General features: G+C 35.5%; 1 protein-coding gene across 2 annotated transcripts; it reads right to left on the minus strand.

The window, feature by feature from the left end:
• Window positions 1-285: 285 nt before the first annotated feature.
• Window positions 286-10,649, minus strand: LOC140171342 (uncharacterized). 2 transcript variants are annotated; one of them, XM_072194580.1, is made up of 3 exons: window positions 10,523-10,638; window positions 6,858-7,004; window positions 286-2,172 (listed from the first exon to the last, which is right to left on the minus strand). In XM_072194580.1, the coding sequence occupies exon 3, from the start codon at window positions 1,998-2,000 to the stop codon at window positions 501-503; it is 1,500 nt and encodes a 499-aa protein (XP_072050681.1). In that variant the 5' UTR covers window positions 2,001-2,172; window positions 6,858-7,004; window positions 10,523-10,638; the 3' UTR covers window positions 286-500. The 2 variants fall into 2 exon arrangements, with proteins under 2 accessions (XP_072050681.1, XP_072050682.1); XM_072194581.1 differs by lacking the exon at window positions 6,858-7,004 and having other exon boundaries at window positions 10,523-10,649.
• Between the last annotated feature and the right edge of the window lie 61,440 nt (window positions 10,650-72,089).

Here is a 72,089-nt window from a genome sequence, read left to right on the forward strand (position 1 = left end):
AAATGTGTATATCACCATGCAGTGGTGTGAATTATGTGCCTATCTATATCACCAGTCAGTGGTGTGAATTATAATGTGTCTATCCATATCGCCATTCAGTGGTGTGAATTATAATGTCTATCCATATCACCATTCAGTGGTGTGAACTATAATGTGTCTATCTATAGCACCATTAAGTGGTGTGAATTATGTCTATATATATCACCAAAGTTGTGAATTATAATGTGTCTATCCATATCACCATTCAGTGTGCAAAATATTGCTGACAACTCACACTGATGAGATCACTATTCACTGCAAATCATTTCTTACATTATTCCTTGATAAGGTTACTCTTTGGTGTGAGTTATGATATGTCGTTTAAGTTCACTATTCCGTGCAAAACATTTCTGACAATGTTCACATTCATAAGGTTTCTCTTTGGTATGAGCTATGTGTTGTTTAAGTGTACTAACAGTGGCAAAACATTTCTGACAATGTTCACATTGATAAGGCTTCTCTTAAGTATGAGTCCTGATGTGATTTTTAAGTGATCTATTATCTGCAAAAAATTTCTGACAAAACTCACACTGGTAAGGTTTCACTTTGGTGTGAATTTGTATGTGTCGTCTCAATTGGCTATTCTGCGCAAAACATTTCTGACACAACTCACACTGGTAAGGTTTCTCTTTGGTGTGAATTCGTATGTGTTTTTTCAGATAATCATTATGCGCAAAAAATTTCTGACAAAATTCACACTGGTAAGGTTTCTCTTTGGTGTGAGTTATAATGTGTAGTTTAAGTGTACTAACAGTGGCAAAACATCTCTGACAATGTTCACATTGATAAGGCTTCTCTTTGGTATGAGTCCTGGTGTGATTTTTAAGTGTTCTACTATCTGCAAAACATTCCTGACAAAAGTCACACTGGTAAGGTTTCTCTTTGGTGTGAATTTGTATATGTCGTGTCAATTGGCTATTCTGCGCAAAACATTTCTGACACAACTCACACTGGTAAGGTTTCTCTTTGGTGTGAATTCGTATGTGTTTTTTCAGATAATCATTATGCGCAAAACATTTCTGACAAAACTCACACTGGTAAGGTTTCTCTCTGGTGTGAATTTGTATGTGTTCTGTCAAATGACTACTCTGTGCAAAACATTTCTGACAAAAGTCACACTGATACGGTTTTTCTTTGGTGTGAGTTCTGATGTGACATTTCAGATCACTATTCACTGCAAAACATTTCTGACAAAAGACACACTGATGGGATGTGTCTTTGGAGTGTATTATGTGTCGTTTCAGTTGAATATACCGTGCAAAACACTTCTGACAAAAGTCACACTGATACGGTTTTTCTTTGGTGTGAGTTCTGATGTGAGATTTCAAATAACTATTCAGTGCAAAACATTTCTGACAGAAGTCACACTGATAAGGTTTCTCTTTGGAGTGTGTCATGGTGTGGCGTTTCAGATGATTAGTCAGTGCAAAACTCTTCTGACAAATGTCACACTGATATGGTTTCTCTTTTGTGTGAATTATGATGTGTCGTTTTAGTTGACTATTCTGTCCAAAACTCTTCTGGCAAAAGTCACACTGATATGGTTTCTCTTTTGTGTGAATTCTGATGTGTCTTTTCAAATTACTATTCATTGCAAAACATTTCTGACAAAACTCACACTGATGAGGTTTCTCTTTGGTGCGAATTTTGTTATGTACTTTGATATTTATGAAGCCTTGCAAACACTCTGTACATGATTTGTCAAATATCCTCTTGGGAATTTTCAAATGTCTTTCATGGACACCAATATTTGTCAAGGTTTTTTGACAACACACACACTTTTTCCTGTTATAAGCACGGATATATTTTATAATATGTCTGTCAACATGGGTTTTCCATCTATCAAATGAATGGAGGTTGATTGTACAAAATTTACAAGTGAACACTTTCAAATGTCTGGCTTCCTTTCTTCTTTTTTTAATATGAAACATGGTTGTGTTTATGACCATAATAATTATCATGAGAAGATGTATTCAAAGTTTAGAGCTTTGGAAGTTACTGCGCCCACCTCAGATCCTCAAGATGTAAAAAAATCTACATTTTACAAGTCCGGTAAAGTAGCTGGCAAGACAATCCCTTCATCCGTGGATTTATCAATGTAGTGTTAACCATTAGCATGTCAAGGCAGAACCACTGAAATAGAAGTAAAAATTTACAGCAATTAGTCATGCACGTCCAAAATTACTGTACAATAAAAAATCTACATTAGCCACAATCATGTCATGATTCCACCCATGATAATGTAACCCATGTTGTTAGTTCTTATTCCAGACTATTTTGGGTAAAGTGTGGTGAAACTAGATGATAAAGAGTATCTTTGGTTTAAATTCCGATTTGTTTTCAGTGCACTGTAAAATGCCAATCATGCTTGTGGTTTCTCTTTGAACGAAGTGACTTTCAAATCACTATCAGTGCAAAACATTTCTGACAAAAGTCATCACATCACACGTCCAAAAATACTGTACAATCTACATTAGCCACAACCATGTCATGATTCCACCCATGATAATGTAACCCATGCTGTAAGTTCTTGTTCCAGACTATTTTGGGTAAAGTGTGGCGAGACTAAGAGTATCTTTGGTTTAAATTCCGATTTGTTTTTCAGTGCACTAGCTGTAACCACTTCTGACCAAGTTACACTGATATGGTTTCTTTTTGATGTGACTTCTGTGACGTTTCAGAGTAACTTTTCTGTGCAAACCAGTTCTGACAAAGTTCCACTGATTTGGTTTCTCTCTGGTGTAAATTCTGATGTGTTTCAGTTCACCATTCAGTGCAAAACACTTCTGTAACTCTAGCTCAACATATCAACTGCGTATGACCATGGAAGTAAGAGACATGGAAGCTGGTCGATCCAACACCTATTGAATTATTTACGTAACATTCTATAGCATTTCATGTACATATCCTTAAAACATTTGAATCCATGCTTTCTTCAAATGTTTTCAGCTTTGACAGCCAGTTGCCATGGCAATTGCCATGAGCATGAAAGTTAGTCTTAAAAACACAGTGGTCAATCTGTCATCCTAACCAGCTGGACTTCACTTGGGTCGCCATACTATATGCCCTCTGGCAATTCCAGCCCTGAAACTAACTCCCCTGCCCAACTGACCTCCAAATGTGTTGACATGCAAAAGGTCAAACATCAGCAGGTGTCTAGGTATATAAGATCAAATTATGAAATCCAATATCAGAAAATGAAACCAGTGAAACAAAATTAATTACCCTCGCTTTTCTCTAATCGAGGGTAATTTTGCTAAAGTTCTTTAAGGACCCGTCGACGAAATGGAGGGTACGTATTAAGCTATTGTGATAACAATGTAGTCATCGTGTCTTTGATGTGGATCAGACTTGCCGCCTTTATTGCCAGTTCGTTTATTTACAGGTTTATTATTTTGAGCAAAAATCGTGTTTTTCTTGATTATGTTTCAAGTATGTTGTTTTTATTCGGAAAAAAGTGACAGGGATGTTAGATTTGTAATCCATAATTACAGAAATCCATTCAAAATATCGATTTCTACCCTGTACTTACAGATTTTCTTAAACTTCAAAATATTGCAAATCATGCATTTACGTCTAAACCGCTAATTAGCGGTAATAACTGATATGCGCACTTGGCACATGCTTTACATTATAAAATAAATCCGCGATCTATTTGTGTGCCTGGGCTGCCCGAAATTGCTGTTGACCAGAATGTTCCAGAGTCGGGTATTATCTTTACATTTTATGTAAAATAAATTGTATTTCATTTCATTTTCTGTTTTAAAACTGCTATCTGAAAGTCTAGCATATATATACATTTAATCGGTAGGTTTTCACATAATTACATACTTTTAATAAAATTGTATAAATTAAACTGATAGCATGCATATATTAGCCTACACTGGCTATCCAGGCTTGTGCATTTGTATGAGCTTGGAACGGTCCATGGTTTTCCATGGATTAGCATGTGTTCCTCACGGACCAACCTGGGTAAACAAACAAACAAACAAACAAACATTCTGACCATTACGTAGGGATTTTATAAAATCGGTTTGTGTTCATAAAACTAGTCATGCACTGCGGTAATATAACACAGCCCATTGTCAGGACTTAGTACACTACCTCGTACTGCTATTGATTTTTAAGCGGGAACTTTGATTTTAGACATGGTACACGTTGACCATGCGATGACTCAATTGTTCCACTTTCAACTGTACTGCTTTTGTTCAGTATCGCGGCAAGTATGATACTCACTTTGATGTAGTATTTGACCAGCTTCCATGTGTATTACTTCCATGGTATGACATAGTGCACCCATCCCTCGTGGTACCCCCCCAATTCGCCCGCTAGGTCACTCAATCAAGCGAAATGGAGATCATAATCCCTTGATTTCTTTGCAGATTAACCATATATAAAAAAACTAACTGCTTCAATATTTTTATATCCATTTAAATCGGATGTCTCTTTGGTATGAGTTCGTGCAATGCATGAATTGTGAATGCACACAATCATACATGTGTAGGCCTACTATCTAAACCAGGTCTAATACTGATTAAATTAGCTGTACTTCAATTTAATAACCAGACTGTCTAAATAAATCATGTGAAACAATGTATTTGTGAATACATTGAATAGGAGTTTTTGCACAATCTGATCGCATATATTTTACAAGTCGCGTCCCGGGGATCGGCCTATTGGGTCCTCAGCTCTGCGCGGTCACTTTGGTTCATAAAATGTCATTACTCATGAAAGATACGTGCTACATCTAAGGTTTTGGTGTCATTTGAAAGCACACATCAAGAGCGGTGAATCAAATGTCAATGGCCTCTTGTAGCAAATCCACAGAATTTACAAGAAACACAAGGTAGATACGGCTATGAAGCACGGTCAAGCACCACCAAACGCTTAAAAATGTAGTTTAATGTCAAATAATATAGGTCATAAAACTTTCTTTGTGAACGGATTTTCATCGTTGACAAAACAAAATGTACGGTATGTTTAATATATTGATTATTTCATTGATAGCATTTCCTTAGTTTTCATCCATAAATAATCAGAGTATTATCTGTTTACAAAACAAACGTTTAGTATGTTTTTATTGCAAAGCTTACAGTCCAGGGATTGGAGTCGTATAGGGCTTTCACATGGGCCAATTTGACATCAATGGCTAGTCAAATATTTCTGACATAACTCACACTGATCAGGTTTCTCTTTAATATGAGTTCGGATCTGTCCTTTAAGTTAAAAACATTTCTAACAATATTCACATTCAACAGGCTATCCAGATCACCATTCAGTCCAAAAACGTTGACAAAACTTACATTGATAAATTTCTCTCTGGTGTGATTTATGTTTCTTTTCAGATCACACGATTCAGTGCAAACATTTCTTACAATATTCACTGATACTCTTTCGTATGAGTTGTCATGTGTTGTTTAAGTGTACTATTAGTGGCAAAACATTTCTGACAATGTTTACATTGATAAGGCTTCTCTTTGGTATGAATTCTTATGTGATCTTTAAGTGCACTTTTCCGTGCAAAACATTTCTGACAATGTTCACATTCAAAAGGTTTCTCTTTGGTATGGGTTATCATGTGTTGTTTAAGTGCACTATTAGTGGCAAAACATTTCTGACAATGTTCACATTGATAAGGCTTCTCTTTGGTATGAGTTCTGATGTGATCTTTAAGTGTTCTACTATCTGCAAAACATTTCTCACAAAACTCACACTGATACGGTTTCTCTTTGGTGTGCGTTCTAATGTGTCTTTTCAGATCACCATTCAATGCAAAACATTTCTGACAAAACTCACATTTATATGGTTTATCTTTGATGTGTCCTTTCCAATCCTTGGTGTGAATTCTGGTGTGTCTTTTCAGATCACCATTCTGTGCAAAACATTTCTGACAAAACTCACACTGGTAAGGTTTCTCTTTAGTGTGAACTTGTACGATGTGTCGTTTCAATTGGCCATTTTGCGCAAAACATTTCTGACAAAACTCACACTGGTAAGGTTTCACTTTTGTCGTGTCAAATGACTACTCTGGCATGCAAAAACACTTCTGACAAAAGTCACACTGATACGGTTTCTCTTTGGTGTGAGTTCTGATGTGACGTTTCAGATCACTATTCACTGCAAACCATTTCTGACAAAACACACACTGATGAGGTGTGTCTTTGGTGTGAATTATGATGTGTCGTTTCAGTTGACTATACTGTCCAAAACACTTCTGACAAAAGTCACACTGATACAGTTTCTCTTTGGTGTGAGTTCTGATGTGACATTTCAAATCGCTATTCAGTGCAAACCATTTCTGACAAAAGTCACACTGATAAAGTTTCTCTTTGGAGTGTGTCATGATGTGGCGTTTCAGATGATTAGTCTGTGTAAAACACTTCTGACAAATGTCACACTGATATGGTTTCTCTTTTGTGTGAATTCTGATATGTCTTTTCAGATCGCCATTCAGTGCAAAACTTTTCTGACAATACTCACACGGATGAGGTTTCTCTTTGGTGCGAGTCTTGTTATGTACTTTGATATTTATGAAGCTTTGTAAACACTCTTTACATGATTTGTGAAATAACCTCTTAGGAATTGTCAAATATCTTTCATGGGCACCAATATTTGTCATGGTTTTTTGACAACACACGCACTTGTTCCTGTTATAAGCACGTATATATTTTATAATATGTCTGTCAACATGGGTTTTCCATCTATCAAATGCATGGAGGTTGATTCTACAAAATTTACAATTGAATACTTTCAAATATCTAGCTTCCTTTGTTCTTTTTTCATTACACATGGTTGAGTTTATAAGTTACAGTGCCCACCTCAGATCCACTATGGAAAAATCTGGAGGTTTTTTTTTTCAAGTGAAGAAGCTGACAAGACAACCCCTTCACGTTGGTCTCTAGCTGGATTTCCTACATGTATGTAGTGTTAACCATTAAGCTTGTCATTGATGGAAGGCAGAAGAACTGAAATAGAAGTAAAGTTTTACTGCAATAAGTGCTGGTGCTTGACCAAAAATACTACATTTTCTGACCAGCTTTTGCTGTGACATGAGCCCTATGGTATTTATCTGGGTGAATAATTAACAAGCTTTTCTCTGATAAAATGTTTTTAAGGTACATGATTGTTTAAAGCAAACACTTTCATGGTAAATAAAATGGAACTTAACAATTAACATCTAATTTTCCTAACTTCATTTTCTATACACAAGTGGCAGCTAAATGCTCCCTTGAAGCAGGGAAGTGCTAGTCTCAAGCTTCAAAATAAGCAGGCATCAGGAGCCATTTACCCAATGGTCATAAAATTATGGCTCCTGGTCCACACCAAAATCATATGAACCAGGCTCTACATTTTTTTAATAAATAGAGCCTGGTAGTTAAAGCAGGTTTTAATTGTATTTTGTGTACAATTGAAATTAAATGACTCTTGAAATGGCCCCTGCTTCACTAGATAATCACAGGACCAGGAGCTGCTTTTTCCAAATGTGTGGCTCCTGGTCCAGATCTGCTTATTCTGAGGCTTGGCTAGTCTTTATATGGACTTTCAGTTCCCATGCCTTTGAATGGGAATTGAATTGAATTGTGCACTTTTCCGATGTTTTTTTTTGGGGGGGCACATTTTCTTCAATATTTTGACAAGTTTGGCAATTATGTTTTATTTATAAATTCGTAATTTTAACCATCTATTAAACTCAGGTGGACTAAACAAAAAGATCGCCCTGAGAAGCTTACTCGAGATCTCTACTAGCTTCGAATTTGCACACGATAGAACTACTTTACGCATTCAATGCTAGAGTGCTTTGCTATGGTTTTTCGGTCGGACAGAGGTGCAATTTTTTTACACTGGAGGTTATTTAATTCTGCTAATGTTGAAATTTCGATGAAAGTTATTTCGATGAGTCAACTGTATCTTTTGAGCAAGATTTGCTTATTTTGGACAGTCTAAGATTTTGCTGAAGTGTAATTTTACCAACATTTTGGTTGCAATCGCCTGTCGTGATCGGCTGTGTTTACTTCTGAACTTCCATTGCTTTACACGGTCATGATGGTGTCATGCTTTACATGAAGATCAAATGAGGGAGAGAGGAAAAAGGGAGAGGAAGGAAAAATGGTACTATATACTTCACTTTTTCAAACCACCGGAAAAAACATAGGGTCAACCTTTTCAACAAAATTTTTGATTTGGGCCCCGCCCCATACCGGCCTTCCCCCCCCCTGGAAAAATCCCAGCTACGCCACTGCATGGGTTCCTATAGTCACCCATGGAAAACAGGTACAGTGAAAACCAGTACACCATGTCCATGGCCATGAGTTGGTTTGTTTACATTGCAGTAATTCCCTCAGAATAAGTCAATACAGTGTTGTAAACTTGATTGCATTTTTCTCAAAAATTATAGCACCTTGGTGACAAGTAAGATATGTTTATTATAGGGGCATGGACTACAACTACTGCACTGAAAATTCAGCAACTCAAGGCAAGTAGTTATTGATTTATTGATCATTTGGTTTTCCCTCATTTTCGACTGTAACTCCACAACTTTTGTCTGTGTTGAATAAAAATTTCCAGTGCAGTAGTTGTAGTCCTTGCCCTATAATATACATACTGTATATCTTACTTGTATTCAATTCTATTTAAATCAATATTCTATTATTGATGCAGATAAAGAAAGTTGCATAGTGTCTCGATATGTGCATTGTATTATAGGCTTGTGATTTAATATTCTACACAGCACGTGGATCTGAGCTGAATGTTCCTTTTATATGATTGTAATTCTCAAACAGTTGAATATATCACATTTTTAATGTGCGATTTAAAAATCGTTACACTGAAAATGCAGTAAAATATATCCACAGCAAACAGCAATTGCCGCTGATTAGTGTATTGAATTTCCAGTTAGTGTATTGAAAACAAAACCTGGGTTTTTCCTGACAACAAATCTACCTATCTTAAAAACAAAATCGCCATGCGTAGCTGTTGAAAAACGAGAGGACTCGCCGTACTATCACAGCAATTTTTGACACAAAGATATAGAGATGATGACGCTGTGCAATGATAGGCATATCCACATACACCCAGATCGAATGTGTGTCATCGGCCCTCAGTGACTGTAGGTACCCATGGATTCGATCCATGTAATGTCCACATTGCTTATTATAGAGGGTGACGTTCAACTCAAAAAGTTACGACCACAGTAAATGGCTTTACCATGTTTACTGTGTAATCCCATAGGGAAATACAAAATTTTGAAATTTTGAAACCAGAAACTTGGAGAGTCTAAAAAGTGCTGGTACTTTATCATTGATACAGAAGTCATTATGCAGTGCACTGATAGTTAGATTTCATCAAATAAAATTGCCTTTGTGTAAAACGGATCGCCGTGCCGGGGTGAAAAATGATGCATGCCATTAGCCATTATACTTGCCTTCAGTCAATAAAGGCATTGTCAATGATGGCCGCAGAAAAATGCAGTTCTTTAAAAACAGACATTTGCCCATAACTTTGCTGATTTTTGACCTACAGATATGGTTAACCCCTCATTTTTTAAGTTTAAGGTTTTTTTTAAAAGTTTTTTAATTTTGTGATCATGATGATCATGAATGCCTACCGATGGCGATGTCGATGACACACATTCGATGGATGTATACATGCTTCAGGGAATCTGACTAGATTTTGAATGCAGTGGTCTCTATTCTCTAACCTAGAATGTGAAGCTAGCTATCGGTGAGCAATTAATTCTTGGCTCAGTTCCAATAATTGAAACTCCCCGCTCCGACGGGGCGTTCCAGCAGGGGCTGTGTATGTGTTTGTATGTGTTTAATGTGCATTCACATACACACTTAGCCGCCGGTACTGAAGAAATCGTTGCTCCAAAAATGATTGCAAATTACACCTTTTTAATCATTTTTCACCACAAAATATGATATGAAAACACAGGTGAGCAATGTATGAATATATGGAGAGGTGAAACAGGTTGTTAATTATTGTCAATATTAATATTTTGCGACATTTAAAATGAAAATAATTACATGTAACACTGAAGACACCCTATGGCACCTTCTACAACTTGAGAACAAGTCCTCAAACGTTCGAAATTTGTAGTTACTACAAGTACAACTGTTCTTGGCTACACTCAGTATTCGAAATAAGCACTTATCCTCTTGTCCTCTTGTCCAAAAATCACTGTGGGGACATGACAACCATAATGGGATATGTACTTATCCTCTGGACAACCACTTTATTTTACCTCGTAAATATGACACATTTTGGGGACAACCAACTCCATATTTTCCTTATTTCGGACTCTGCACTGGCTACACTCCTCGAGCAATGATAAGCTTTAATATATCATTTAAAAATTTAGCATTGATTAAATCATAATAATATTATGCATGTAATATAATGCACGATTGTATGGGGACAATAATGTATATCATCACTAGTACTAGTACCGGTACATGTCACTTTTGAAGTTAACTTGTCTCACCTATATAACAAACTCCAAATTGTTGCTTGTATAGTAAACAGACAAGGTTTGGTGTACAATTTACGTCCAAAACCGTTCTGCTTTATTAATATTATGTTTTTAGCGCGGTGGTCTCGTATTTATTTTTAAGGAAAGCACTTTTCGGCACCAGGTAGAGAGGGTTATTAATATTGATGAAGTGACGTCATGCACCGTGTTTCGAATTTCGTGAATCAAGGTGAATGAAGTCTGGAGCATACTAGCTCATACTGCAGTTACTGTCCGTTTTCCTATACACAATACGCTGGCGAAGTTACGTAATTAATCGGATTAATTACCATAGCAATAGGTGAAAACAATTTTGAACATATCGCGCTGCACTACAAGCAGGTTACACTCATCACCTGTGTATATGTCTGCAATAATAGATTGAATACAATAGGCCTACTGGTCTTTTCAAAGATACTAATCTTACAGGTGCAAGTAATCAGCATGATATGGTTCAATGAAGAGGTACCGCATGAACGTATCAGTGAAGCGCGGTATATTCAAAATTGTTTTCACCTATTGCTATGGTAGTTAATCCGATTATTACGTAACTTCGCCAGCGTAACACTCTCTCACCATTGACGCGTGACCTCTACAAATGATGCATGTTGGAAGAATGGACACTTGCCTAGTTAACATCACTGTGTGAAAATAACCAGCCAATATTTTATTTATTCTCCAAAACTTCTAGCAAATATATTTCTCTAACATGACCTAAAATTACAGCTAGGTTAGGGGTGGTGCAATAATTATGTGTACCCGGGGGGTGAATTCTCAAAATGGTCTGCCAAAAATCGCTTGCCCCCCTTTGGCCGTGCCAAAAACCTTTGCCCCCCCTTTCGACGTGCCAAAAACCTTTGCCCCCCCCTTACACATGCAAGATTTTGGGGAACCCGAATTTAAAACCTTAAATTGTCTTAACATATAAAGCGAGCGCAGCGAAATTTTGCATATTTGAACGTGTTCGTAACGTTTTCCTACGCCTTAGGGCGTAAACGGTGCCCAAAATATCTGTGCCAAAAATTTGCTTGCCCCCCCTTTCGACCTGCCAAAAATCGCTTGACTCCCCCCTTTCGACCTGCCAAAAATGCTTGCCCCCCTTTTGGCCTGCCAAAAATCTTTGCCCCCCTATAATTCACCCCCCGGGGGTACACATAATTATTGCACCACCCCTTAGATGTTCAGAAATGGTCGCACTTTTGTAAAATATGAGTGAGGGCAAGGCATAGCTATATAGCCAACTCCCCGTGTTAATTGAATGGAGATTTGACCGAAAATATTGGTATCGGACCGCTCACTTCTGAAGGATGCCACAAAAAAACGGTAAAAGCTACATTTAAACTATTCTAAATAGGTTCTAGAAAATATAGTTTTGTAACATGTCCTAAATTTTTAGCTAATTTAGATGTTTGGAGAGGGTCGCACTTTTGTGTTTTAGGAAGGATATGTAAACGACAGATAACACCAAAAATATGAAGAAATTATTTCCAAACCGTGTTAAGTCAACAATCATTATGTTGCTCATTTTGAAGAATGCTGGTTAACAAAAAGCAGGTCTCCGTTTCCTTTATAATCGGTTACCCAACTGAAGCTATAATACCAGCTTTATTGCGATGTCGCACATTGAAAACAGACACTTGTGCACAACCAGAGAAGATCTGATTTAATCAGTTGAGCTGCTTCAATGAGTGTTATCTTGGTTTAATAGCTTTTAATGGGGTTTAAATCCTGCAAAGGTCGAGATGAATTCTACTGTAGACATGACTGCATCATGGTCTACTAGTCAATTAGCCTATAGCTTTATAAAGTGTGGTACAATAATTATGTGTACCCCGGGGTGGTATATTCTTAAATTGGTCTGCCAAAATCGCTTGCCCCCCCCCCCTCCTTGACCGCCCCTTTAAAAAAAATTGGGAACCTTTTGCAGGCTATAATCTCTCCGGGTTTCCGTCATTTTTGCTTCAAATTTACTGACATTCAAAGACAACACTATAGGCTTTTTTCGCGAGTGAAGTTCGTTGTCGAACTCCAACGGATTTAGAATAACATTGCTTGAGTTTGAAAACACACAGCACATTTAGAATATTGTTTGTGTGAGGTTTTGCGAAGATTTCATGTTAAGGCCGTGTAAAATTAATATTTTGGTTCTCGTCCCTCCCTCCTCAATTTCTGGGATTTGTCAGATTTTTTTTTTTTTTTTAGATTTTTCAATTTTTTAGACTTTGGAATGATTTATGAAATCTTCATACATATAAATAAGTTTATTAGAGAACAAGCATCACTTCCAGGTCTTTTTGTGGTACTCTAGGGGGTTTATCCCTCAGAATCTCACATTTGAAAAAAAAAAAAAGGGCCTCATCGTTTCCTCGAGAAATGTTGAAGAAGACCGAAAACTCCTTACAATGCTAATTTTACATTGAAGAAAAAAAAAAAAAAAAAAACACCTCCTCCTCATCAATTCATGAAAATCCTCTGGACGAGAACCAAAACATTAATTTTATACGGCCTAATCCAATGGGGATGGCGGCGTAAAATGGCGATATCCCATCCGACCCCCGACTAAATGCAATTAAATTGTATATTCCGCCCTCACTATTTAATTATAATATTATTCTAATATGAGTTTTGAGTGAAATAGCTGATGGCTGATGGCGCTTATTTTCGCCATAATCTCCCCTGAATCTCCCTATCTGCTCCCCCAGAATCTCCCGGCACACCTAGCACCTGCCCGGTATAATCTTGCCCCAGTACCAGCCCCAGCCCCTGCCCCCAGGGGCGGCACCAGGGTATTTTGATAGGGGGGGGGGGCAAAATTTGTGTGAAATTTGTTATGCGGCGCGACAGCGCTGCCCGTCAGGCTTGCGCGACCGTGACGCGGGGTGTGTGTCTGAGGGGGATGTGCCCTCAGAATTTGGAAAAAATTCAAAATGAAAGCACAAATGAAGCCAATTGAAGCAACATTTTCACCCTTTTGGAGGTTATTTATTTATTTTCTATAAACCGCATATTTTTATCGATTTCATTCACTGGCCCGACTTTCGGCCCGCTGGTTTTAGGCATGGACCTACTCAGTTACGTAGTAAATCCAACACCTTTTGACAACAGAATAAGTTCATGGTACAAATTTGCACGAAGTGCGCGAAAATTTGCAATATTGAAGATAAAACTGGTGAAATATGGTGGAAAAGTTAAATAAAGTCGCGCGAAAAGGTCCACTTTGCGAGCGTAGCGAGCGGAAAAAAAGCAGGGTTTTTTTATGCTTTTTCAGTCAAAAAAGGCCAAAATTTGGTTCTTTATGCTTTCTTGGTCAAAATTTTAGGAAAAAGTCCAAAACAGGTCCACCTTTTCAAAATCAGCCCCCAATGAATCCTGGCTACTCCCCTGGCAGTAATGAAGCCAATTGCTTATCTATATTGGTGCATAATTTTTACACTATCTGAGAGAGGCGTTCTAGTATAGGTTTTGGATATACAATGTGATGAAAGCCCGTAAAAATGTGTGATATCGGACTGAAAGTAAACTTATTTAGCTTTATTTATTTCAGGAAATAAAAGATTCGATTACCATAAAAATGAAACAGTAATCTTTGGCGGGGTCTAATGTAATTTTTACATGGAATTTTCAACGTTTTTTTTTTCTATCGCCATTCTCGCTCAATTAAAAAATATTTTGGCGTATATAAAATTGAAATAAAATTCTCTGCCTCATAAACGACATCAAATGTGCCACGACTGGGTATCACGAATCGTTATATATGATGTGCAGTTAATATTCATATTTTCTTTTATACAGAGGATGCTTCAGTTTTGACAGGAAAAATATTTTATTGAAAACCCTCTCACTCGGTTATTTCAAAAAGGTAACTACGCTTCCCTAGAATGTGCAATAAATTAGAATTAAAAATTTTCTTATTTTAACAGCATTCTAGAAACTCTTGGCGTTTGGCGAATAGAGGAGTACCTCGCAACCGACGCGATGTACTGCAGAGCACGTGGCCGAAATCAAAACCGATTTATGTGTATCATAGTAGGCCTACCCTCGTATTAATGGTCTGTATGCGCTTAAGAATTCAACAATATAATAATACACATTAATGTTTTTAGGCAAATAAAATTCCAAAATATGGTACATTTTCTGCCTTTGCTTGTCACGTGGTAGGCCTATATTGAAGTTGCGATTATATGTTCAAATAAGTTTTAGATGGATACCAACAAGACAAGTGGCCGATCGGACTAAGGCGCTAGGCTCACAGAGTATCCAAAGCGGTGCGCCGTGAGTTCGAACCGCGCCCCGCCTCTGTCAAACTTTAAAAAAAGTAAAATTAAAATTTTACTTTTTTTTAAATTTCATATGTGACTGGGAGAATTTATGTATGCATGGCGCACACCGACATCGCCTGGCTAATAATTACTTTGTCAGCAGAGATACTAAAATAAATACCCGGGATCGATACACGTGAATTTGCTATGCACGAGTTTGATATGAGAAGAAAATCTTAGGATACCGGGATGAATATCTCCCGTAAATGATTTCGTATAAAGAAACCAGATGTGGTTCCTTGCACTTGAATATATATTTTGAACAGATATGATAGTCGTTAGCTTGCGTCTTGAGAGAGTAGCTTGCGTCTTGAGTCAAAAACTGACTATAATTCTGATTTATATGTGCCGAATTATATAACGCAGTGTTAGGCCAATCGTGAAGGTAGTCTAAAGGCATATGACCTATGGCGTCAATGCTCGACTCACACACTAGCAACGTCAGTCACCGAGCTAATCGGGGCTATTGTCAGTAGCCTTAGTCAGATGTCCTTCGACCCATTATGCGACTCAAAACTATATATTAAACAGGTCGATACAAAATGGCCATGCGTGGCGGTGGATTCCATGGCGATTTCTGCCATGAAGATATCGGGGCGATGACACTGTGTGGCGTGGAGTGGTGTGGTGGCGCGCCAGCATGCAGAAAGCCGAATCTTGGCCGAGTTACAAAAATTGAATCACGTGACCAGACCAGGGGGCACATCAAAAGATTTTGATGGGTACCGGGGTATATTATCAGATTATAATGTTCCCCATGAATTTTGAGGTGGTGTGTCTTTGGGAGCTGACGGCGTACCGGTCGTGAAAGGTCGAGCTGCGAAGTAAAATGGGGACCTTTTGGGAGCTGCGAACAGTCAAAATCAAGAGTCTTTCTTGGCTTTTTTGGTTGAAAATCGCCTGAAAAAATAGAAATATCAAGAATGAGCAATTTTGGGGTCTTTTAGATCTAAAATTATCAAAGTGATCGAGGGTCTTTCGGAGCTCTATTTTGGTCAGATATAGGGGTCTTTCGGAGCTGCGAAATCCAAAAGGGGTCTTTCCGGGGAGCATACCCGTATGGTCATTTGTTTTAAGTGCCCCCCCTCCCCGGGGACCAGCCCAGTGGGTCGTTAGCCTGATAGCTCCTGATGAAGTCTGGTGGTTCCTGACGCAACGTTATAGCTCTGCAACGTCGTAGCAAAGTAGGCCTACTTGATTAATTCCAAAACTCTGTTTGAAACTACTGGATGACTAAGAACATTCAATCATAGAATCGCTTTATTCCGTGTGTTATAAATAGTAACTGGATCTAGTTGTCCAGTTCAGTTGGGTCTTCATTTAAAAAACAAAATCAAAATTTCCATAGGGTCGGAATTTTAAAAAAATCTCAAGAAATTAGCGAATTAAACTTGCGACCTAGCTCAGTCCCCATTTTTTGGGAGCTTTTTCTCTATTTAAAACTTAATTAACATCCCCTCTCAAGTTCAAGTAAACAAAATCAGATCCCCCAGGACCCCTAACAAATTTAGATATTTTCTTAAAACCCCCCCCGCGTCCCACGTAAATATTGAACACGGTCCCTAATAGGGTCTTTTGTGTGCATGCTAGAACAATCAACCTTTTTTTTTTACAAAACTAACCCCGATTCCAGAAAAAGTACAGTAGCTTACAGTACTAGCTGATTGTTTAGGAATACCAAATACATGTATATTATCCAATTTTACCAAATGAAACATAGCACCAATCATAATTCTTTAGTTGAAATTAAAATTAAAATTATTTGCAGAAAAGAGAAAACAGGAAATTTTGCACGTTTCTAGCAATTGCAGTATTCAAAGACTTGACACTAGTCCGAGTATTCAGAATCTTAAGCATAGGCTAGATATTAGACTTACTCTTAATTTTATTATTTTATTTCAAATTTATAAAATAGAATAGACAATGTGTTTGAACAAGTAGAGCGCACAGACTGACATTATACTTGTTTTGGGTAACTATTTCTACAAATTGACACTTTATTGCCATAGGATTGAGCTATATTTTATTTAAAACAGGATATTATTTTTTAATCCCCCAAAATAGTACTGTAATTTCAGTCCCTGCAGCTACATAAAAACAAAGTGTGAGGAGTCATAATTATTGTTACCCTATATACACATAATTTTGAGTTGAGGGCTTAGACTTTGAAATTAGTGACATTGTAAATTGATTGAATATGGAATGTTAACGTTTATTCCCAGTTATGTCAAACGCATCCGAGATGCTACTGAGGATGAGGTTGTTGAGCCTGAGAGGTCAATGCCAATGATGACGGCGTTACCCCAAATTCTACGGAAAGGATAGCAGCATTACCAATCAGTCTCATGGCAACCTGATGGGGAAGAAGGGAAAGGTTTTCTAAATAGGAACATGGAATATAAGAACTATGAATCTGGATGGAAACTGGAGCTGCTACTTCAAGAGGCAGACTATATCTTGATGTTCTTAGCCTCAGTGAGACTAAATGGAAAGGAGAAGAAGGACAAGTATCTTTTCAACCGGATACCAAAATCTTGTTCTCTGGAAAACCGAGTGGGAAGAAAGAAAATGGAGTTCATGTAATCTTGAAAACTACAATCCCATCTCTGATCGACTCATCAGTAAAACTTCTTGATAAGCCCAAACCAATAACCGTCCTGCAGGATTATTCCTCAACATCCAGTCAGAATGACGCAAGCATTGATGAGTTTTATGAACAGATGCAATTCGCCATGGAAGCTCATGGACAAGATTAAGAAAGGAGATGCGTGTGTGGGGGTGCGTGGGATGAACGCCAAAGAGGTTGGAGCGAATGTGGAATTGGAAAGTGTGGCCTTAGATATGTTAGCAGAAGACATTGAGCGAAGGGGCATGCTTGCTGAATTCTACTGCACCAACAACTATGGCCATCATGAATAGCCTACTTGTTTCAAACACCACAAAAGAAACATACAATACATGGAAATCAGATCGACTATATCATGAAAAGAAGATGGAAATCGAGTGTCATGGACCCTGGGCTGACTACGATACAGATCTCATACTACTAGCAGCAAAGATGCGAATGGAGCCAAAATGTGCCAAACCAAAGAGAAGATCATGCAAACTGAATGTTAAGAGGCTGAATGAACCCACCATCAAGGCCAAGTTTGAGCATGAAACCGAACAACAGTTCAGAAATGGAGCGATGAACCGAAATACATCAAGTCACACATTCAAGTGAAACCAAACCTGAATCCTTGTGGGTAACATACAAAACCATATTGACGCTGAGGAAACAATTGGAAGAGCCAAAAGAGTTCACAAAAATCCATGGATTAGCCAAGAAGTACTTGATCTAGCTGAGGAAGAAAGCAGGCTCCCGCAAGCAAAGTAACACGCCAACCCAGAAACATCGGAACTGCGTGCTGAGATCCAGAGGAGGATCAGAAAAGACAAGCTAACATGGCTCGTAATGCAATGTACGCAAATCAGAGACTTTGATACTGCCGGAAAATCCAAGGCAATGTTTGAACAGATTAGATCAGTAAAAGCCAAGTCCACTCCAGCACAGCAAGAATGCATCAAGGATAGAGAACTGAAAATGAAACTGATCACTATTGATATGGAGTGTACTCCTTATGGTTTGGAGGGATGGACTATGACTAATGAGAACCGGTGCTTGCTGCTGAAATATTGTTCTGGAGAAGAATGCTAAACATCAGTTGGAAGGAGAAAAAACAAACAGGAGTATCTTTTAGGAACTTGGTGTGTAGAGACAGCCGCTTGAAGAGTTGGTGACCAGAAAGATAACCTACCTTGGTCACATCCTCAGAGGAAGTGGCAGTGCATTAAAACTCCAGATAATATAAGGAAAAGTTGGAGGGAAAGGAAGAGAGGACGACAGAAGAAACAATTGTTTGACAACATCAAATAATGGATAGGAATGAACCTACACTGCAAAAAGTGTGTTTAGGAATTAAACACTTTTCTAAACACTATCTTGCACCATGTTTTTAAACATGTTTAAATGCTACACATGTTTAGGAATTTGATGGGCTGTGTTTAGGAAATTTGACATTGGTGTTTAGGAATCAAACATGTTTAGAAACGTGGCAGAGGATGATTTAAGGAAGCCCCATCATGCACTGTAAAAGTGTTATCACTAGAGTTTCAACTGCCACTTTACTTTTCAAATCCCATTGAACTCTGTGCAAAAGATGTTGTTTTAGAATTGCCCGTGTGTCATTATTACTTGGTCGATTTCAGATCTAAAGTGATGTATGCATGAAGGATAATTCACACCTTCTGTAGATAACATAAAATGTGAAATCGACCAACTTTTTGAAGGCGTTTTTATTGTAAATATATCTGTCCAAATTCAAATTTAACCATGCACGTGTGTATGCAGTGGGCGGGCAGTGGTGTCATGTTCACTCACACAGCTGTGCTAACCGCAAGACTTGCTGGGAAGTGCTTAAATCATCCTCTGGAAACGTGGTGCAAGAAAAGTGTTTTATTCCTAAAAACCAATGTCAAATTCCAAAACATCATGTGTTAAATTCCTAAACACATACCCATCAAATTCCTAAACATGTGTAGCATTTAAACATGTTTAAAAACATGGTGCAAGATAGTGTTTAGAAAAGTGTTTAATTCCTAAACACACTTTTTGCAGTGCGCTGTCTGCACACCCCCATCACGTCAAGTGCCCCGAGATGGAGCGGTTAGTAGCTATATATCAGGGCTGGCTGCCACTATAGGGTTTAGGAATCAAGCATGTTTAGAATGTGGTGCAAGAAAAGTGTTTAATTCCTAAACACGCTTTTCGCAGTGTAGTGCAGGCCAAGTGTCTAGCTCAGAACAGAACAGCTTGGAAGATATTAATTATATTATACGAGTAGTATTAATTATTTAGTAATTCAAAATGAAAATGTTCTTATTTTCAGGAATAGGGAAATGACATAATGAATGCATGTTTCAACGACACTCCGATGACAATTGACTAAAAATGCACAAGTTCATGTACAGGGTGAGTAAAAAAAAGTGCAATAGAGCAAAGAATCGATATTTATGTAAGAGCCAAGTTGAACTTTCCCTTTATTGAGAGTGTCTGTAAATTCCATACTCAAAAGTCACCTTCTGTGAAAAAATGAAGTGAATCTCAACTACCGTTTAATTTTCATAAGTCCTTTTGCTGCGATACCCAATTTCATTATTTGTCCCATACACACCCACAAACATCCACTGATGCACTCTCACCATTGCCCAAAAACTCAACCTAATAAAAATATCAATGTGAAGGCATAATCGACCAACAATAGGGGAGACCGGGGATGAAAGTTACACGGGGAAGTTGTTACCCCTCTCAGTGTGCCAAGCTGGAATAAGAGAGGGCAGGCTAACTGACATCCATATGTTGTCTACACATCACTTGGGTATACTGCCAATCGCGAGCTTTCTCCATTGTTCTACTAAAAAAGGAAGTCAAAAAAACTTTTTTTTGCCCTTCCCTAGTAACTTTCTGACAAAACTGTAATATTGTAATAGCTCTAACCACTTGGGGTGCATAATGCTAGCTTGTTATGGTAAATATAGTACATGTAGGTCACAAATATATCCCCGAGTCATGACCTGTAATTCTGCCTCAGAGTTGTGTTATAATGGCTTATGTGTGTAAAACTCCCTATGGGATACACTGTAACAACCTACCCCATGTAACAACCTACCACAATTACATTTTACATGTGTTAAACTAAATTTTGTTTCAATTTTCAGGTTTAAAATATTTCATATGTCTACAGTGTATTTTGCTTTACCTACACTGTAATTGTTCTACTGTTAATGATGCTAAGAACCTGGAAAAGGAAGACAGAGAGGGTAAAACACCTCTTAATGTAATGGAAGCTGCTGCCCAGCGTGTGTTGGAATATGGCGATTCTTTGCGAGTTGCAGCAGCTGACCAAAATATAAGAGCATCATAGTTATATTATATAAATGAACTTATTACAGAGTAAAAATGATCTAAATGCTTCTAAAGGCCTATAAAAGGTCCATAAAAGTTTGTAAAATTGTAACAACTTACCCCGCATGGTGTAACAACTTACCCGGTATGCGGGGTAAGTTGTTACAAAAATTACCTTCATTAGTTAATTAGTAGTTAATTAGTTAATTAGTTGTTTGATGTTTTAATGTTTTGTATGCCCCAAGTTTTAGTAAACATAATGTGCTAACCACAGACCCAAGATGGAGTGTTTGAGTTCTTTCATTGGAATTATATGGGGCAAAATGTCAATTTTGTAACGTCCATCCCCGGTCTCCCTACTTAGTCAGCCTTTAATTAAATTAATACTGTTCCGTTGCCTATTTTCGGACAATAGACGAGTTCCAGTGCCCTTTACTTATTCCTAATGCTCCAATTATGAAATATCTATATTTCTTAAGCAAAACGCAACCAAACAAAAAAACGAACATAATTTGAGCCGTGTATAGGGGAAAACGTGCTATCCCATAAAATCACAATTGTGAATGAGGTATAAAGTTGGATCATAGCTCTACAGAAGAAGCAGACAGACTTGTCATATTAGACCTAACTGTCTGTGCAAGCCTAAGATTTTGACAAATTCTCACATGAAATATTGTAGTCAAAATCAAGAAAACGTTCCCCAAGAATGAGCTAAATTATGTAATATTACCCAACAAAATGGTGCTATATTTTCATTATCATCATCATCGTCATTAGTCGGCTGCGGAGCAGGCGACTACAAGCTTTTTCCAACTGTTGCGATCTTGGGCAAGCGAAACAATTTGGTTTGCAAGTACAGTGTTCGCGGCTGTCCCGGTTTTCTCTTCCCATGTGGTGGAATATAACGGGCATATTCTTTCACAGGCTTGTCGTCTTGAAGACGCAGTATATGGCCGAGAAATTTGAGTTGATGAATCTTGACTGTGGCAACCAGTGGAGTGGAGCTATATTTTACCCATGTTTACCCAATGTTTTTAGAGCACCCGTGGATGGGTAAAGTTTTACACAACCGTTTAACAATGTATCCGTTTTTTAACTATTTCATTTGGAATGTTAGATTCAGCTGTTAACATGGTTAATTCCGGCAAAAATGTTGTTGATTGCTCACATTGTTAGTGACGTTTCAGCACCACACGAGTGGTTTCATCAGACTGGCAACCCATCACATCTGAATGCTTTCTTTTATAGGTTAGGACAAGACACTCTGAATTAGGACGAGGGGGCCTATTCACTGATCAACATATTTGGCCCATGGGCTTTGACCAACTAATCACGCCCTTAAGGGTACAGCCTATAGGAATAAAGACCAATCGAACATATTCTTGTTTATGCCATAATATTGTAGTCTTTCAACCCTTTCATAACTTCAGCTGTGTAACTTACGAAAATTCCCGCTAAAAAGTGGTTCTTTTAATTTTGAAAATCTGGATTTTTCGTACTGATCATACTATAATGATCACCAGACAATAATGTTCTAATCACACTATAGACTGTGTTGACATGAGACGTCAATTGCGGTCATATGCCCACGGATTTGTTATGTTCAGTACGGTGTACCATGAGGAACATGCTAACTTAAAATAATTTTTGCAAACTTTGATAATTTTTTACAAACTCAAATTATTTTTTACAAACTCGAATAATTATTACAAACTTTAATTTTTGTTGTTGCAAACTTTAATATAATGTATTGTGCATGTAGAGGCCCATTTATTGTCGGATTTCTGTATTTAGATCACGCAGGGGACGCACCATTAGATTCTCAGGGGTGCATGGGAGTTTGGGTCAGGCAGAATTTTTTTTGTATTTTTTTGTCGCCTCCAAAGGGAGGATTTATTTTCACCGCCTTTTTTTATTTATTTATTTATTTTTCAATTATAATGTATACCTTTATACAAAGTTGGGTGGGGAAATTTGTTTTACTCACCAGTAAGGCAAAAAATAAAAAATTCCATCTCACTAGTGGGCGAAGTTGTTTTTTCGTCTCACTAGTGGGCGAAGTTTTTTTTCCAAAAACTCCCATGCCCCTTGGAAATCAAATGGTGCGCCTCTTAACGCGGCTGTGTACTCTAGACATTGTGAAATTCGATGAAAGTGCAAAATGTGACCACTTTAAACTTCAACGGCCATTATTTCAATGTTCATTTTCTCGGTAAAATGACGATTTAGGTACACGATAACTCAATAAATACAGCATCTAGGTAAGCAAATACGATCATCGTAAAAAGCACGATTGACTCAAGAAACGGTTTTCTCATTTTTTTATATTTTGATCTATTTCCGATTTTAGGCATCATTTTGTGCAAATAGGCGTTTGTGAATTTTAAAAAGTTCAATTTGATGTCTTATATGGTCAATATCTCAAAATATAAGGCCAATTGATATAAAAAAAATATATAAAAAAACCGTTTTTGGAATGGAGCCTCAAGTTTGAGCTAAAAACAAAATAAAATATTTTGGAAAGAGTGTTTTTTGTTATGATGTACCTAACAAATAATGCCAAAAACTCACTTTTTGTGATTTTCTTCAGAATTGTTGTTTTTACCCCAAATCTGTATTTATATTAAGATTTATTGATGTCTTGCCTTCATAAAAATGTATACTTTTATATGTCTTGTGCGAATAATTACAAAGTTATTGCACTTTTACTACATGCATGTCTGAGAGTACACAGCCTCCTTAACAACAATTGGGCGCTATTAATACACATTAATGTTTTTAATAAGCAAATAAAATTCCAAAATATGGTACGTTTTCTGCCTTTGCTTGCCACGTGGTAAGCCTATGTTGAGGTTGCGATTATATGTAAAAAAAATTCAAGATGGATACCAACAAGTCGTGTGGCCGAGCGGTCTAAGACCCTTCTTTAAAAAAAATCATATCGCATCGCGCATAGACTCAATCTCGATAGCCTGAGTCTCGCTGGGAGTCTTGCTCTCTCGTGAAAGTCGAAAGTTTGCAAAAAAATATTTCAAGTTTGTAAAAAATTATTTGAGTTTGTAGAAAGTTATTTGAGATTGTAAAAGAATTATTAGAGTTTGTAAAAAAAATATTTGAGTTTGTAGAAAATCATTTCAGTTTGCAAAAAAATATTTGAGTTTGTGAAAAATTATTTTAAGTTTGCATGTCCCTCATGGTACACCGTAGTTCAGGGACCGTGCTTTTAAAAAACCCGCCAGATCGCAATTAGGCCATTGACCTGTGTAGTGGTCATACGTTGCTCGCTCAACCATAACATCATGACTGTCCCTAATAGCTACTCATTAATAATGCGTTGCGTCAGGTCATGGACTCTATTCAATAATTTTAATCCTTTCTTTAAGGTCAATAGATGAAAGGGAGACCTTGAAAAACAGATGCGTGTTTCTAGATAATATTTTATCATCCAAGCTGGTGATCTAGGATATTTCTAGGAGGCGACACTTATTAATTCATACCGCTCACATCTTTCTTCATCCAATGGACTTTGGGGAACTGCTGAGATAATAAGTGGATGTTACAATCTAATCGGCTACAATCGGCATAGTTGATGATATCTGATTCTGATAATTCACTAGTAGCAGCGAAATTACAGCGCTTTGTATCCTCTGGTGCACTATATAAATCTTATATGGATTCATGTTATTTATTTATTTTATAAATATTTCTTGTAAACACAATCTAATGTGGTGCTCACTACATGTAGAAGGCCTGGTCTGCAAATGTTCAGTGCATAAATCTAGTAAAGATAAAGCTTCATATGTTTAGTGTAATCAAATGAAATACCAAAGCTGGATATTATACAATCGTGATGCATTCCTTCTTGTTATGGACGACAAGTATTAACTTTGATATTATTATGGCAATATCCATTCCCTTCTCAATTGATTATGCTTTCTTTTCGAAAAATAAACCATGAGGCCTAGAGGCCATGATATAAACCTATATTCGGTATGCGGAAACCTTCCACGGTTAGGGCGGCGCTTGCACTCGCATATTCGCTAAACTGCCGCCTCCTTCATTTGCCAACCTTTATCGAGGGGCGTGTTTGAGGTTTTATAGTCATACATGTAGGCCTACCATTTTTCACCCTGATGTGGCAGTCAACGTCAACGCGTTGAAGCAGCTGTTTCGCTCGCGCATCTATGTGGCGTATTAAGCGTGTGCATGTGTACACCAGCGCTTTGACCGAACGCTAGTAATTATTTGGCTGTGCCCAATTAAATGCTCACTGTACTGACATCACTACCACATCAGGATGAAAAATCGCATATCGCAAACCAGCCAAATTTGTCGTAGGTTTGAATTGTAATAGGAAAACCGTGAATATATGGTCTCAAACTCTGAAACATCTGAGCAGAAACGTGTCCTTTTTACTGGTTTAAAGTGAGTCTGTAGCTGTCGCCATCTTTGGAATATAATACAACATTCTCTGGCCAAACATCGGGTTAAATGTAAGTAAATAGTTCAAATCGTCTAAATTCAATAATATCAAACAGTCACGGACATTAAGTCAAGGCTACATGAGAAGTTTGGGGTAGGTCACGCATTTCCTTGGTATAAAAAACAGCCAAAAGGATGTCCAAAATTCCCTCTTTTATCACAACGCGATTTATTACGAAACAGCATTTTCATAGGGCATACGCTGGTTCTTTCAATTCTAATTTAAAATCTGTTCGTCACATGCAGTCTGATTTGGTATCTATGTTTTCATCAAAGTCTTGGGAACTAATGTGGACAGTAGTTTCGTTTAAAAAACGGATACTGTTTAAAATATCAGTATTTACGCGAGCGACATTTTGAGTGTGTAAAATGCATTGAAAATTGTCGGCTAAAGAATGCATGAATTAAAATCGCGAACAGTAATAGCAACAATAACTATCTACATTCCAAGCGGAAACGCTTTTCATAAGCATACCACCTATTTTTGGGCAATCGCTGCAACAGAAATATGAAATTCCAGGCCATCTGTAAAAAAGAGCGTGAGCATATTTTACTATGAACTTGGGACATCAAAACACATGTTTTAATTGGTGTCAGACCTATTTTAATGATACGATAATTATGCCCCCAATAATGGCTTTCATTTGAACTATTATTTGTTAAACTGCTATTTTTACTTTTTGAGAAATTAATGAATTTATCGAAAAACTCGACGGAGAGTGTCACCGTAACAGCTACATGCCTTAACGGTGGTGGTTCCTGTCGCCTATAAAAGGAATCAGTCAGATGTGATGAGTTGCCAGTCTGATGAAACCACTAGTGTAAGGCCAAGGGTGAACGTCAGTAAAAATGTGAGCAATCATTAACATTTTTACTGGCATGTTAACAAATGCATCCGATTTTACAGAGTCACAATTCCAAGCCCATGCACACGGCATCCCTCACAATAGGTTTATGACTTTTTTTCGCATGCGGCATGACTTATTCATGGGTTAAAACAGCCGTAACATAGACATAGCCAAACAACGACAAATGTCGCTATCAAAAGGCAACATACATTTTTACCCATCTCGTGAATGTAGGCCATTTGGAATGATCTTTTCACTCCGCCTGCTTGGCATTAAAGATTAGCAAAAGAGACGAGTTGGTGATTAACTAGAACGGATAATTTACCGGTAAATCATTTACCCGCTCTCTGAGAACATCTCGAACACAAATTATTGCGGAAAATTAAATATTGTTCATAACTCTCATAATTTGCATGCGCATCATTTTTAATTCTTTGTAAAAGATTGCATACAAGTAGTATGAATATAGTTTGGAGTTACTCTTCTTTATTAGGGCATTATTTTTGAAAAATAAAATCTAATACAATGGCTTTTCGTGAGCATAGAGATTTAAGTGATTTGAATAATATATTGCTTATCATGCAATGTTGTAAGTTGTCATGGTTATGAATAATTCCTTTACGATATCAATAACTGATCGTGGTCACTTATCGATGCCATCCACGTTATACATGTCAGGCTATCCCACCAACAACAAAACCACACCATTGAGTGAAGGCTACGAGTGGATTTTGTTGTGTCTTTAGTTGCTTTATCGGTTACTACTTTTAAAAGCGAAATATTTTCGTATGCACGGACAATGTCGTCCGTCCTTAGTCACTGTAACGGATCGCTTTACCATCCATCGTCCAGCCCAACCTGCCGTTCTATATTCCCGTCGAGACCTCTTTCAGCCTTATAGATACGCATGAAATCTTACTAAAAGCTACTACATTCCAATAATGACCTTATTTTTACTCGCTTTGCCCGCTTCTATTACCTTCTCAATGAGGCCTTTGAGACGCGCACTGTGGCAGATCCGGCTAAGCTAGAGCATTAGATCGGTCAGGCAACGCACACGCATGTGCTCTCGAAGGAGAAAATCTAGAAAAATCGCCTTAGATGGCTTGGAACCTAAAGCACTTTGCCAATATCCCGACGGAACACTTGTTGAACTGAACGCTGAGATGGCCTAATGGGATGGATGGCAAGTGGAAAAACTCGTTATTCTTATGCATAAACTAAACTTGACAAATTTGATGGAGTGTTTTACTACTTTGACAGCTTTGTGTCAAAATTTTTGTTAAAATAATAAACGGGAATGACGATGTCTACGTGATCTGTATCATACAAAAATAAAAAAGGCTGACTGTGAAGAATATTGAAATATATAATATGGATTTTTTGAGAGATCTCAGATGAAGCAATTGTAAAAATATGATGTACATTATGCAGATTGTTACTGCAATTGGCATGTTTATCACACCATGCCAATGATATTGGTAAAACAAGCAAGTCAGTTTCCTGTCAATGAAAGTTACAGGGTGAGTCAAACAGTGCAATAGAACAAGATATTTATGCAAGAACCAAGTTGAACTTTCCCATTATTGGGCATTTCTATAAGTGCCACACTCGATAGTCACCTTCTGAGAAAAAATGAAGTGATTCGCTACCGTTTAATTTTTATGAGTCATTTTGCTGTGATACCCAATTACATTATTTGTCCACGGGGTACCATGTATTTTGAATGAGAGCACACAATGCACGATAAAGGCACCAGCTCTGAAACTTTAACTTAAATAAGGTTGATTTTTGCGTTATTTTAATTTCTTTCTAACTTTCTAAAATTATTTTAAGTCCTTCATACCTCACTCGAGTCAAACTCCAGTTTTTTTTAATCCCAATATGTCCAACTTACTGGCTATTTTGTAATTCACTCCACTTCTTGAAGTCATTACCTACTTCTGATACGTGTATTGATGAAGTCATTACCTACTGCTGATGTGTGTATTGATGAAGTCATTACCTACTGCTGATAGGTGTATTGGTGAAGTCATTACCTACTGCTGATACGTGACATATTGATGAAGTCATTACCTACTGCTGATACGTGTATTGATGAAGTCATTACATACTGTAGCCTCGGTTCGAGGCGTCTGGGCTCTGGGATGGTGTTTTTTTTTTTTTTTTTTTTTTCTTTTTCTTTTTTTTTTTTTTTGCTTCTCGATTTATTTTTTATTCATGTGTCTTCATATCCTCTCCACCCACCTCTGATCTTTACATGATGATATCAGATTACTACCTCTCTTCGTCATGGTTCTGAGAAAATAACCAGAGAAAATTGCCCTAGACAGCAAGAAAGAATTAGAAGGAGCGTACAATACACTGAGAACTTCCAAACCAAACCGTGTTAAGTCTGCAAACCATTATGCTTTTCATGTTCAAGAACGTTGGTTAACAATAAGCACACAATTGTCTCATTTCGTAAACAAAAGCGCACACAATATTGTTACCTTGCGTTCGCTTTATAATCGTTCACCCAACTGAAACTATAATACCAGCTCATTGCACAGGTAAAACAGAAACGTGTCGTGTAGATTTAACCAGAGAAGATCTGATTTAATCAGTTGAGCTGTTTTCAATTAGTGTTATCTTGGTTTAATAGCTTTTAATGGGGTTAAAGTCCTGCAAAGGTCGTGGTAAATTCTACTGTAGACATGACTGCATCATGACCTACTGCTGATACGTGTATGGATGGAGTCATTACCTACTGCTGATACATGTATTGATAAAGTCATTAACTACAGCTGATACGTGTATGGATGGAGTCATTATCTATTGCTGATACGTGTATTGATAAAGTCATTACCTACTGCTGATACATATATTGACGAAGTCATTATCTACTGCTGATACGTGTATTGATGAAGTCATTACCTACTGCTGATACATATATTGACGAAGTCATTGTCTACTGCTGATACGTGTATTGATGAAGTCATTACCTACTGCTGATACGTGTATTGATGAAGTCATTACCTACTGCTGAAAGGTGTATTGATGAAGTCATTATCTACTGCTGATAGGTGTATTGCCGAAGTCATTACCTACTGCTAATAGGTGTGTTGATGAAGTCATTACCTACTGCTGATACGTGTATTGATGAAGTCATTACCTACTGCTGATACGTGTATTGATGAAGTCATTACCTACTGCTGAAAGGTGTATTGATGAAGTCATTATCTACTGCTGATAGGTGTATTGCCGAAGTCATTACCTACTGCTGATAGGTGTATTGATTAAGTCATTACCTACTGCTGATACGTGTATTGATGAAGTCATTACCTACTGCTGATACGTGTATTGATGAAGTCATTACCTACTGCTGATACGTGTATTGATGAAGTCATTACCTACTGCTAATAGGTATGTTGATGAAGTCATTACCTACTGCTAATAGGTGTGTTGATGAAGTCAATACCTACTGCTGATAGGTGTATTGATGAAGTCATTACCTACTGCTGATAGGTATATTGATGAAGTCATTACCTACTGCTGATAGGTGTATTGATGAAGTCATTACCAACTGCTCATAGGTGTATTGATGAAGTCATTACCTACTGCTGATACGTGTATTGATGAAGTCATTACCTACTGCTGATACGTGTATTGATGAAGTTATTACCTACTGCTGATACGTGTATTGATGAAGTCATTACCTACTGCTAATAGGTATGTTGATGAAGTCATTACCTACTGCTAATAGGTGTGTTGATGAAGTCAATACCAACTGCTGATAGGTGTATTGATGAAGTCATTACCTACTGCTGATACGTGTATTGATGAAGTCATTACCTAATGCTGATATGTGTATTGATGAAGTCATTACCAACTGCTGATACGTGTATTGATGAAGTCATTACCTACTGATGATATGTGTATTGATGAAGTCACTACCTACTGCTGATACGTGTATTGATGAAGTTATTACCTACTGCTGATAGGTGTATTGATGAAGTCATTACCTACTGCTGATATTGATTTTTGATATTAATGAAGCCATTACTTACTGCTGATTGTTGGTATATTCCTAAAGTAAGTAGATAAATAGGAAATTTCAGGAAAAAATACTCATTACATGATAAAAGAATAATACAAAAGAATAATACATTATAAAGATATAAAGAATAATACATAATAAGCTATAAAAATGCATAATATACCGATGAGTGAAGGAATTACAGTTGAGGCCCAGAGGCCTGTAGCTCTGCAACCCCATAATAAAGTATAGCATTTATTTGACATACATGTCCTATAAAAACTCGAAGATCATACATCTTTTTATATTATACAATTCACTTTCAACATTTCATAATATATTCCCATTATATTACATCCTTGATCTTTGAGTTTTTATAGCAGAGTAATGACAAAAAATTATAATCTCATCCGGCACAACCTTGACCATCATCTTTTATATGATACAATTCACTTTCAACAATTTCCTAATATTCACATTACATCCTTGATCTTCGAGGCTTTAGAGAGCATCAATGACACATTTCATCCGTCACATCCTTGATCTTCATTCTTTATATTATCCAATTCACTTTTAGCATTTTCATCTCTATACATTAAAATTGCAACATCATTTCTAACTTAGTCCGTTCTCAAATTTAACCTTTGCATTTGTTTGATTATTTATTTTGTTTACATTAATAGCGTGACGCACGCAACGCGTATTATACGCGAGCTACTACGCGACTGGTGCACGGTGTCGCGCGCACCTTCACGCGGTACATCGCGGTTGGGCGAGAATGAGTAGATTTCAGCATCTGCATGTCTATATTATTATAAAAAAAATTATATAAATTATGGTCTTAATAGTCACGGCCTTCATCTTTTTATTTTTATTTGATACAATTCACTTGAGCAATTTCATCTCTATAATCCCATCACATCCTTGATCTTCGAGCTCTTATAGAACATCAATGAGCAATAAATGTTAATATCATCCGTCACATCCTTGATCTTCATCTTTTTATATGACACAATTCACTTTCAACAATTTCACGATATTTCCATTACATCCTTGATCTTCGAATATTTAAAGAACATCATTGACAAATAAATTATAATCTCATCCGTCACATGGTTGATCTTCATCTTAAATATGAAATGATTTACCTTATCAATTTCTTAATACATGTATTCGCATTACATCCTTGATCTTCGGGTTTTATAGAACATCATAACAAATCTCATCCGCCACATCCTTGATCTGCATCTTTTTATATGATTCACTTGAACAATATCCTAATATTCACATTACATCCTTAATTTTTTGAGATTTTATAGGACATCAACGACAAACCTAATCAGCCACATGCTTGATCTTCATCTTTTTATATGATACGATTCACTTTGAAGAATTTCCTAATATTCCCATCACATCCTTGATCCGGAGTCGTATTGTACGTTTTTATAGGTCATCAATGACAAATCCCATCCGCCACATCCTTGATCTTCATCTTTTTATATGAAACGATTCACTTTGACAATTTACTAATATTCACATTACATCCTTGATCTTCGAGTTTTTATAGAGCATCAATGGCAAATCTCATCCACCACATCCTTGATCTTCATCTTTTTATATGATTCACTTGAACAATATCCTAATATTCACATTACATCCTTGATTTTTGAGATTTTATAGGACATCAACGACAAACCTAATCAGCCACATCCTTGATCTTCATCTTTTTATATGATACGATTCACTTTGAAGAATTTCCTAATATTCCCATCACATCCTTGATCCGGAGTCGTATTGTACGTTTTCATAGAACATCAATGACAAATCTCATCCACCACATCCTTGATCTTCATCTTTTAATATGATTCACTTGAACAATATCCTAATATTCACATTGCATCCTTGATCTTCGAGCTATTATAGGACATCAATGACAAGTCTCATCCACCACATCCTTGATCTTCATCTTTTTATATGATACGATTCTTTTTATAGAATTTTGCTGAAATTGCCAAAACATCCTTGGTCTTCGAGCTCTTATACAACTGTTTACATCAATGAGCAATAAAATATCATCCGTTACACCCTTGATTTTCATCTTTTTATTTGATATAATGCACTTTCACTAAACAATTTCACAGTATTCCCATCACATCCTTGATCTTTGAGTTTTTATAGAATAGTAATGACAAATAAATGATAATATCATTCGTCACATCCTTGATCTTCATCTTTTTATATGATACAATTTACTTTCAACAATTTCCTAATATTCACATTACATCCTTGATCTTCGAGTTTATAGAGTGCATCAATGACAAATCTCTTCCGCCACACCCTTGATCTTCATCTTTTTATAATTATGAAAACGATGCACTTTAACAGGCTGTTTCCTAATATTCGCATTACATACTTGATCTTCATCTTTTTTATATTAATATCCAATTCACTTTTAGCATTTTATTCTCTATACTATATCAATAGCACCATGACATCCTTGATCGTTGGCGTTTCTATAAAACAAAATTACAACTTCATCTCTAGCTTATTCCGTTCTCAGCTTTACCTATGCATTTGTTTTGATCATTTATTGTGTTTACTTATATTAATATCCAATTCACTTTTAGCATTTTATTCTCTATACTATATCAATAGCACCATGACATCCTTGATCGTTGGCGTTTCTATAAAACAAAATTACAACTTCATCTCTAGCTTATTCCGTTCTCAGCTTTACCCATGCATTTGTTTTGATCATTTATTGTGTTTACTTTAATAATAACTAGCGGGATACCCGCGCTTCGCGCGGGTCCCCGCTAGATGAGTAAATGGGAGCGATCACTAAAACAGGAGGAATTACTGAAAAGGTAGAATCATTGAAAGGTAAATTTTATTTTTCTAAACCTGTCCCTTCTTGCATTTCCATTTTCTTTTCAGTTTCTTCTGCACGGGCCTAGTTTGTTTCCATTAAAACAAAATGCTATTTAGCTTGTGATTTTCCGTTTCCATGTTATTTATCTATCTAGGCCTAACCCCATTCCCATTATTTTCTAAATCTATCCTTTCTTATACGTTTCCCTTTATAGCTTCATTTTTATTAGCAGTTTCTTCTGCACGGGCCTGGTTTGTTTCCATTAAAACAAAATGCTATTTAGCTTGTGATTTTCCGTTTCCATGTTATTTATCTATCTAGGCCTAACCCCATTCCCATTATTTTCTAAATCTATCCTTTCTTATACGTTTCCCTTTATAGCTTCATTTTTATTAGCTGCTTAGCTTGTGATTTCCCGTTTCCTTCAGTTGTTATTTATTTTTCTTATTTTTCTTGATTACCCGCCAAGATGACTCTCGTATCCTCACGATTTTTTATCATCTTGGCGGGTAATCTCTTAATCGAATCCAGTACCATGCATATAATCCACAACCCGACCCATCCATAGGCCTACCTTTTCAGTTTTGTCTTCCTTTCTTTCTTTTCTATTTCTTTGGCACGGAAAGTTGGTCTGTGCCATATTATGCACCCCGTACGTGCGCGTCACATTGCTCAGTACGCCGACGTACTAACGCCAACGCGCTGCTGCCAGTTAGTTACGGTACGCGCTACCACTGAGTTTTGACTACCCCGGTTTTATATTTTCACTGATTTTGAGGCCAATTCTTGGTCTTGACAGTTTTCAACCAAATAAAGTGCAATGCGTTCCCGGTATATTCCTCAATCTCCCGTATGAATTTGGCTGTAAAACTAAACGACGATTCATAGGCCTAGAATAAATAATAAAATTCAAGCGACGTAGCCTTAATCTCTTGGCTGCCAACTTCGGTGCAGTGGCGGAAAATGGGGTGCGTAGCTCTGCGTAGGGGCGAATAGCTCGTAAGATTATTCTTAAAGTACGCGATGTTGTGCATCTAGATAGCCTGAATCATTTCTTGGCCACCTCGCAGTTGGCAGAAGACAGGGCAATGTTGCTCTGCGTATGGTTTTTTAATGGAAATATTATTACGCGGTTCACACTGTCCTTATTACCCACAATGCCACTGCATGCGATTTTGCATAGCAACACGACAGTTTTTTATGTTATTCTCTTAGTTACCATCAATTTTTGCAAAAATGAACCTCAGATGGTTTAATGGCAATATGTACCCGATCAATGTACGAATAAATCAGAGCTGAAAGTGAAAACATCTCTGAGTCTATTCGCGCACAAGATTTAGCGACTTCCTTTTATTTATATAGATAGCATGACGAACGCAACGCGTATTGTACGCTAGCCACTACGCCACTGGCGCACGGGGTCGCATACGCGCGCCTACACGCGGTACATTTGTTTTGATCATTTAGTTTGTTCACATCATTTAGTCCAGGAGCAAGATCCCACAAGGGGCCCAAATAAGGACTTGGTTCACCCTTCACTACATACAACGTTTGACACCATAGGTAGTTAGTATGGACCCTCTAGATCACTGCTAGGTAGGTAGTGGACTCAAATTGTGGTATCACTTTTTTTTTACAGGTCATTTTATGTATGGACGTATAATCGCATAAATTCACCAAAAATAGGACAAAATTAAGGGGTAGGGGAGATATAAACTCCAAGAACTCAACTTTTACTCGTACTTTTGAATTCATTTTGGTATCAATATGTAGCTAAATGATTTTCCTAACTTTCTAGTATTATTTTTAAACAAAAACAGGTTTCATTTGAGCATATTTGGAAGTATATAGTCCATAAATAAGTGGTAATCTAATTTTTTTAAACCATATGTGTAAAGTTTGACATTGGCCTCAAATCTCACAACTATACCACTTTATATTTTTAAAATTGATTCAGTTTCCATTTTTAATTTTTTAAATTTAAATTTTAATGTTTTATTTTGTTTTTAATGTTAAGCATATCAAGGGAAACATTATTGTAACAGTTCCAATCATTATAATATGTATGAGTTCGTTGGGGTGTCTGTGGGACGAGATGTGTGTGGGGTGCTGGGTGTACATAGGGTATGTGTGGGGGTGAGGGGAGGGGTGTGTGTGTACATGTCTTAATATGTCACTACACTGCACCAACTTCCATTTACAAAATCCAAAGTTTCCACTGATGTAATACCGTATTTTGAATATTTATGTGTAGGACGTGAGTAACCACTGGGAAAAAGACAAAAAATGTTTAAATATTAAGGGATAGGGGAAATATAAGCTGCCACAACTCAACTTTTACTCATGAAAATGAATTCATCTTGGTATCAAAATGTATTTAAGTGATTGTTCTAACTTTCTAGTATTATTTCAGAGCAAAGCGATCATTAGTTGCCAGATAGATACACAGTAACTGTGAGGAAAAGGTAAATATTCTATGTCTAACAGCTTAAATATGACAATATTAAGGGATAGAGGACATATAAACTGCCATAACTCAATATTTACTCATGAGAATGAATTCATCTTGGTATCAAAATGTATCTAATTGGTTGTTCTAACTGTCTAGTATTATTATAAAGCAAAGCAATCATTAGTTGTCAGGTAGTTACACAGATAAGAAGGTATGTTTTCTATGTCTAACAGCGTAAATATGACAATATTATGGGGTAGGGGAAATGTAAACTGCCATAACTCGACTTTTACTCATGAAAATTAATTCATCTTGGTATCAAAATATATCCAAGTGATTAGTCTAGCTTCCTAGTATTATTTTAAAGCAAAGCGACCATTATTTGTCAGGCAGATATACAGAAACTGTGAGGAAAAGGTAAATTTTCTATGTCTAACAGCGTAAAATGACAATATTAAGGGGTAGGGGAACTGCCATAATTCATGAAAATGAATTCATCTTGGTATCAAAATGTATCTGATTGGCTGTTCTAACTTTCTATAAACAAAGCGATCATTAGTTGTCAGGTAGATACACAGAAACTGTCAGAAGAAGTCATTTTCTATATCTAGCAGCGTTCACAAACACTTGTAAGGGGGAGGGGCCTGATGCAAAAAAATTTCATCGCAAAAATTTTTCGCCCCCCCCCCCTTTACAGACCTCAAAAATTTTAGGGCCCCCTTTTTGACATATAAATTATAGGTCAACCCCATAGAAAATCATATAAACTCAAAACTCATTTTTTTTTTTTTTTCGGGGTCCCCCTTAGGAGGGTCAAAAATTTCAGACCCCCTTTTTGCATCAGGCCCCCCCTTACAAGTGTTTGTGAACGGTCCCTAAATATGACAATATCAAGGGGTAGGGGAAATATAAACTCCCATAACTCACCTTTTACTCGTGATAATGAATTAATCTAACGTTCTAGTATCATTAGTTGTTATGTAGATACAAAGGAAATGTGAGAAAAAACTTCCATGTGTAACAGTGTCCAATATGATAATATTAAGGGTAGGGGAAATATTACCATAACTCAACTTTGGCTGCATTGACTGTGAAGGGGAACACGGGAATTCAAATTGTTGCACCAAAATTTGAATGTAGTATTCGATTGAGGTTTCTTACGTTAATTGGTGCAATTGGACCATTTTTAAAATTTGACCTGAGTGTATGATATTTTTGATATATTCGACGTTATAACCCCTGAACTAAGCTTTGTAGAACTATGACAATTGTCTTTTTTTTAATTCTTAGCGATGAGAGGAACAATTTGAGATTATAACATTACAACATGATAGGATCATTTTTTAGTCTTGGCCCCATTATGACCTTCAACCCCTCGTGGGAAACTTAATTGCTTTTAAAATAATGCCAGAAAATGAGAACAATCAAATAGCTACATATTGATACCAATATGGAATTCATTTTCGTCAGTGAAACTTGTGTTTTGGTGATTTGTATGTCCCCTTACCCCTTAATATTGTCATATTTTACGCTGTTAGACATTGAATATTAACATTTTCATACATATGTCTATCTACCGGACAACTAATGACTTAATTGCTTTTAAATAATACTAGAAAGTTAGAACTATCAAATAGCTACATATTGATACCAACATGAATTAATTTTCATCAGTAAAACTTGAGTTTTGGTGATTTGTATATCCCCTTGCCCCTTATATTGTCATATTTTACGCTGTTAGACATTGAATATCATAACATTTTCATACATATGTCTATCTACCGGACAACTAATGGATTAATTGCTTTTAAAATAATACTAGAAGGTTAGAACTATCAAATAGCTACATATTGATACCAAAATGAATTCATTTTCATCAGTAAAACTTGCGTTTTGGTGATTTGTATGTCCCCTACCCCTTAATATTGTCATATTTTATGCTGTTAGACATGGAATATCAACATTTTTCTCATATTGTATGTTTAACTACCTGACAACTAATGGTTTAATTGCTTATAAAATAATGCCTGAAAATGAGAACAATCAAATAGCTACATATTGATACCAAAATGAATTCATTTTCATCAGTAAAACTTGAGTTTGGTTGATTTGTATGTCCCCTTACCCCTTAACATTGTCATATTTTACGCTGTTAGACATTGAATATTAACATTTTCATACATTTTATGTCTATCTACTGGACAACTATATAATGACTTAATTGCTTTTAAAATAATACTAGAAAGTTAGAACTATCAAATAGCTACATATTGATACCAAAATGAATTCATTTTCATCAGTAAAACTTGAGTTTGGGTGATTGATTTGGATGTCCCCTTACCCCTTAATATTGTCATATTTTACGCTGTTAGACATTGAATATCATAACATTTTCATACATTTTGTCTATCTACCGTACAACTAATGGATTAATTGCTTTTAAAATAATACTAGAAGGTTAGAACTATCAAATAGCTACATATTGATACCAAAATGAATTCATTTTCATCAGTAAAACTTGAGTTTTGGTGATTTGTGTGTCCCCTACCCCTTAATATTATCATATTTTATGCTGTTAGACATGGAATATCAACATTTTTCTCATATTGTATGTTTAACTACCTGACAACTAATGGTTTAATTGCTTTTAAAATAATGCCAGAAAATGAGAACAATCAAATAGCTACATATTGATACCAAAATGAATTAATTTTCATCAGTAAAACTTGAGTTTGGGTGATTTGTATGCCCCTTACCCCTTAATATTGTCATATTTTACGCTGTTAGACATTGAATATTAACATTTTCATACATTTTATGTCTATCTACCGGACAACTAATGACTTAATTGCTTTTAAAATAATACTAGAAAGTTAGAACTATCAAATAGCTACATATTGATATCAAAATGAATTCATTTTCATCAGTAAAACTTGAGTTTGGGTGATTTGTATGTCCCATTACCCCTTAATATTGTCATATTTTACGCTGTTATACATTGAATATTAACATGTTCATACATTTTATGTCTATCTACCGGACAACTAATGGATTAATTGCTTTTAAAATAATACTAGAAGGTTAGAACTATCAAATAGCTACATATTGATATCAAAATGAATTCATTTTCATCAGTAAAACTTGAGTTTTGGTGATTTGTATGTCCCCTTCCCTTAATATTGTCATATTTTACGCTGTTAGACATGGAATATCAACATTTTTCTCATATTGTATGTTTAACTACCTGACAACTAATAGTTTAATTGCTTTTAAAATAATGCCAGAAAATGAGAACAATCAAATAGCTACATATTGATACCAAAATGAACTAATTTTCATCAGTAAAACTTGAGTTTGGGTGATTTGTATGTCCCCTTACCCCTTAACATTGTCATATTTTACGCTGTTAGACATTGAATATTAACATTTTCATACATTTTATGTCTATCTACCGGACAACTAATGACTTAATTGCTTTTAAAATAATACTAGAAAGTTAGAACTATCAAATAGCTACATATTGATACCAAAATGAATTCATTTTCATCAGTAAAACTTGAGTTTGGGTGATTTGTATGTCCCCTTACCCCTTAATATTGTCATATTTTACGCTGTTAGACATTGAATATTATCATTTTCATACATTTTATGTCTATCTACGGGGCAACTAATGGCTTAATTGCTTTTAAAATAATACTAGAAAGTTAGAACTATCAAATAGCTACATATTGATACCAAAATGAATTCATTTTCATCAGTAAAACTTGAGTTTGGTGATTTGTATGTCCCCTACCCCTTAATATTGTCATATTTTACGCTGTTAGACATGGAATATCAACGTTGGTTTGTACGTCCCTAACCTTTAATATTGTCAAATTTTACGCTGTTACACATTGGAAAATTAACATTTTTATCATATTTTATGTCTATCTTATGGTTTTTCTGTTAAAAATAATACTGGAAAGTTAGAACAATCAATTAGCTACGTGTTGATACCAAAATGAATTCATTATTATGAGTAAAGATTGAGTTATGGTGGTTTTTATTTCCCCTACCCTTAATAATGCCATATTTGACATGGTTATACATAGAAAAGTAACCTTTTCTCATATTTTATGGCTATCTACCTGACAATTAATGTTTGCTTTGCTTTAAAATAATACTAACACGTTTGAACAATCAATTAGCTACATATTAATTCCAAAATGAATTCATTATCATGAGTTGAAGTTGAGTTATGATGGTTTATATTTCCCCTACCCCTTAATATTGTTACACACGCTGCTACATGTGGAAAAGTAACTATATTTTTACATTTTCAGCCTATTTTCCTGACAAACAGCGGTTGATCTCACCCCACACATATAAATATTCAAATTAATACACGAATGGCAACTTACCAAACACATTTTGTTAATAGAACTTATATAGTTCAGCCGAGTGACACATTAAGACATGTAAAACACCCCAACCCTGAACCCTATACACACCCCGCACCCACACCCACATACCCACCCCCACCTACCCCAAACCCACACAACACAAACCAACATGCAAGCAAACATGCACATACATAAATATTTGAACCAGAACATCAAAGTTTGCCTAGATATGCTTAATATTAAAAACAAAATTAAAAAATGGAAACTTGATTAATTTTGAAAATAGAAATTGGCACAATAGTAAAATTTGAAGCCAATGTCACAAAAACACCCACCCTACGCATTGTTGTGAAAAATCTGATTTTTCACTAGTGTGTGGACTGGCCACTTCCAATCATGATCAAATGAAACCTAGGTTTGCTTTCAAATAATACTAGACAGTTAGAACAATCAATTAGCTACATATTCATACCAAAATAAATTCATTATTATGAGTAAAAGTTGAGTTATGGGAATTTATATCTCCCCTACCCCTTAATTTTGTCCTATTTTTTGCGATTTTATGTGATTATATGTCCATATATAAAATGACCTGTAAAAAAAAAGTGATACCACAATTTGAGTCCACTACCTACCTAGCAGTGATCTAGAGGGTCCATACTAACTACCTATGGTGTCAAACCTTGTATGTAGTGGAGGGTGAACGAAGTCATTTTTTTGAGGTTGCTGCTCCTGTACTAATTGATCTTGATACGATTCACTTGAACAATTTCCTAATATTCACATTACATCCTTGATCTTCGATTTATTTTTTTATAATACATCAATTACAAATCTCATCCGCCACATCCTTGATCTTCATCTTTTTATATGACATGATTCATTTTAAATTTCCTAATATGTGATGCGATCAAGCCAAATCAGTCGGAACTCGGAAATATTGATTTTGAGATATAGCCAAACAAAGGAAATTTTTTCCTTTTGTTTCCTATTGTTTTGGAAACTCTTTAATTGCTCATATCTTTGGAACTGGTTGTTCAATTTCAATGGGATTTTCTGCAAAATCCAGCTTTATAAATCCTTTTAACAATCCTATGGGAAACTGAAAATTTATTATTGCCGAGTTCCGACTGATTTTGCTTGATCGCATCACATATTCTTATCACATCCTTGCTCCTCAGCTTTTTATATGAAACGATTCACTTAAACAATTTCCTAATTTTCACATTACTTCCTTGATTTTCGAGTTTATATTGAACATCAATGACAAATCTCATCTGCCACATCCTTGATCTTCCTCTTTTTATATGACATGATTCATTTTAAATATTTCCTAATATTCCTATCACATCCTTGCTTCTCAGCTTTTTATATGAAAAGATTCACTTAACCAATTTCCTAATATTCACATTACACCTGCAGCCTTGATTTTTGAATTTTTATAGGATATCAATGACAAAATCTCATCCGACACATCTTTGATTTTCATATTTTTATATGATACAATTTACTTGAATAATTCCCTAATATTTCACATTACATCCTTGATCTTCGAGTTTTTATTGGACATCAATAACAAATCTCATCCGCCACATCTTTGATCTTTATCTTTTTATAATTATATTACGATTCATTTTAAAGAATTTCCTGATATTCCCATCACATCCTTGATCCGGAGTCGTATTGTATGTGTTTATAGAACATCAATGACAAATCTCATTCACCACATCCTTGATCTTCATCTTTTTATATGATTCACTTGAACAATATCCTTATATTCACATTACATCCTTGATCTTCGAGATTTTATAGGACATCAATAACAAATCTCATCCACCACATCTTTGATCTTCATCTTTTTATATGATACGATTCTTTTAAAAGAATTTTGCTAAAGGCCCAAAACATCCTTGATCTTCGAGCTCTTTACAACATCAATGAGCAATAAATGTTAATATCATCCGTTACATCCTTGATCTTCATCGTTTTAGTTGATATAATTCACTTTAAACAATTTCATAATATTCCCATCACATCCTTGATCTTTGAGTTTTTATAGAATAGTAATGACAAATAAATGATAATCTCATTCGTCACATCCTTGATCTGCATCTTTTTATATGATACAATATTTACTTTCAACAATTTCCTAATATTCACATTACATCCTTGATCTTCTAGTTTTTAGAGTGCATCAATGACAAATCTCTTCCGCCACACGCTTGATCTTCATCTTTTTATATTTATGAAAACGATGCACTTTAACAGTTTCCTAATATTTACATTACATCCTTGATCTTCATCTTTTTTATATTATCCAATTCACTTTTATCATTTTCATTTCTATACTATATCAATAGCACCATGACATCCTTGATCTTTGGCGCTTCTATAAAACAAAATTACAACTTCGTCTCTAGCTTATTCCATTCTCAGCTTTACCATTGCATATGTTTTGATCATTTATTTTGTTTACTTTAATAGCATGACGAACGCAACACGAATTGTACGCTTGCCACTACGCGACTGGTGCACAGTCACAGCGTTCATCTCCTTAATTTTATATCATACAACTCACTCGAGCAATTTCATCTCTCTATATAATATTCCCATCACATCCTTGAACTTCGAGTTTTTATAGAATATCAATGACAAATAAATGATAATCTCATCCGTCACATCCTTGATCTTGATTCGATTCACTAAAACAATTTCCTAATTTCACATTACATCCTTGATATTCGATTTTTTTTATGAAACGTCAATGACAAATCTCATCCGCCACATACTTGATCTTCATCTTCTTATATGACACGATTCACTTTAACAGTTTCCTAATATTCACCTTACATCCTTGATCTTCCAGTTTTTATTGAACATCAATGACAAATCTCATCAGCCACATCCTTGCTCTTCATCTTTTTATATGATATGATTCACTTTAAAGTTTAGGAAGGCGCTTGATGGCTGTTACACAAGACTACTGAGAAAAGCACTTAATGTTACCTGGCAGTCGCACACCACCAATAAGGAGCTGTACGGCAATCTTTCCCCAATCTCCGAAAGGCTGAAAATAAAAAGGCTGAGATTTGCTGGACACTGTGCCAGAAGTGAAACAGAGGCAGCTTCCAGAGTTTTGCTGTGGCAGCCTACGCATGGTAAAAGATCAAGAGGACAACCACGGAAGGACTACATTAAGCAACTAACAGAGGATACGGGACTAGAGAGACAAGACATTAGGAACTGCAATGCAGAACAGAGTTGTGTGGAGAGCCATCAGCGGAGTCCGACTAGACAAGTCGACATAAGCAAAAAAAGTAAGCAAGCACTTTAAAGAATATTCCTATCACATCCTTGATCTTCATCTTTTTATATGAAACGATTCACTTAATTTAAACAATTTCCTAATATTCACATTACATCCTTGATTTTCGACATTTTATAGGAAATCAATGACAAATCTCATCCGGCACATCTTTGATCTTCATATTTTATATGATACAATTTACTTAAACAATTTCCTAATATTTCACATTAAATCCTTGATCTTCGAGTTTTTATAGGACATCAATGACAAATCTCATCCGCCACATCCTTGATATTCATCTTTTTATATGATACGATTCACTTTAAAGAATTTCCTAATATTCCAATCACATCCTTGATCTTATAGATAGAACATCAATGAGCATATCATCCGTCACATCTTTGATCTTCATCTTTTTATGATATAATTCACTTTCAACAATTTCACAATATTCCCATTAATGACAAATAAATAATAATCTCATCCGTCACATCTTTGATCTTCATCTTTTTATATATTACAATTCACTTTTAACAATTTCCTAATTCACATTACATCCTTGATTTTCGAGTTGGTATAGGACATCGATGACAAATCTCATCCGCCACATCCTTGATCCTCTTTTTATATGAAACGATTCACTTGAACAATTTCCTAATATTCACATTACATCCTTGAACTTTGAGTCTTTATAGAGCATCAATGACAAATCTCATCTGCCACATCCTTGATCTTCCTCATTTTACATAACTCGATTTAAATATTTCCTAATATTCCTATCACTTCCCAGCAAACACAAAACGTTTTCGACATCATTCACAAAAGGTTATAAAAGGTTGTCAGAAAACGTTTAAATGTCGGGTTATATATAAAGAGTATAAAACGTTTTCATAACCTTAAAACACATTTTTTGATAATCTACTGCTCAGCAAACAAAAATGTCTTACAGAAAACGTTTAAATGTCGGGTTATATAGAGGGTATAAAAACGTTTTAATAACATTCCAAAAACATTCTTGAAAACTTGATACAAAACATTCTAAACAGAATGTTATTTTGGGGTTGACAAAATATTCTGCGAAAAAAGTTTGCCCAAAATATTTTCAATAACGTTTTAAAAACGTTTTCATGACCTTTATATAACCCGACATTTAAATGTTATTAAAAGGTTTAGAAAAAAACATTTTAAGAACATTTATGTGTTTGCTGGGTTCAAACATTTTAAAATAATGTTATTTAAGTATTGACACAATATTTGGCAAAAATTTTTACAAAAATAGTTTACAATAACATTTTTGAAAACATTTAAAAATATTGTTGTAGTGTGTTTTCATACAAAACGTTTTAAAACGTTCTCATGACCTTTATATAACCCGACATTTGAATGTTATTAAAACGTTTTTACCTAAACCAAAAGCCAAAATATAACTTATTTAAAACGTTTTTGTGTTTGCTGGGTTCCTTGATCTTCATCTTTTTATATGAAACGATTCACTTGAAACATTTCCTAATATTCACATGACATCATTGATCTTCGAGTTTTTATAGGACATCAATGAAAAATCTCATCCGCCACATCCTTGATCTTCATCTTTTCATATGAAACGATTCTTTTATCAATTTTCTAATATTCACATTACATCCTTGATCTTCGTGTTTTTATACAACATCAATGACAAATCTCATCCGCCACATCCTTGATCTTCATCTTTTTATATGATACGATTCACTTAAACAATAACCTAATATTCACATCTCATCCGCCACATCCTTGATTTTCATTTTTTTATATGATACGATTCACTTTAAAGAATTGTCTAATATTCTTATCACATCCTTGATCTTCCAGTAGTTATAGAACATCAATGAGAAATCAAAATGTTAATATCATCCGTCACATCCTTGATCCTCATCTTTTTATATGATACAGTTACAGTTCACTTTCAGCAATTTCCTAATATTTCTTCATCTTCGAGTTTTTATGGAAGAGTAATGACAAATAAATTATAATCTCATCCGTCACGTCCTTGATCTTCATCTTTTTATATGATACAATATTTACTTTCAACAATTTCCTAATACGGTATTCCCATCACATCCTTGATCTTCGAGTTTTTATAGGACATCGATGACAAATCTCATCCGCCACATACTTGATCTTAATCTTTTTATATGATACAAATCACTTTCAACAGTTTCATAATATTCCGATCACATACTTGATCATCGAGTTTTTATAGAATAGTAATGACAAATAAATGATAACTCATCCGTCACATCCTTGATATTCCTCCTTTTATATGATACAATTCACTTTCAACAATTTCCTAATATTCAAATTACATCCTTTATCTTCGAGTTTTTATAGAACATCAATGACAAATCTCATCCACCACATCCTTGATCTTCATCATTTTATATGATACATTTCACTTTCAGCAATTTTCTATATTCACATTACATCGTATTCTTCGAGTTTTTATAGAACATCAATGACAAATCTCATCAGCCACATCCTTGATCTTCATCTTTTTATATGATACTATTCACTTTAAAGAATTTCCTAATATTCCCATCACATCCTTGATCTTCCAGTTCTTATAGAACATCAATGAGAAATCAAGATGTTAATATCATCCGTCACATCCTTGATCTTCATCTTTTTATATGATACAGTTCACTTTCAACAATTTCATAATTCCTTCATCTTCGAGTTTTTATAGAATAGTAATGACAAATAAATTATAATCTCATCCGTCACGTCCTTGATCTTCATCTTTTTATATGATACAATATTTGCTTTCAACAATTTCCTAATACGGTATTCCCATCACATCCTTGATCTTCGAGTTTTTATAGGACATCGATGACAAATCTCATCCGCCACATACTTGATCTTAATCTTTTTATATGATACAAATCACTTTCAAGTTTCATAATATTCCGACCACATACTTGATCATCGAGTTTTTATAGAATAGTAATGACAAATAAATGATAACTCATCCGTCACATCCTTGATCTTCCTCTTTTTATATGATACAATTCACTTTCAACAATTTCCTAATATTCAAATTACATCCTTTATCTTCGAGTTTTTATAGAACATCAATGACAAATCTCATCCGCCACATTCTCGATCTTCATCTTTTTATATGATACGATTCACTTCAAACAATTTCATAATATTCCCATCACATCCTTGATCTTCAAGGCTTTTTTTTTACAGAATAGTAATGACAAATAAATGATCATCTCATCCGTCATATCAATGGTCTTCATCTTTTTATATGATACATTTCACTTTCAACAATTTCCTATATTCACATTACATCCTTGATCTTCGAGTTTTTATAGAACATCAATGACAAATCTCATCCGCCACATCCTTGATCTTCTTTTTTATATTTGTAACGATGCACTTTAACAATGTCCTAATATTTACATTGCATCCTTGATCTTCGAGTTTTTATAGAACATCAATGACAAATCTCATCCGCCACATCCTTGATCTTTATCTTTTTATATGATACGATTTACTTGAACAATAATTTCCTAATATTCACATTACATCCTTGATCTTCGAGTTTTTATAGAACATCAATGACAAATCTCATCCGCCACATCCTTGATCTTTATCTTTATCTATGATACGATTCACTTGAACAATTTCCTATATTCACATTACATCCTTTATCTTCGAGTTTTTATAGATCGATGACAAATCTCATCCGCCACATCCTTGATCTTCATCTTTTTACATGACATGATTCACTTCAACAATTTCCTAATATTCACATTACATCCTTAATCTTCGAGTTTTTAGAGAGCATCAATGATGAATCCCATCCGCCAGTCACGTGTTTGCCTTTCAGCGCCTTTGAACAATTGCCCTTTTGTTGATTGGCACTATATCAATTCATATTGTTGTTGTTGTTGTTGTTGTTGTGTTGTTGTTGTTGTTGTTGTTGTTGTTGTTGATACCAAAATGTAGGGTGTCACGTTTGTTTGTTTCATTATTTTGCTTGTTGTAATCGTTTAGGCACAGTTTTGTTTAATAATTGCATCTTTAACATGAGCCTGATGAAACAATACAATATTGACAAAAACATTAAGATAATAATTGAAAAGAAACCTGCTTTATAAGTGACATGTATTTGAAGATAAACTTGTTTGGCTGAATAGCAACAACAAGGGCAAGACACTTATGTCGAGTTCCACTTAAGTTTACCTCTCTTAAGACAGCATCAAAACAGCAAACATGTAGTGGTTAAGTCAGATATGTTGTAACATGTTATCTAACACACCCATTACGTTAGCTACCATCATGGTTATCATCTGAAAAGACATGAGCATCTATATATAAAGCCTTTCCTCCAGCTCGTAACTGCAAATAAGTGAGCTTTTCTCTGGCTGGTGCGAATTGAAGAATGTTCGATGTGAAGTAACTTTTGACGTTTGAACCTGTTTTATTCTTAAACTACGCATGGACGATCATGTTTCTACAAGATCAATGTAAATGTTTATACCAAATGCAATCTAGTTTCATCTCTCTCGCCCTCGTTCTCGCCCCTTTTCCACTTCCCTCATTCCCTGTTCCTTTCTCATTTAATCAAGATTGAAGAAGACTAATGACGCAACGACTTCCAAAGTTTTGTTTTGCGTTGTTCAGCTAGCCTCACTGACAGAACAACTCATGAATATTCATAATGTATAGGGAGTCCCAAAGAAATTAGAAAAATCGGCGAAACCTATGGGGCATTTTAAAACGAGAATAAAGGTTATATTTTGAAGTCTTTCATTTTTCCATAGTGTGTTCTAAAGCAAGATATGGATTTATGTGTGTATGTTTGGGGGGACTGCGTGGTTTCCAAATTCGTATTTAGATTTTTGATTAAATTCCTTTCCAAAAATGTATACTCTTATTTTTTTCATGAATAATTAAGAAGTCACAGAATTTTAATAATTTGCATTTCTGATAGTGCACAGTCATGCAAGATGAATGCAGAAATCACCCCGAACTGAATTTGACCTATAAGACTATATATTTTGTTCTAAATTGAAGCAAAATAAACTGTATATTAAAGCTGGGTTATTCTTCTTCGCCATGGTTACGGTATACTTTTAAAATATCCCGTATAGGTTTTCTAAAAATTTTTTTTAATTTTTTGAAAGTTTTCTAGAATTATATTAAACTGATTGTTATTTTTCTTCACCAATTTTCATTCTGAATATGAAGAATGCCCTTCTGATATCAAATAATTTTGATTTTTAAGATAAATAAAAAAAATATCAAAATTTTATAATATCAGAAGGACATTCCTCGTGTTCAAAATGCGATTTGAGGTGTTTGATGTGCTCCCACAAAACATACTCTCCAAACGTTGCTATCCGATCCCTTAAGACCCACACTAATACAAGCAGATTCTAAGAAATGAAAACTAGATTTTATCACAGACAGAAATCAACCAAAAATGTCAAATGCTAAAAATTCTAAAGTCATCAACACCAATAGCAGCAATAGATAACTATTTCATCTATACCAACATTAGCTACTTCATCAATACCAATATCAGCAATAGATAGCTACTTCTTCATAGTTGTTTCATCATAGTAACTTCCTCAGATTTACTTCCTCAATACCAATATCAGCAATAGATAGCTAATTCCAGCAGTAGATCATTGCTTCATCAAAATCAATATCAGCAGTAGTTATCTACCGTCATCAATACCAATATGCCAATAGGCAGCTGCCTCATCAATAACAATGTTAAAAGTATTAAAATAAAGATTTCATATATCATTAGGAGTAGATACCTACTTCATGAATACCAATATCATCATTTGACAACTAATACAAGGAGACAAAACTGTGTACACTTGCCGGAGTGTCCATATCTCTTTCGAAGCGATGGGTCAGACTTTACCGCCGGTAAACATGGTAAATTAGTTAATTTATCGTATTTGTGTTTCTATATTGTGGCTGCTTCAACAGTAGGTAACTACTTCAACAATACCAATATCAGCAGTAGTTTTTACCGTCATCAATACCCATGTTACCAGTGGACAGGTATCTCATCAACGCCAACATCAGCAGAAGATAGCTACATCATCAATACCAATATTAGCAATTCCTCCATACCACTAGCAGCAATAGATAGCTACTTCATACCAATATCAGCAGTAGATAGCTACTTCATCAATATCAATATCAGCAGTAGATAGCTATTCCATTCATACTAATATCAGAAGTAGGTAATTACTTCATCAATACCAATATCAGCAGTGGATAGCTACTTCATTAATATACCAATATCAGCAATAGATAGCTACTTCATTCATACTAATATCAGAAGTAGATAGTTACTTTATCAATACCAATATCAGCAGTAGATAGCTATTCCATTCATACTAATATCAGAAGTAGGTAATTACTTCATCAATACCAATATCAGCAGTGGATAGCTAGTTCATCAATAGAAATAACAATAGTAGAAAGTTACTTCATCAATACCAGTATCAGCAGTAAATAGTTACTTCATTAATATCAATATCAGCAGTAGATAGCTACTTCATTCATACTAATATCAGAAGTAGATAGTTACTTTATCAATACCAATATCAGCAGTAGATAGCTACTTCATTCATACTAATATCAGAAGTAGATAGTTACTTCATCAATACCAATATCAGCAGTAGATAGCTAGTTCATCAATACCAATATCGGCAGCAGATAGTTACTTCATTAATACTAATATCAGCAGTAGATAGTTACTTCATCAATACCAATATCAGCAGTAGATAGCTACTTCATTAATACCAATATCAACAGCAGGTAGTTACTTCATCAATGCCAATATCAGCAGTAGATAGCTACTTCATCAATACCAATATCAACAGTAGATAGCTACTTCATCAATACAAATATCAACAGCAGGTAGTTACTTCATCAATGCCAATATCAGCAGTAGATATCTACTTCATCAATACCAATATCAGTAGTAGACACCTACTTCATAAATACTATTATCTACAGTAGGTACAGGGTGTCCCAAAAGTAACTTAACATTGTGAATTGGCCATAACTTGCTTTGTGCTAATAGTGTTGTTACAAAAATTGCACAGTATGTAGATAATTCTTTTAGAAATTTTATGATACCAAACATGCCTATGTGGTCATGACCCTTTGGCATGAAATTAATGGATATCTACTGTACCGTAAAACCCACTTTTATAAATGCAAAATAAGTCTCGTCATTTGATATGTGATAACACGATATAACGTGTTATCGTTTTCAAATCTGTTTTGTTTAATTTTGCTATGTTTGTTTGATTGTTTGTTTGTTTGTTTTCAATGCGTAATCTTCATTTTCTGTTTTATCTGGATTTTATATGGAAACTGCTTAAGATCTTTTCTGAGGATTCGATGAACAGTTGTACGCGGTACGTTGTTCTCCATTGAAAGTCGACGTACTGATCGTCTTGGGCTTTTCGCCACCGCTCTTCATATGACATCGATGTTTGTAGCCAATCTTCCTGTTCTTCCACGTCCTGCCCGAGGTAGATCATGAACAGATCCAGTTGATAGGAATTTCTGCACTAGTTGCTGGATTGTATTTCGACTGGGTGCATAATTTACATTAAAATGTTCCCTAAACTTTGCTTGAGTGAGTTTGTCCGACTTTGTCTTGGCAAAGAATCTGAATCCGTTGATCTATAGGATATTCATCTTCACTTCAACTGTTTTAAAGTGAAGTTTAATATTGTCAATTATCCTAATTATAATCTAAAACAGCAGTCACGCTTACACTAGGCCATGTCATCCATGAATGTTCATACCTAAATGTAGCGTGTGCAGTGAGTGAGCCAACTCTATTGTTCATCAGGGAAGCACATCATTCATGTGCTTGAACAAAATACACATGAGCTTGCTTTTGTGGGTTTGATACACACATATGTACAGTCGCACAGTAAGGTCAAGGGGTCATCAATAATGCTGTTTTTGGTATCAAAATAATTCTAAAAGATCAATCTATGTGAATATGTTCTCCATTTTGGTATGAAGTAGGAAGTATTTGAGATATGGCAAATTAACAATGTTAAGTTACTTTTGGGACACGCTGTAGTTACTTCATTAATACCAATATCAGAAGTAGACTTAATTTATACTAATATTAGCAGTAGGTAGTTACTTCTTCAATACCAAAATCAGCAGTAGATAGCTACTTCATCAATACCAATATCAACAGCAGGTATTTACATCAGCAATACCAATGTCAGCAGTAGATAGCTACCTCTTCAATACCAATATCAGAAGTATATGTAGTTACTTCATCAATACCAGCATCAGCAGTAGATAGCTACTTCATCAGTACCAATATCTACTTCCGTGATAACAGCCAAAATCAACACAGATTTAGAAACGAGTTGATGATACCTCCTTGAATGTTTATTACAAGTCTGATTTCGCATACCCTTGCATACAAGTTGAAAATCTGTATATGTATTTAAAAAACAAAATTGCCGGAAAACGTACTTATTTTATGGCTGCTACATCAATACCAATAGTTGCTAGTAGATACTGGCAACTACTTCCTCAATTCCACTATCAGCCGTAGGTAGTTACTTTACCAATACTAATATCAGCAGTAGATCGCTATTTCATCAATAAAAATATCAGCAGTAGATACCCACGTGTACTTTTTCATCAATACTGACACCGTCAGTAGTAGTAGAAGACAACTGCGTCATCAATACCAATATTGGTAGTAGATAGAAAACTACTTCGTCAATACTAACATCATCTGTAGACAGTATAATACTTCACCAATATCAACATCAGCCGTAGATCTAGAAACGAGTTCAGGACTCTTCTTTGCTGTTATTACACGTCAGGTTTTTAATACTCTTGCAGTTGACCGAATTGCAAAATGTATTCCACAAACAAGCTGCCTGAAAACGTAATAATTATTGATTTTGTATTATGGTTCCTTGTTTGGTTGCTTGTTTATATTGTCAAGGTGCTGTGTATTGTGATAATAATAATAATAATAATAATAATAATAATAATAATAATAATAATAATAATAATAATAATAATAATAATAATAATAATAATAAATATAATAATAATAAGTTATAAATAAGCAAACAATGCTGTAAACTCGGTCATTGAATTATACTATAATAATAGATATATAAAACATTATGGTGTCACCCACTTCGCTGAAGCGTAAGGGTGAATTCGTGTATGGTTCAGCTTTTTGCCTTTTAGTTTGTCACATTATGGGCAAATCCCAAATAAAGGAATAATAGATTGATACAAATGAATATCAACAAAAGTAGCTGAAATAAGTGTATCAACTCTATAACAAACCCGGACATATCTAAATAAACAAATAACAACATTTTACTCAAGTTAGACTATCTTTTGAATAAAGTGCTCAATCCCAAAAGGAGAGCGTATAAAATTTTTAAATAAACAAATAAATAAACAAAAACCTAATTTGCTACCGTTAACTTCGCTTAATTGTCGCTAAGTCACATTTTGGGGGTTACGTTTAGTCTTCATATACATAGCTCTAGTATAGAGCCTCTGCCAATACCCAATAGCACAAGTAATAATGACTACGAGGTCTGACTAGCGCTACGCGCCTCGATGTCGGCGCTACGCGCCTCTTCACACCTCGGCGCTGTGCGCCTCGAAGTCGGCGCTACGCGCCTCTACTGTTGGACATCGCGATCCGAGGGAACTGACCAAGTTCTACATATACAAGGTATTTCTGCATAGCTTGCTATTAAGCAATCGTCGAGGTTATCAATTTCGGACTAAAATGTACCTCATCTTCAACATGACTAAACAGCAATGTTTTGATGCAAGGGATTTTTGAAAGTAATATAATAATAATAATAATAATAATAATAATAATTTTTGAAAATATTTTTGATAACTGTTTAACTCTATCTACAAGCATATCAAATATGCTTCTAGATGAGTGTGTTGTTTTTTTTCTTTCTTTTTTTTCTTGTGTTTTTTGTTTGGTTGGTTGTTTGTTTGCTTTTTGTTGTTGTTTGTTTTTTGACAAAAGAAACGAAAAACAGACACCCTCCACAAAACATAACAATAGATTGGTCTTACAATAATATAACCGCCCGTATCAGTAACATATAAATAAGTTATATTTTGGGTTTTGGTTCATGTAAAAACACTTAAATAACATTATGTTAAAATATTTGCACCCAGCAAACACAGAAATGTTCTTAAAATGTTTTTTACAAAACGTTTTAATAATATTTAAATGTCGGGTTATATAAAGGTCGTGAAAACATTTTAAAAACGTTATTGTAAATATTTTGGGCAAACATTTTTGCAAAATATTTTTCAACCCCAAAATAACATTCTGTTTAGAATGATTTGTACCAAGTTTTCAAAATGTTTTTGGAATGTTATTAAAACGTTTTTATACCCTTTATATAACCCGACATTTAAATGTTTTCTGTAAAACATTTGTGTTTGCTGTGCAGTAAATTACCAACAAATGTTATTTAATATTATGAAAACGTTTTATACCATTAATGTACCCTTTATATAACCCGACATTTAAACGTTTTCTGACAATCTTTTATAACCTTTTGCGAATGATGTCGAAAACGTTTTGTGTTTGCTGGGTAGTTACCAGTTTCATCTGATAGCTGGTTAACGCTTCTAGATGGAATTTTAATATAATAAAATGGAAGGTAATGTCAGGTTATCTGTATCTGCCGTCGCAGAAACAAACAATCACCAGTTTATTATGTTTAAATAATTAATTCTCTTATGGTACCCATGCGCTTCAATGTTAACATTTTATCTTGGTTTGTTAAATCCTACGAAGAACTTCATATTTCCGGTTTCTATATTGATACGCTTTGATAACAAGTTTTGTGGTTTCCTCTTTCAGCAGTTTCTTCTTACAAACCTGTTCGAGACTTCACGTAACAATATGTAGAAAAAGAAATGGTTGTATAAAAGCATGAGTTGACAACGGTTTGAAACAAGAAACTCTCACAACTTGATTTATCTCTAGTTGAGTTGTTTTTAGTTTATATAAAGATCTAGCTTCTCTTATGTGTATATAATGGCAAACTAAAAGGCAAAATGCTGAACCACACACGAATTTACCCTTACGCTTCAGCGAAGCGAGTGACGCCCTTATGTTTTATTTATCCATTATTATAGTATAATTCAATGAGTATACAGTATTTTAAGAGTAAGTGTTTGGTTATTTGTTTTATATTAAGAAGGAAATATCCGGGGGTGAGTCAATGCTACTTTGCCTGAGAGAGATGTTGAATATTATTGAGATGACGGAGAGAGGGCGGACGGGACAAGTGTGCTTAACATTTGCTTTTCGTTATACCGACCGTCATTATACGGGGAGATTTACTTCTGGCCAACGCAAACTCAAGATATAGTGAAGATCTACTTTAGATACATTAAATGTCATTTAAATGGCTCTAGTCGCTCAAGATGCGAGTGTTTACGACACCCCTTTATACTACACTCTAGCTAGCTTCGCAAATGCACTTTTAAAGAAAGAAAGGAAGAAGGTAAAAAAAGTACTCTCTATTTATTTTGAATTTGTTGATTTTGCCCCCCCCCCCTGAAATTTACTCCCCATCCCCCACCCAAAATCCCGGTGCCGCCATTGAGAACCATATGTGTGGTAACCACAGTTTATAACATTTAAACATGCTAAACGTAACATATTTCAGGCATAAAATTTCACTTGGGGTTATATAATATAATATGAGCTTTCTTCTGATGCCAAAAAAAATCTTCATTTTGATAAGATATTTGTAACAGTAGGGGGATGAGGCTGTCATCTGGTCATACATTTTTCAATTACCTTTGTTATATGAGTGAAATCCTCCAGACTGTATAATGTTGAGTCTTTCAAGCTTCACGGTTGCATCGTCAAAAAAGGAGCAGAACCTATATGAAATAAATACATGACATTAAAATGGTATAATTTGACAAACTGTCGACTGTAGATTTTATTTGGGTCATGGTTGTTATTCTAAAAAAAGTGATAATTAATCATTTTACAGACCATGCACATAGCATTTTTTTGCCTAAGTTATTACTAATTTTAAGTACGGTAGGGCATTTAAATGAGTCATATTTGAAATTTGTTTTAAATTTTATTTTAAATTTCTTAATAATAGTGAAAAAAAATACGTTTTAAAATTTCCAGTTGGTCTATTAATATATAGTATTTATGAACAAAAAAGCTGGCCACCCCCTCCCCCCTCTCCCAATTTCATTTCACTCCATTTCACTTTATTCCAAGTAGTTTTCTTCTAATTCCATTGTGGTCCTTGAGCCATGAATTGCATTTTACATTTAGAATAAATTATAGCAACAAACAATAAAGTATCAAAAACAGTACACAACTTTACCCCCATCCCCAGTGGCGGCTTATGTTATAATATTACACACTGTACACAGGCAGTCCCTAATTTAACTTGGAGGATCTGGGCTCATCAGCTAGCTTACCAATACCTTTATATCATTATAGGTGCCAAGGCTTGAACTTGCACTTTAATTGATGACCAAGGCCCAATTGCAAACAACAAAATTACTACGGGCCCCTGTAGTACTAGTACTAGTAGTAGTACGTATGCATGTTGTATTGTGCTGTTACAACTGCTGTACACAGTGCATATAGGCCTAGGCCTAGTGACTGGCATTCTGAGCTGAAATTATTTTTGTCTTTCTGGTGTAATATTATAACAAATTGCAACCTTACATAAATCAACACAAAGCAAGACTTACCTCCATGCTCCATGTTCTACAAAATCTTGATGAATTAATTCCAGGACATTTTGTGGCAAAAACTTGAGAGTGTTGCTCTGTAGTGAAGTGACAGCAGTATCCAGTTGACCTCAGCAGTTGACAGTTACAAAATGTATGTTTCCCCGCTTATAGATTTCAGTTGGGTCAGAGGTCACATACCACAGACTACTGGCAAATTGACTAACTTAAGCTAGTCAAGCAGGCGTATTGACTAACCTAAAGCTAGTCAAGCCAGCTCGACTAATGTTAAACTAGTCCAGTCCTTCGCCCGCTTGACTAACCATAAGCTAGTCAATCCTTAAAACTAGTCCAGCAGGTCAAATCACCTTAGTCAAGCCAGCTGGACTAATCAAAAACTAGTCCAGCTGGCTGAAAACTAGTCCAGCAGGCTTGACTAGGTTGAAATACTAGCTTAAGCTAGTCAAGCAGGCTTGACTAACCAGTTTGACTAGTTTAAAGCTAGTCCAGCCTCCAATTGACTAGTTTAAGTTTTCAGTGTTGAAGAATGTTCGATGTGAAGTAACTTTTGACGTTTGAACCTGTTTTATTCTTAAACTACGCATGGACGATCATGTTTCTACAAGATCAATGTAAATGTTTATACCAAATGCAATCTAGTTTCATCTCTCTCGCCCTCGTTCTCGCCCCTTTTCCACTTCCCCTCATTCCCTGTTCCTTTCTCATTTAATCAAGATTGAAGAAGACTAATGACGCAACGACTTCCAAAGTTTTGTTTTGCGTTGTTCAGCTAGCCTCACTGACAGAACAACTCATGAATATTCATAATGTATAGGGAGTCCCAAAGAAATTAGAAAAATCGGCGAAACCTATGGGGCATTTTAAAACGAGAATAAAGGTTATATTTTGAAGTCTTTCATTTTTCCATAGTGTGTTCTAAAGCAAGATATGGATTTATGTGTGTATGTTTGGGGGGACTGCGTGGTTTCCAAATTCGTATTTAGATTTTTGATTAAATTCCTTTCCAAAAATGTATACTCTTATTTTTTTTTTTTATAATTAAGAAGTCACAGAATTTTAATAATTTGCATTTCTGATAGTGCACAGTCATGCAAGATGAATGCAGAAATCACCCCGAACTGAATTTGACCTATAAGACTATATATTTTGTTCTAAATTGAAGCAAAATAAACTGTATATTAAAGCTGGGTTATTCTTCTTCGCCATGGTTACGGTATACTTTTAAAATATCCCGTATAGGTTTTCTAAAAATTTTTTTTTTTTTTTTGAAAGTTTTCTAGAATTATATTAAACTGATTGTTATTTTTCTTCACCAATTTTCATTCTGAATATGAAGAATGCCCTTCTGATATCAAATAATTTTGATTTTTAAGATAAATAAAAAATATCAAAATTTTATAATATCAGAAGGACATTCCTCGTGTTCAAAATGCGATTTGAGGTGTTTGATGTGCTCCCACAAAACATACTCTCCAAACGTTGCTATCCGATCCCTTAAGACCCACACTAATACAAGCAGATTCTAAGAAATGAAAACTAGATTTTATAACAGACAGAAATCAACCAAAAATGTCAAATGCTAAAAATTCTAAAGTCATCAACACCAATAGCAGCAATAGATAACTATTTCATCTATACCAACATTAGCTACTTCATCAATACCAATATCAGCAATAGATAGCTACTTCTTCATAGTTGTTTCATCATAGTAACTTCCTCAGATTTACTTCCTCAATACCAATATCAGCAATAGATAGCTAATTCCAGCAGTAGATCATTGCTTCATCAAAATCAATATCAGCAGTAGTTATCTACCGTCATCAATACCAATATGCCAATAGGCAGCTGCCTCATCAATAACAATGTTAAAAGTATTAAAATAAAGATTTCATATATCATTAGGAGTAGATACCTACTTCATGAATACCAATATCATCATTTGACAACTAATACAAGGAGACAAAACTGTGTACACTTGCCGGAGTGTCCATATCTCTTTCGAAGCGATGGGTCAGACTTTACCGCCGGTAAACATGGTAAATTAGTTAATTTATCGTATTTGTGTTTCTATATTGTGGCTGCTTCAACAGTAGGTAACTACTTCAACAATACCAATATCAGCAGTAGTTTTTACCGTCATCAATACCCATGTTACCAGTGGACAGGTATCTCATCAACGCCAACATCAGCAGAAGATAGCTACATCATCAATACCAATATTAGCAATTCCTCCATACCACTAGCAGCAATAGATAGCTACTTCATACCAATATCAGCAGTAGATAGCTACTTCATCAATATCAATATCAGCAGTAGATAGCTATTCCATTCATACTAATATCAGAAGTAGGTAATTACTTCATCAATACCAATATCAGCAGTGGATAGCTACTTCATTAATATACCAATATCAGCAATAGATAGCTACTTCATTCATACTAATATCAGAAGTAGATAGTTACTTTATCAATACCAATATCAGCAGTAGATAGCTATTCCATTCATACTAATATCAGAAGTAGGTAATTACTTCATCAATACCAATATCAGCAGTGGATAGCTAGTTCATCAATAGAAATAACAATAGTAGAAAGTTACTTCATCAATACCAGTATCAGCAGTAAATAGTTACTTCATTAATATCAATATCAGCAGTAGATAGCTACTTCATTCATACTAATATCAGAAGTAGATAGTTACTTTATCAATACCAATATCAGCAGTAGATAGCTACTTCATTCATACTAATATCAGAAGTAGATAGTTACTTCATCAATACCAATATCAGCAGTAGATAGCTAGTTCATCAATACCAATATCGGCAGCAGATAGTTACTTCATTAATACTAATATCAGCAGTAGATAGTTACTTCATCAATACCAATATCAGCAGTAGATAGCTACTTCATTAATACCAATATCAACAGCAGGTAGTTACTTCATCAATGCCAATATCAGCAGTAGATAGCTACTTCATCAATACCAATATCAACAGTAGATAGCTACTTCATCAATACAAATATCAACAGCAGGTAGTTACTTCATCAATGCCAATATCAGCAGTAGATATCTACTTCATCAATACCAATATCAGTAGTAGACACCTACTTCATAAATACTATTATCTACAGTAGGTACAGGGTGTCCCAAAAGTAACTTAACATTGTGAATTGGCCATAACTTGCTTTGTGCTAATAGTGTTGTTACAAAATTGCACAGTATGTAGATAATTCTTTTAGAAATTTTATGATACCAAACATGCCTATGTGGTCATGACCCTTTGGCATGAAATTAATGGATATCTACTGTACCGTAAAACCCACTTTTATAAATGCAAAATAAGTCTCGTCATTTGATATGTGATAACACGATATAACGTGTTATCGTTTTCAAATCTGTTTTGTTTAATTTTGCTATGTTTGTTTGATTGTTTGTTTGTTTGTTTTCAATGCGTAATCTTCATTTTCTGTTTTATCTGGATTTTATATGGAAACTGCTTAAGATCTTTTCTGAGGATTCGATGAACAGTTGTACGCGGTACGTTGTTCTCCATTGAAAGTCGACGTACTGATCGTCTTGGGCTTTTCGCCACCGCTCTTCATATGACATCGATGTTTGTAGCCAATCTTCCTGTTCTTCCACGTCCTGCCCGAGGTAGATCATGAACAGATCCAGTTGATAGGAATTTCTGCACTAGTTGCTGGATTGTATTTCGACTGGGTGCATAATTTACATTAAAATGTTCCCTAAACTTTGCTTGAGTGAGTTTGTCCGACTTTGTCTTGGCAAAGAATCTGAATCCGTTGATCTATAGGATATTCATCTTCACTTCAACTGTTTTAAAGTGAAGTTTAATATTGTCAATTATCCTAATTATAATCTAAAACAGCAGTCACGCTTACACTAGGCCATGTCATCCATGAATGTTCATACCTAAATGTAGCGTGTGCAGTGAGTGAGCCAACTCTATTGTTCATCAGGGAAGCACATCATTCATGTGCTTGAACAAAATACACATGAGCTTGCTTTTGTGGGTTTGATACACACATATGTACAGTCGCACAGTAAGGTCAAGGGGTCATCAATAATGCTGTTTTTGGTATCAAAATAATTCTAAAAGATCAATCTATGTGAATATGTTCTCCATTTTGGTATGAAGTAGGAAGTATTTGAGATATGGCAAATTAACAATGTTAAGTTACTTTTGGGACACGCTGTAGTTACTTCATTAATACCAATATCAGAAGTAGACTTAATTTATACTAATATTAGCAGTAGGTAGTTACTTCTTCAATACCAAAATCAGCAGTAGATAGCTACTTCATCAATACCAATATCAACAGCAGGTATTTACATCAGCAATACCAATGTCAGCAGTAGATAGCTACCTCTTCAATACCAATATCAGAAGTATATGTAGTTACTTCATCAATACCAGCATCAGCAGTAGATAGCTACTTCATCAGTACCAATATCTACTTCCGTGATAACAGCCAAAATCAACACAGATTTAGAAACGAGTTGATGATACCTCCTTGAATGTTTATTACAAGTCTGATTTCGCATACCCTTGCATACAAGTTGAAAATCTGTATATGTATTTAAAAAACAAAATTGCCGGAAAACGTACTTATTTTATGGCTGCTACATCAATACCAATAGTTGCTAGTAGATACTGGCAACTACTTCCTCAATTCCACTATCAGCCGTAGGTAGTTACTTTACCAATACTAATATCAGCAGTAGATCGCTATTTCATCAATAAAAATATCAGCAGTAGATACCCATGTGTACTTTTTTTTTTTTTACTGACACCGTCAGTAGTAGTAGAAGACAACTGCGTCATCAATACCAATATTGGTAGTAGATAGAAAACTACTTCGTCAATACTAACATCATCTGTAGACAGTATAATACTTCACCAATATCAACATCAGCCGTAGATCTAGAAACGAGTTCAGGACTCTTCTTTGCTGTTATTACACGTCAGGTTTTTAATACTCTTGCAGTTGACCGAATTGCAAAATGTATTCCACAAACAAGCTGCCTGAAAACGTAATAATTATTGATTTTGTATTATGGTTCCTTGTTTGGTTGCTTGTTTATATTGTCAAGGTGCTGTGTATTGTGATAATAATAATAATAATAATAATAATAATAATAATAATAATAATAATAATAATAATAATAATAATAATAATAATAATAAATATAATAATAATAAGTTATAAATAAGCAAACAATGCTGTAAACTCGGTCATTGAATTATACTATAATAATAGATATATAAAACATTATGGTGTCACCCACTTCGCTGAAGCGTAAGGGTGAATTCGTGTATGGTTCAGCTTTTTGCCTTTTAGTTTGTCACATTATGGGCAAATCCCAAATAAAGGAATAATAGATTGATACAAATGAATATCAACAAAAGTAGCTGAAATAAGTGTATCAACTCTATAACAAACCCGGACATATCTAAATAAACAAATAACAACATTTTACTCAAGTTAGACTATCTTTTGAATAAAGTGCTCAATCCCAAAAGGGAGAGCGTATAAAATTTTTTAAATAAACAAATAAATAAACAAAAACCTAATTTGCTACCGTTAACTTCGCTTAATTGTCGCTAAGTCACATTTTGGGGGTTACGTTTAGTCTTCATATACATAGCTCTAGTATAGAGCCTCTGCCAATACCCAATAGCACAAGTAATAATGACTACGAGGTCTGACTAGCGCTACGCGCCTCGATGTCGGCGCTACGCGCCTCTTCACACCTCGGCGCTGTGCGCCTCGAAGTCGGCGCTACGCGCCTCTACTGTTGGACATCGCGATCCGAGGGAACTGACCAAGTTCTACATATACAAGGTATTTCTGCATAGCTTGCTATTAAGCAATCGTCGAGGTTATCAATTTCGGACTAAATGTACCTCATCTTCAACATGACTAAACAGCAATGTTTTGATGCAAGGGATTTTTGAAAGTAATATAATAATAATAATAATAATAATAATAATAATTTTGAAAATATTTTTGATAACCGTTTAACTCTATCTACAAGCATATCAAATATGCTTCTAGATGAGTGTGTTGTTTTTTTTCTTTCTTTTTTTTCTTGTGTTTTTTTGTTTGGTTGGTTGTTTGTTTGCTTTTTGTTGTTGTTTGTTTTTTGACAAAAGAAACGAAAACAGACACCATTCACTATACATTGCAATATATTCCCGTGAATAGATTGGTCTTACAATAATATAACCGCCCGTATCAGTAACATATAAATAAGTTATATTTTGGGTTTTGGTTCATGTAAAAAACACTTAAATAACATTATGTTAAAATATTTGCACCCAGCAAACACAGAAATGTTCTTAAAATGTTTTTTACAAAACGTTTTAATAATATTTAAATGTCGGGTTATATAAAGGTCGTGAAAACATTTTAAAAACGTTATTGTAAATATTTTGGGCAAACATTTTTGCAAAATATTTTTCAACCCCAAAATAACATTCTGTTTAGAATGATTTGTACCAAGTTTTCAAAATGTTTTTGGAATGTTATTAAAACGTTTTTATACCCTTTATATAACCCGACATTTAAATGTTTTCTGTAAAACATTTGTGTTTGCTGTGCAGTAAATTACCAACAAATGTTATTTAATATTATGAAAACGTTTTATACCATTAATGTACCCTTTATATAACCCGACATTTAAACGTTTTCTGACAATCTTTTATAACCTTTTGCGAATGATGTCGAAAACGTTTTGTGTTTGCTGGTAGTTACCAGTTTCATCTGATAGCTGGTTAACGCTTCTAGATGGAATTTTAATATAATAAAATGGAAGGTAATGTCAGGTTATCTGTATCTGCCGTCGCAGAAACAAACAATCACCAGTTTATTATGTTTAAATAATTAATTCTCTTATGGTACCCATGCGCTTCAATGTTAACATTTTATCTTGGTTTGTTAAATCCTACGAAGAACTTCATATTTCCGGTTTCTATATTGATACGCTTTGATAACAAGTTTTGTGGTTTCCTCTTTCAGCAGTTTCTTCTTACAAACCTGTTCGAGACTTCACGTAACAATATGTAGAAAAAGAAATGGTTGTATAAAAGCATGAGTTGACAACGGTTTGAAACAAGAAACTCTCACAACTTGATTTATCTCTAGTTGAGTTGTTTTTAGTTTATATAAAGATCTAGCTTCTCTTATGTGTATATAATGGCAAACTAAAAGGCAAAATGCTGAACCACACACGAATTTACCCTTACGCTTCAGCGAAGCGAGTGACGCCCTTATGTTTTATTTATCCATTATTATAGTATAATTCAATGAGTATACAGTATTTTAAGAGTAAGTGTTTGGTTATTTGTTTTATATTAAGAAGGAAATATCCGGGGGTGAGTCAATGCTACTTTGCCTGAGAGAGATGTTGAATATTATTGAGATGACGGAGAGAGGGCGGACGGGACAAGTGTGCTTAACATTTGCTTTTCGTTATACCGACCGTCATTATACGGGGAGATTTACTTCTGGCCAACGCAAACTCAAGATATAGTGAAGATCTACTTTAGATACATTAAATGTCATTTAAATGGCTCTAGTCGCTCAAGATGCGAGTGTTTACGACACCCCTTTATACTACACTCTAGCTAGCTTCGCAAATGCACTTTTAAAGAAAGAAAGGAAGAAGGTAAAAAAAGTACTCTCTATTTATTTTGAATTCGCGAAAGGTGAGTAAAAAAGGCTCAAGGATCAGAATTGCTAATTCAAGTATATGCCAAGACTGTGCTTTTACTAAAGAGGTTTATATTTCCCATAAATTAACTGCAAGCTTCTAGTTGTTTCCCGTGTTTTATCACTTTGTGCGAGTTAAATGCGTTTAGAAGCACGTAATCGAGCCGATCTATCCGGCGGCTCGGCATGGATAGTAGCACAAACACACTCGCCTGAACCGAGATTATACCGTCCAAAAGGCGATAGGCTTACACTACTCTAATCCTATCATGTAGGCTACGCATGGTGTGTTTCCAAATTGGAGAAGGAAACCTATCGTTGCTTAGGAAAAATATTTAAAAGCTGTTCTTGTTATAAAAGTAGGAAAGCGACCAGGGTATAAGTGAACTGCGATGCCTATATGCAGTGAAGAAAGCCTCTTCACAGCGAATGTTGATGAGTGCTCAACGTTTTTTGTTGCTAGCTGCATTAGTCGGTTTGGTGAATCAACTTGCCTAGCGAGCCAGCCACTTGAAATACAAGGGTTATTAGTGTAGATGGCTTATTCTGGTCTTGATGTTTTCCCGCAAGACAGAAAAAGACTAGTTGTATGAGATTCACGTGCAGCGGCAGTCTAATCGAGAATAAATGAAAGAAAGTTAGAGCGAGGGCATGCGGCTTTGAAGTTGGCCAGTCGTAGCAAAGGTTGCATTTCCACCATTATAAGCTTATTGAGGTTTTGTACTGTTGAAGAGCCTAATTTTGCTTGTGAAGCGTACAAGAGAGATACAGCACGCCGACCCTATTGGCGAGAAGAGCGTGACGAACGACGCAAGTACGCCGTGACCGGCTGCTTGAGCATTCTCACTTTCCTTGCTTAAAACGCATTAGGATCCCTGATCAGGCTGCTCCTCTGATGCGCAGGCTGGCCACACGTGCATAAGTCACTCGCTCGAGTTCTATACACTTCCGACGCTCCTCAGATTGCGAGCCCGTAGAAAATATGGGATCAGTTTCTGAAGTAGTCATCGAGTACACTTGATAGAAATGGCTGCTTTTTTCGTCGGCATCTACAACTTTGATGATTTGTTTGCACTACGGTTCTCGCGTCATTTACGCTAATGTCACATACTCTTACATATTCATGAGAAGAAGCGCGCGGCCTGGGCGTACACTCTTGACACGGAGGTGCGTCAGGTCATATGAATAAGTCATTACGTGAGTCCTTTACCTCGATCCGCGTACTCGGATAAGCAATGAACCACGCAAAGCAGGATGGGAGTTTGTAGTGAGGCACTCCAATCTTCGACAATAATTTTCCGGTTTTTTTTTCTGTGTCTGCCTCTCCCCATCTTGCTCTTACCCACACCCACACACTATTTATCTCTCCCTCCCCTCTCGCTCTCCCCCTCTTACCTTATCTCTTTCTCCCCCTCTCACCTGTCATCAACCCCATATCGCACGCACTCACAACCCCACCCCACCCACTCTACTATATCCCTCAGCTTTTCTTTCTCTCTCCTTCTTTCTCGAACCTGTCTAATTTTTTGAAAACTAAGAGCTGACTCGATGTGACTGTTCAGTCTATTGCTAAACGACTGGGCGGGAACTGCTGGGCATATCTCCCGATTCACTGTATATTTACCCGGGTTAACCTGTAGAGTTAACAGGCCGCTGGCGAATAACACCAAAGAAAAGCTAGTCAAATGCCATTGTAAATTTTGGTTTGGGCCCCACCCGACCGTCAATCAAATGCACCTTATATAGGCTATAAGACGAAAGCTGGACAACAAAGCTAACCCTGATCAAATTTGCCTTTCCACGGCAACTTCATAGTTACTTAATAAATCCCATGCCTATAAACAATAAAACTTAGTGAACTTGTGTTAGCAGTTTAAGGGGAACACACTACCAGCAAAACAATAGCATAAAAGTAGAAACCCGCGGCGAAAAAGATTCAGTGGCGAAACCTAAGTCACTTGAATGCTGTCGGCAATGTTGCCGTTGAATTCAACGTATTGTCATATAGCACAGAGCATGATCCAGATTAACCGAATCAGGTGTTAGCCACACAAAACCCTATAAAAGAGCGAATCGGCAAGAAAACTACTCGGCACAACACATTTTGTCTGTGTTGTAGTGTCGATCGTTGTTATATGTTCTTGCGATACTGACTGACAGCGTGTCGGTCGGATAAGGGGGTTCGTTTTAACCGCGGCATAATAAGTGGCCATTAACTGTAATATAAGCGGAGATTGATCCGCCAAAGTTCCTTAGGGACTTATGGAGGAATGTTGAACGTACACAATCACTCCAACAAGAATACAATACCCTGCTAATAAAGGCTTCATGTCAAGGGCTGTCCTTAAGTCCGTTTTGTCCCTTTAAATTTGAGACGACTCGCCCTATTACACATGTCATGATAAAACATATGTGATTGTGTGTGTATAGTGCAATAAGCAATGAAATTTGGCGTTGAATGACCCGCCCTGGGCGTAATAACGAGCTTGATCCTTAAAGAGTGCAAAGAAGAGTTAAGCCGATCTAAGTCTTGGAAAAACACGATCTGGCAATCATACGGGGGTTTTGGAGGGTTACTTTGACTGGGGGAAATGTGTACTGATTGCTAACACACTGCTGCTTGGTGGCCCACGGGGATTCTTATAAAACTATGCCTTGATACCATAACTACACTCAGATATCATCGATCACAAGATCTTATTATGTCAAATATCGAACAGATTCAATAGGTATATAGTAGACGTTATTCAAATATTCTTAAAATTTGATACCCCAATTAGGATATCGAGTTATCCTTCTTGGTAATTAACATTTTACAAGTTTTCTTGAAAGACATACTCTAATTTGCGATGCTGGAGCACGTATTTAGTGGCTAGACATAAACGACGTAATTCATAACCATGATATGTCCAGGATGGTGTTTACCTCTAGACACTGTTCCCTTAAAGCTATCTTGCCACCTTTGTATAGCCAATTCATTCTTCATTGTGTAAAGCGGACAAAATTTTAGAACATTGTTAATCTCTGATGACAAGATTAATTAATATGTCCAAGCAGACTTATTAATCATAATTCAAAGCCCAATCTACAGGTATCACATTGTGATAAACATGGGATTCGGGCTATTCTGTCTTATGGAGTACACCATCCTATGTTATATTTGACACGTGTGATTCGTCAGCCATTGCCACCCCCATAATGGTGTAGATTTGTATCCATTGGCGGGGCAGCTGGCAAAGGGATAGAAGCCAACTACTCCTCACAGAAATGAAATCTTGTTTCATCCTTTTATTGATAGTCAACAATTTTTTTAAAGCAATGTAAATATATTTCTACAGCCGTATACTGTTGTATCTTGAATCATCGGAAGATAACTTTGTTTTTAATTTTCCGGTAATTTCTTCAGAAGGTGTTCCTTTCAAATTATCTTGACATTTTTTCCCTTAACCTGTTTGTCATGAGTATACGTATGATAAATACAATTGCCACTGCAAGTTTATCACAAAAGTACACAATTGTGCCTGTTACCTAACAAATTCGCTGAGGTGTCAAAATAAGGAGTGTCATTGCCAAATGCCTTTGAGCGATGTACTATACCAAAATGAATTTAAGTGGTCATTCTTTAAGTTGAATCATCGAAGCATATAAGCGATTAAGAGAATTACCGGAGTTAATTGCACTGTTATGTTGTGTATTTTCTTAGTTTTAGATTGTCACTTATTTAGATCTCTAATCAGGCTAATTACTGATACAAACCACAATTAGGATTGCATCAAGCATGATGTCATAAAGAATTTTTTGGAGGCTAAGTTTCAACAAGGCTGTTTTCAATATGAAAAATATTATTACTATATAAAATTTATTCAAAGTAAAGAAAAAAGTTTTATCGGGGATATCTTTTTCACCACTATTGTCAAATATATATTAACTTTAAACCACAACTTGTACAATGAGATCTTTACCTTTAATTTGGTCAAGTGTTTCCCCGATAGTGATCGCTTTATATTGTAAACAACTATAATATATGTTTAAAGGTGTCGATCTGGTTGTCGTCACAAATGTACTCAAACGTCGACCTGGACATTTTTGTTTTATTAAAGTCGACATTTATACCAATTTAAATCTCAATTTTAATGTCACAAGATATTGGTAGAAATAGTATAATATCAATAATGTCCGAATGGCTATCTTGGGGACGTAAACAATTTTAGAATTTGATTATAATTTTATATGTATACCGTAGAAACCCGTCTATAAGGAATAGAAGCGACTGTGATGATAGCATATTTCACGCTAGCGCCCTCCACAATATTATATCATTATGGAATTTGAGCAAATCATTTACCGACACAAGCAGGTATACAATGTATTATTTTATCTTTATTTCGCATCTCACGAGCATAGCTCACTTGGCAAGGCATAAGACTTTGGTTCTTTAGATCGGAAGATGGTGAGTTCGAGCCTCATCACGGTCACACAAACTTTTATAAACAAAATATTGTTCAAACTTTTCATTTATATTTTCTTGCATTTTCTAAAGACTCCTTTCGTGATCATTTTTTTTTCATATTTAGTTTAATTTATTCTATTGTTTTTCTTTTATTGTTTCTTTTCTTTGTCTTTTTTCTTGTTTGATTTTATTTTTCTTTATTTTTCTTTGATTCATATAATATTGGCAGGATAAGGAGAGGAGGGAACTAAAGACCCATTCAGTGATTTGCTCATCCGGACGATCGTAAAAATCATCAAAATTCACCTTTGTCATTGTCATAGATGTGGTAACATAGCCTGCTAGTGGTTCAGCAGAAAACCGTGTGACACATAATATACATTTGGCTACATTTTATAATACGTTAAATACGAATTTATTAAACATGGTAACAAATATTCTCTAGCAGATCGGTTATACGATGGAACTGGTAGGCATAGGCCTATTATAAATTCGGGATATTAAATATCTTCATGACGAGACAGATCTGCGCAAGTGGTCAAAGACGATTCCTTACTAGCCACAGACCGTCCGCTGGAATTAGTTGAATCGCTATGGCTGTTGGTCGGACCTCTCATCTCTCCACATCGATTGTGACCTATCCCCGACATTGCCCTTATGAACTCACATCCTCCTGTTTTATTCCAATACGCTGGCGAAGTTACGTAATAATCGGATTAACTACCATAGCAATAGGTGAAAACAATTTTGAATATACCGCGTTATACACTGATACGTTCAGGCGGTACCTCTTCATTGAACCCCCGATTGAACCATATCATGCTGCACCTGTAAGATCTTTGAAAAGACCAGTATTGTATTCAATCTATGATTGCAGACATACACAGTACAGGTGATGAGTGTAACCTGCTTGTAGCGCAGCGCGATATGTTCAAAATTGTTTTCACCTATTGCTATGGTAATTAATCCGATTAATTACGCAACTTCACCAGCGTATAATGGCCGAATAAATTCTGACCATCACTTGGCTTGTTGGATTCGTCTATACTACAATTCGCTGTCGAAGTGACGTAATAATCGCAATAACTACCATCAAGCAGATTGCACTAATCACCCGCGTATGTCACCAAACATAGATTGAATACCACTCTTTTCATAAATACTAATCTTACATGGCGAGTGATTAGCATTTCTTTGACAACTATGGTTTAATGCATAGGTGCCACGTGAACGATGAAGTGCAGGGCTATATATTCGAAATTGTATTCATCAATTGCTATGGTAGTTAATCCGATTAATTACGTCACATCGACAGCGAATAGCCTAGTATGGGTTCAAGTGGAACAAAAAATAGTGTATGTCCATTGCTAGCTATGGTAATTAATCATGTTAGTGTTTACATCACTACTTCGGTGAAGACAAGAGAAGTGTGCCTTCTCTACCAACGCCTGTGATATAACAGGTGCAAGCGAAACAAAATTGAATGACCAGAATAGTTTCCTTTGTCAGATGAATTGATTGAAGTTTTTGAAGACACTCTATTCTTGATGGGACAATAGATTCAAATATGGAATAATTATTATTCCTCATCTATTTTTTTATTGAAAAAACTGCAATTGTGGCAACAGAACAATATTTATTTTGATTTCATTTCAAGTAGAAACAAAATCGTGCTTAAGCCAAAAACGCACCCTACCTCAAGAATTGGGATGGCACAAAGGTGCAACATAGGTTTTTATTGCAAAGACGAGGACAGACAAGTAGTTACAACACATCTGTCTAACCGTGGGTTTCGCTATTATTTAGAATAAATGCTTTTACTAGTTTCTATAAAACCACAAAATTACTAAAAAAACTAAAAAAAAAAAAACGCACCTAAAATTAAAAGTAGAAAGGTAGATTTGAAGAAAGATAAAAAGAACATGTCAAAAGTTAAAATTAAACGAGAATGAAAAAACGGAACCGGTGCCCGGACCAAAGTCTGACGCTCTATCAATTGAGCTATACGATCCTGATATACGAAACAGTCGTTATTATGTCAATACAATTGATTGGTGTTACAACATACTTAGATGGAATGCATAGCCACCCAGTGCCAGTATATATTTGCTCAAACTCCAAATACAACAAGCAACCAATTTTATTGAGGGCGTTTCTTGGGTATATCCTTGTAGACGGGGTTTTACGGTATATTCTCAGTAGTCATGGTAGTACATCTTGTGTGTACCTATAAACAGGATGAAGACAACACTTCGTAGATCGTATCTTAATTAAATCTGTATCTATATTTTGGCGCCATTATTTATTATTCCCTTGGACATAATATGCTACTTTGTCGTCATCATGTTTATAGGTGCACAAAAGATGTACGATATATATTATATTGAGAATATTATATTATGCAATCGTATTACCCAAAGTAAGTTTCTATCTACTGAAGATAGCAGGATTATGATACCGGGCAATGTTTTCCCTTAGTTGAGCAGTTGAGATTATAAAAGATCGTTATTTTACACTCATTGTTTTTCTTGACTATACTTCAAATAAAAGTCTCTTCTTAGAGGAAGCTTCTTGTCGTCTCTTCCACACTAGGAAGGGACAACAAAAAGCTACTTCTGCATACTTAAGAGACTTTTATTTTTAGTAGTCAAGAAAAACAGTGAGTGTAAAATAACGATCTTTTACAATTTCAACTGCTCAACTAAGAGAAAACATTGCACGGTATCATAATCCTGCTATCTTCAGTAGATAGAAACTTACTTTGGGTAATACGATTGCGTATAATATTCTCAAATGTACATCTTTTGTTAACCTATAAACATGATGACGACAACACTTGGTAGATTTGAGAGCTACCTATAATAATCGTATATCCTAAATAAATCTTTAAAGATTGGAGCAATATATGTTATTATTCCCTTGAGCATTAAAAGGATATAATAACAGATATGGCTCCAAACTTACTTTGCCATATATATACCCACGCTAGGAAGAGACAGGAAAAGCTTAATGTGGAGACTTTTATTTTAGAAGTCAAGAAAAACAATGAGAGTAAAATACTGAAAGATCTTTTATAATCTCAACTGCTCAACTAATGGAAAACATTGCACGGTATCCTAATCCTGCTATCTTCAGTAGATAGAAACTCAGTTGGGGTAATACGATTGCGTATGTTACATGTTCGCGTTACAAAATAATTCCGATTTTTCCAGCTGTAGCAAGCATATAGGAACTAGCGAGAACAACACCAGTTTTACTTGGCTATATATTAACACCTACCAGAAGAACGTGGTATAAGTTTGTAATTTATAAACTTCACGATAATAATCATTATTTGATTTATATTACTTATCATAAATACCATCATTTTTACATAATAATATGTTAACCATTATCCGTGTTATTCATTATCAATTAAATGTGACATATAGGTGTTTAGCAACTAATTTGATTACCCCCTTTAACACAAAGACATCTGTGATTACGCTTTGATTTGAATACCGGTATTAATACCAACCAACCAACCCACGGAAGCAGGCAGTATTTCCTTACAACCCTTTGCATCCCATACGCCATCTAAGGGACCGTTCAATATTTACGCCAAGGGGGCGTGGGAGCTTCGACAAAAAATGACAACAAATGTTGCGTTCCTCCTTCAAGTACGCTCAATTCTTTTTGGCTTCCCTGTGTTTTCCCCCTTTTCTACATTTAAAACTTAACATTCCACTTCAGGGTTCAAGTAAAACACTAAAATCCCCAGATCCCCCAAATAGCATTCCCATCTTGAAACTCCCACTCCCCCGGCATTAATATTGAACGGTCCCTAACTCTCTTTTTTTCATTCCTCTCTTAGTCTAGTTCACTAGGGACCACATTGGGGATTACTTTCAGTTTAATCGGATCACAAATATCAA

Source organism: Amphiura filiformis, chromosome 15 (assembly GCF_039555335.1).
Source record: "Amphiura filiformis chromosome 15, Afil_fr2py, whole genome shotgun sequence".
Classification (NCBI taxonomy): Eukaryota; Metazoa; Echinodermata; class Ophiuroidea; order Amphilepidida; family Amphiuridae; genus Amphiura; species Amphiura filiformis.

What these genes read in the sequence shown, in the direction of transcription:
- LOC140171342 (XM_072194581.1), bottom strand. Translation starts at nt 2,000, where the DNA reads ATGATAATTATTATGGTCATAAACACAACCATGTTTCATATTAAAAAA.